Raw genomic sequence first — 72,089 nt, 5'->3', positions numbered from 1 at the left:
GGAACGATGGAACGATGCCACATTGATGCAACCTGCAAGGCCTTCTATCATCAAATTTACTGGTTCAATTATACATGGTTTGGACCAGCCAATGGCTACGCAACTTTTAATGCCAGGACCCTCTCACGCCAGTGTTAGCTCTACGCAACCTGGGAGGAAATTGAAAAGAGAGTGGGCTGCTTCTCATAATGCCTTAGCCCAGTCTACTCAAGATCGTGAGGTTGACCCCCTTCATGCTTTGCTAGGGACTTCAGGTGTAGAAGCCCGGTCAGAATTTGTAAGTATATATATATTTTTTTTTCTTTGTGTATTTTCAAAAATAGGGTAAATTTTTTCAAGCGCACAATTTTGATGAGTAAAACTTAAATTTGTTTCTAAACTGTTCTATAATAATCCTATTTCATTTTCTTTCATTAACCAAATTATTAGTATATAAAACAATTTTTATAGCGGTCAAATAGCAAATAGCTTATAATACATTTCTAAAAAATCTTACATGTAACTTCTCTTTTAGGCAAGGTATTTTCTAATTATAAATTACAATTAATCCCTTAAAAACAATAACTATATAAAAAAACAATTGGTTATTTCACAGTTGGCATTTGAACAACCATTCTTAAAATGGTATATGTTTTTGCACTAAGCTTTTGCACGTATCCGGCTTTTATCAAAATGTTCCATCAGTACACCTGAATTTTTAATCCGCCGACAGGTATAATTCGAATTTTAAGTAGTCCTTGCAAAGAGGGCTTTAATTAACAGTTTGTCTATTTTTGATAAGCTCTTAATACAGAAGAAAAGGTTTTTTTAATAATTTCCAAATATCTCTTCACAGTGATGTGAAAAAACAGTATGTGGGCGAACCCGTTTTTGGTTATTTCAAGCAATTATTTCGAAGAAACAGTTAATGGCATTTTAAAAGGTGCTGTCAAGACAGAATTTGAGGGTATTCTCAATTTAATGGTGTTTTGGACTTAAATATACCACATTGAAAGGGGCTTTAATCCTATTACCTCAAATTAAACTTCCGGGTCTCAAAGGTCTTTCCCGGGGGGCTCTAAAAGGGGCACTTAGCATATAATTGTAATTTAAGTATTTTCGTGGAAGGAGAAAAAAAAAGTGGTTCTCTTTTATAATGACTTATTTTGTCTAAGCTAACAACATCTAGCACTTCAAACAAATCCGTTGCCAAAGGACATAGGAAAATTCAGATTGTCGAGAAAGTTACACCAACACCAGCAACCGATGTATGGGCTTCGTGTCCATTAACCTAAGCTGAAGAGCAAGTGTTCATACATCATACTGCATCTGTTGAGCGATGCTTGGATGTCATCGAAAGTTATATTGTCGAGGGTCAAGCACTAGAGTTGGACACCTATATTGCGTTTTTGTTCTACAAAATTTATGACTAGAAACATTAGTTTTATACATCCTTATCTTGCTCTAACTTACATTGTAGGAATAAGACTTCATTTTCCTGACTAAAACAATATATATTTTTAACATGTTCGGTTTACATTATGAAAGACACATGGCAATATAACTTTTTTTTCTTCTTCTTTTAATTTGTCAGAGGTTTGGACGATGACTATGAAAAATCGACATAGTTTATTAATTTTATAAAAATAATGGTTATGTTACGTGCGAAACAAAACTTTTTTTTTCTGCATAATAAGGATATAGCAAAATCGCCACCATTGAGTGTTGAAACAGGTGAATTTACAGGACCAATTCTTTCACCACCAACGGAGCTCTGTGATGAAGCTACACTAGTTCTAGAGAATATGGAGTGGCATAGGGGTTTCCTTAATGATGTTTTTGGGGAAATGGCTAGCCTAGACGACTTAACCTGTGATATTGACATGCTTGAGGATCCGGGGTGGGCAGATAGTTTTATGCGTTAGCATTTAGGGGATGTTACTAGTGCATCTGAACCGGGTCCTCATAACGAAATTCCAGCACAGGACAAAACAGGCTGGCTTGACCAATTGTCCCCAAACACCTTGGAATATGTACTAGGGGACTCCCTCATGCCATATCCAACCAATGCTATTGAACAGACTGGGAGCGGTGGCGCTATTGACAGTTCGCTGTAACCCTCCAGTATTCAACTTAATGATATAGCTATTACTAGTAGTAATACAACAACGACATCAGTATCCCCTCTTCCAGATTTTTTCTGTCCAACTCTTGCTTGCACAATACATTGGTCTATAGCGCCGATTTTACTGGGCCTTTCAACTCTCTATGGTCGGAGGATATAATACCAGATCTCTCGGCCATTACACAATACTAGACTGATAAAATTCGAGCCATTCTTGAACATAAAAAGGGGGTGTGGGGAGTGGGGTTCTTTTTAAAAGAATAAATAGCACTAAAAATATTGTTTTTAAATGAGAACATGGCTAATATTTAATTAGAAAACTTGCATTCAGAGATGTTTGCAATTCAACCACATTTATCAAGTTATGAGGATGTGTTTCTAAATTGGTCTAATAGTATTCAATGTAAGTGATAAAATTATAACGATGGGGGTAGTGGATCTGTGGTTTTATTTATTGAAAGTTTATATGTTAGCATATGTAGTTTTAAAAAGTATTTTACTGTACGAGGTGGACAATGGGGGAGAGTTGGCAATTAAATTAAAATATCTTTCTGATTTAGAGAGGTGTAGGGGGGTACAACGAATCGGTTTCGATAAGAGACTGCAGTTCTTCAAGTAGGCATTTTTAATTGCAGCATACAGACCACTTCGAATGGATACTACTAAGAAAAAGTTGTACAAAAGGGTAATTAATAGTTGGATGGGTTCACAAGTCCCCAAAGTAGATTTTAATCATTTAAATGGTCAAAATCCCATGACGCTCAAAAAAATAGATATGTTTGAGCAGGCCAATGCCCATTTGAAGATTAGTGTCACGATGTTACATCAGAAAGCAGAATTTGAAGAGGGTCAGCGTTCCGATCAGAAGGGTGTATTTTTTCCAGTGCGGGCTCCTTCAATTGAATCAGTGGAACTTTGGGTATGGCTTCTATACACTCCACCCATATCCCCCAATTCAATTGGACATTTTAGTCAAATTACGGATATTATTAGTGTTCTATGCGAGTGTAAAAAGTGGGAAGGTGTGTTTTATTACTCTCTGACAGTTCTCTAAATATTTTGGACTGATTTAAAGTTAAAAGTCCACTTGAAACCCTGTAAACGTCATGGATACCAAGCTGTGAAAACAGTAAGCAGAGATAGAGCGATCTTACGTTTTAAAAATTTTCAAAACACGCTCCTGCAGAGCAATAAGATCCTTTTGGACTGCGAAGCTAAACTGACAGACGTGTGTGATCCGTCAAATTCAAATCGTGTTAAAATACATGAAGCCATAGGGGTCTCTTACGCTCACGCGCAACGAGATTCCAATAATACCATGCAAGTGTTGGATGTAGTTGAGATGTTGAGTGGCGGTGAAGACTTCATGCGCTCGGCATTGGTCAGTCTAATCAAAACAGCGAACGGTGCAATTTCGCGCCTTCGTTATACAAACTATCCTATGCTCCTATCAACAGATGACATAGTGGATATTAAAATTATTAAAATGTGTTGGGTTTTCAAGTGAGAATTTGATGATGGTGTTGGGACTGGGGGGAGTAGAAATGTGATCTAACATGATCATTTGTGGCATGAAATTACATAGGGGGGGAGTAACTTTAGAGGGGTAGCACACCAGTCATGCAATTTAAACTTTAGACAAAAATATTTCGTACCTGTTTTTATACACAATTCCAATTACGACTTAAAGTTTGTTCTTCCGGTGTTGGCCCGCATTGCCAAGGGAGGAGCTGTAAATGACACATGGATAGATGGTTCTTTTTTATATAATATCATACCCAAATCATCGGAGAAGCTACTGCTGCTAGAATTCATGTGGAAAATAGTTGACAAGGGTAACACATGCCTGAATTAAATCCGTTTTTTAGACTCTTTCAGCTTCTTCCCCAAATCCTTAAGTCAATTGATTCAGGTACAGAAAAGTGATAATTTTGATAGCTTCCCCCTCCTTAAACAGCGCTTCCCCGATGATGAAATGCATGATTTATTAACGTGTAAGGGTATATATCCATACGATTATTACAACTCTGGCTCGCTGATAGATGAGATGTCACTACAGCCAATGGAAGCCTTTTAAATTTCTCTTGCTGAGAGTGAGTGCACCACTCGTGACTACTATTTCTCTAAGTCGGTCTGGGTCAAGAACGAATGTAAAAAAGCGTGGGATTATTGTAAACTTTACTTGGCTAGAGACGTAGTCACTCTTCTGGATATTGTTTACAAAAATACGTATAAAGTATATGGGGAATTTGGGTTAGATTTAGGTTATTATTTTTCAACTCCTAATCTGTTGATGGACTTGATACTTAAAATCAGAAAAGAAGAAATAGGTCTGATCGCCGATGTGGATCAGCATCTGTTTGTAGAGAGATCAATGAGGGGTGAGGATGTTTTTCACGGGGATCGTACCATGAAAACTGATCCGAGTGGACAGCATACTGATGAAAAGTCGGACGCAGTTTTTTTGGATATGAATTCTCTTTACCCATCGGCAATGTCTCACTACTGTTTGCCAAGTGGCAATTATAAATGGCTTGAATATATATATATATATATATATATATATATATATATATATATATATATATATATATATATATATATATATATATATATATATATATATATAATATATATATTTTCCGTGCATAAATAGACCGGTGGGTAGGGACTCTCTGAGCCCCTACAATTTATCTTTAGTAGAGGATGGGGGTATGCACTGGGTACCTTCAAAACAAAAACTAACTGCCGACCTCAACCCGAAACAGAATATCGTTGTTCATCACGTGCTATTGAAGTGGATGGTGTCTAATGGTTTCAAAGTCACAAAGATTCATAGAGCCCTCCAATTTGATCAAAAGCCTTACATGAAAACGTTTATTGACACCTTTGTCAGTAAGCGTTCACAAGCTAAAATGAAAGTTGAGAAGGAAATCTATAGACTCATTTTGAACTTAGCTTTCGGTAAAATGTGCGAGAGCGTACGACACAGAAGTCGATGTGACATTAGAACCAACCCCAAAGATTGTGCTCAAATCATGTGCTTGAACCAAACTTCACATCGTTCACAATCAGAGACTCTAATATGGTGCTCCTACATCGCAAGAAAAGAAATACTGTATTAAATAAAAATATTGCAGGCGGAAGTGCAATAACTGAAATATCCAAGGAACTCATGTTTTCATTTTATTATAATGTATGCAAGGTACAGTGGCCGATCGAGGGACTAGTTCAAGTGCATTACGGGAACACCGATTCGCTCCTGTTAAAAGTCAAAACTGAAAATCTATTGAATGATTTGGAAAATGGCGAGTACATTAGATCACGAATGGACTACACTAATCGGGATGAATCCCTCTACCCAGAGCTAGTGAAATGCCAGGCCCCAAATCAATTGTTAATGCTAAAATCTGAAACGGGTAGCGATCTGATATCCAGTGGTGTGTTTCCTGGTCCGAAGGTATACTGTGTGGAAACGCACGGCAAGGATATCAAACAAGTTTGCAAGGGGGTACCTACACACTTTGTAAAAAATAATTTCGACATGAGTGTGTATAGAAACTGTGTGGAACGTAGTTTAGTGCCAAGGGCAAAAGTCATGGGAATTTGCTCTTTACAATTGAAAAAGTACCGAGTTAGAGATGATAAAAACACCATGTCTGCCGTATCGGACAATTTCTATGCGCTTGAGGTTTGTCTTACGGTAATACCATACGTTAATTATTTAATTTCAGACCAATTTTAATTTATTTATTAAATAAAACAACTTGGTCTAGAAAAATTAACTTAAATTCATTAAAAAAAAAGTATAAATTGGGTGGGAGGGATTTTTGGGTAATTAGGTGTTTTTTTAATTCTTTTTTTCTTTATCACAAACAATTTTCAATATATGTGTGTGTGTGTGTGTGTGCAAGGCAGATCAATTTCCGGTATTTTAGGCCAGCCCCGGCCCGGGCCCACCACAGCAGGCCCCCGCTTCCCAGTGCCCGGCATTTCCCGGACCGCCCCCAGCCACCACCGCGGCCATTCCCGGGGGAGGGGGGATACCCACTTTTAAAATGCTGGAAATAGAAGTGTATGATATTATTTCAAGTGCTCTATTCCAATAACTATGGTATTTATTTTATAAATAAACAAAAAAAAGTATATTTATTTAAGTGTTTTTTCTAGTGTGTACGCAATTGTTGTATTTTTTATTATAAATAAATTAAAAAAGTGTTTTTTTTTTCATGTTTAATGTGCCTTTTTCAATGTAGTATTTTTTAAAAGTATTGTTACCTTTTTAATTTTAATAAAAGAAAATACTATTCTTTATTCGTCTTCTTCTTCTCATTATTATTATTATTATTATTCTTGAATGGAGTAGTAGTAATAGGGAAATTATTTAGTCATTAGACAGCCATAGTCTACAGTTAGTTGTCTAGGTGAACTGTTGAAGGGAATATGTATCAACTTAAAACACCATTCAGATCTTTTCTTTGTCGACAGTCAATGTCGGGAAAAAAACCAATATGGACTAAAGATACAAAATATTATAATAAATCAATTTTAGTAAATCCGAAAAAATATACCATTGTTGCTGTATTTTGTAATAGTAATACATGAAAATCAACTTGATTGCCACGTTAGGATTGAGAAATCTGCAAATAATACAGGGAATTGATGTTTTTGACATTATTGAACCAAAATCGTGGCTGATCATTGATGGTCTGGCTGAATCTATTGAACAATTGTCCCAGGAACTGCTACAACTGTTCACTGTTCGCTCTCATCATGAACAGATTTCCGTTACTCTGTTTCGACACAATCTCTTTCATCAGAGCAAATGTATGCGAACACTTGCATTGAACTACACCTACTATATCATCTATAGAGTTTTTCGTGATTCTAGCTCGCTAATAACTCTCAATAAACAAATCAATCCAGGAGCCCCCAAATTTCTGCTCTCAGCATACAATCAGGCAACTAATAAACCCTACAGCTACATCCTATTGGATCTTAATCAAAATACACCCGAGGATCTGCGTGTAGTCACAGATATTTTTGACAATGAAATTACAGTATATCTCCCCGTGAACACTAAAAAGACCTATTAGTTGCTATCATGACACTGAAGAAACTACATGAAAATAGACATTTGTTTTCAGTTCTAAGCACTTCAAAACCTCCGCTTAGGAAAGCAATACTAAAACACGGTATTGACAATGATTTCATTAATATAATATCCGAACATTGTTTAAATTTGACCGAGGGCAATGTTCAAGTACCAGAGGTAGTTAAGCAACATGCAAAGCAACATCGGTCCATTGTACGTGCATTTGCCTCTCAAGACAAAGTAAGGAATTTTAAAAGGAAACGTCTTCTTCAGGTGGGCAGTACTTTTTTCATACTTTTACTGCCCATAATTGCTGGACTTGTAAATAGTTTTCTCTTGTGAGAATGGCAAAACCCTATAAATTGACTCCAATAGAACTCGCTCTCTCACCCGTCGAACACTTCGAGAACAATCTGAGTAAATTCCTTGACAATGAAAATATTGAGGATGATAAAAAACTGCTTTTACTTCAAGATGCACTTCGCCGACTGGACAAACAGAAGTCCTATCGGTCGAAGCCCACTGCTGATGGTGCTGATCCCAAAAAAGAATAATCTCAGGATTCTGCTTCTGGAAAACAATTAAAGAAGAAGTATTTGGATTCATTTTTATTTAAATTTGTAAATATATGGCCCCCCTAATATTGTGAAAAATTAACACGACTACGAACCTATCTCATGGAAAAGTGGTCAAGATCGCATTCAAGTTGAGAGCAAAGGGGAAGGGATTATAATTTTGGGCAAGAGCTATAATCTACTTGATTTAATCTTCGACATGGTTACAAATCGTAAAGGACTATTATCATTTGAAGTTCATCCATACAACTTTCTAAACACTTTAAACTTATCCAAAAGTCTTATGAGCAATAGACAAATTCTAAAAAATTAAATGAACATGCATCATCATCATCATCATCATCAACAACATTGACATCATTAAAAAATGAACTTGGAGAAGATTTGAAATCAATTTTGGAAAATACTAGCACACCACTGATAGCTAGACAAAAGCAAAGACGTATCAAGTCAACGTCACCACCACCACCACCACCACCGACAGCCAGTATACAAAAGGGTAGCGGACGTTACACAACGTGCTTACGTTCAAAATGGTTGAAATTCTGAAAGGTGTTTATGAAAATATTGGTGAGGCAGGGAGTTTAAGTTCCCCCACCACTCTTTCCAATGTCACTGGTGTTCACACTAAAAGTGTACAAGACTATCTACAAAATGAATCAAGTTACACTCTGCATAAAAATTATATACTTCGTACCAATCAATATAGAAAAAATGAAGCCTATTTCACATCGCATATAATTCAAGCAGATATTCTGACTCGATATTATCTTCAACAGTTCTACCATATACCGTGAACCTACATAATTTTTGCACTCAGTGTTTTTAGTTACTATGCTCATGCAATTTCATGGTGATTAAAGAGAGGCGTTGAAGTTAATTGGGCCCTTGAAAGTATTCTCGAACAGGATCGCGGTAGTGAATTTGTTAATCCCCATGTTGCAAAAGTACTAGAGAAATATAGTACACTGCTCTATCATAGTCGCTGCATTGGCCGAACGATTTATAAGAACTATTCGACTATTAATTTCAAGATATTGTACATTGAAAAATACGCCGGCTTCTATTCATGATCTAGATAAAATCATGTTGATTTATAATCAACGACCTCATCGATCATTGTCCAACTCTACGCCAACGGAAGTTCATCATTCTACTCATGATACAATCGACACCTTTCTTAAGCAGTATTCCAATGAGTCGGTTGTCAAGAAGAAGAAAAATAAATTCAATGTTGGTGATACCGTTGGAGTTAATAGAACAACTAATGTTTTTGAAAAGGGGAATTACTTGTGGTCCACCGAACTTTTTAAAGTGGCAAAAATCCTAGACACTAAACCCATAACTGATCGCCTGCGTGATACCAAGGATGAAGAGAATCTCGGCGGCTTTTATGACTATGAATTGCAAAAAGTTAAAAATGCTAGTGAAATCTATCAAATTGTAAAAAATATTAAATGCACGTACTCACAGGGGTAAGAAACAGTTACTTGCTTTATGGCTAGGATACAACTCTGATTTTGATTCTTGGATCGGTGTTGAAGATATTGACAATGCCCCATGATTTCTATGTAACTTTAAAGTCCAACGTTTCCGATCCTCTCTACAATGACTTGAATAAGAAAAGTTATTTTTGGACAAAAATCTCCCCCTCCATCAAATTTGACGGTGCATATGAAGTGGCTCTTGTCAACTGTATTCTCAAAAATACCTATGACATCCTGAGAAAGGAGCGTGTCTATGATATAAAAGTTATACCATTCGACTGAACTGGTTATTGGCTGGGCTATGTCGACTATGAATGGGTTGAATTCCTTAAATCCTGTGTATAACCTCTTTCAAGATTGAAATATATCGAAAAAGATAATATGGGGGATTTGTTTAATACACTCAATAGATAAATCTCGTATGTCAAGAATGGCAAATTCTATTTTAATTATATCTTTAAACATGACAGACTTTACATTACCTCATCTGTTGACACTGAAACAATTATTCTCAATGATAATCTGAGAGATGTTCTTGGCTTTCAACAGAATATGATCAAAGGGAAAAATGCTGGCACTGTTTACGGTATGAATCAAGTTATTTTTTATTATTATCCACCTGGTTTTGCCTCGGACTTTTGCTTATTTCTCTATGCATCCTTTGTGTAAACGTCTAAAGTTGGTAATTCAAATGTCCCCCTCGTTAGTGTTCTTGAACGAAAAACAACTCATGGACTTGTTCATCACTATAAAATAAAGCATCTTCAGTATGTTCCTTGAAAAACTTCGTATTTGGAACTCTGTCAGTTAACACTAAGAAGTGAATTGGCTAATCCTCTAACAATAACAAAATGCTTATCAGTAATTACATGTCATTTTCGACCCGTTTTCAGCGACAGCACAAACACCTAAAATGAACAATGGGAGATTTCCATTTGTCTGTTCCAATATCGATTGTTATGTTGGTGCTTTGAGTCCACGTCAAATAGGCAATGGACTGGACTACTACAAGGGTCGTACTACAATGTCTGGCTATGGTCTTGGTAGCTGGTTTGCTAGCTATTTTGTTCTGCACTACCCCTTGCCAGAAAATATCTTGTACCTGCTGCACCAAATTTTGCTGCCTCCACACTATAGGACTGGGGGTCGGGTAAGAATTTCAAGGAGAGTGTTAAGGAAAATATTAGATCTTCAGCAAGAGCCGTTGGTGAACAACTAAAATCTCGACAAATTGGGGAGGGATTGAAAAGGATGCGTTCGCATCATTCACTCATCAGTATCCACCCAGGCAGGAAGCAAAGGACATCAACAAGGACTTTGAGGAACAAAACAAAAAAGACCAATAAGCAGAAGAAGAAGAAAAAGAAGCATACTGTGAGAACAAAGAAGGATTTCTTCTCTTAAGATGACTTATCTCCCCCACAAGGAATCATATCCATCAATTAGGTCCTCATTGAATCTATTCAATGCTGAAAATGTTGATGTCAGTGTCAAGTATGGCTACTATGAACAATTTCACCCCCAACAACCCCTCTCGGAAAATATACACTTTCAAATATTTTCCAATGAAGACTATTTCATTGTTTTGTCGTCAACATTTATTGATTTAAATGTTGTGGTGAAGAAAAAGTAAGATAATACAACTCCAAATGCCGGCGATGGTCTCTCCTATGAAAACTGTATTATACACAACCTATTCAAACAAATTAATGTATTTATTAATGTGACATTGGTTAGCAATAGAAATAATTTATACAACTATGCAAGCTACATACAATTTATGATGATGACGCAAAAGTCATACAAGGATTTGAGAGGACAATAATTGGGATATGAATATCGATCAGGTTTTGATACTGACGATTATTTGAATTCTGCAGTGGCCCTGGAGTATCATCTGGTGTGAAAATTAAATCATGAGATATTCAATATATCCCAATGGTTACCCCCCAATGTCAAGATTGACATAAGGCTACAGATGTCCCCATCAAATGTTATGTTGAGAAAAACACTTCCTGCAGCACCCGATGCAAATGTCATTATCACATCGGCAATTCTCCACGTCCGAAAACAACAGGTTATGAGCTCTGTTGCATTGGCAGTGGAAAAGCTAAGAGCCAATGGTCACAACATTAAACTTCTTGTCCTCCATAGTATCACCAATCAACGTCACAGTGCCACCGGCTCTCTTAGCTATAGCGATTCATCATTTATCAATGGAGAAATCCCATCAAAATTGGCTTTGGCCTTTGTGAAGAGTGGTAGTGCCGTTGGATCGTGGACTGAATCCCCCCATGATTTTAATTTTTTCGGCCTATCTAGCCTCGTGTGCTAAGTGAATGGTATTCCACTGTACACTCTATCATTTGACAAAAAATCCTATAGAACTCTGTACGAGTTGACCATGCAATCCCTAGATCATGACTCTCAACTATTTGAAAATGGAATAACCGATTCAATGTTTTCAAAAAATCATGGGGTTATTGTTTTGGACTTGTCAGGGACTCAGGATATGAGCATAGTACGAACAGGGAATGTATGTTTAGAATGTACATTTGCCAATGCTCTGACTGAGTGTACCACGCTAATATCTCTAAGTGAGCTTGAAACTTATTGGAAATTCCCACTCAGAGGAAGTACTATGCACGACCTAGCATCGAGAACACAAACCAAATGATCGACATTTTTAGTATGGATTCAGACAGGACCTAACACAACTCCTATTTTAAACCTTTAAGCCTTGTTGAAACAATGCCAATTGTTAACAATACCATAATAATTGTTAATATCAGTCCATCGAGTTTGAAGACTGGTCATTGTCTATTCATCTTTCAAACAGAGAAAAATATTGAATATTTCGATCCTCTTGGGCTATCGTATAAATTATACGCACCATACATCAGCAACTTTATTGAAAGCAGGCGGAAGCCCATTATTCAAAATCAACGAAGATTAAAGGATTTAACGACTAAGATTTGTGGCTGTCCTGCACTACTCTTTTTCATGTTCAGATGTCGTGGCTACACCTACAAGCAGTTTCTCAACATCTACGTTGACTTACCTCGATTGAACGACTTTCTAGTGGAGAATATACTTACAAGTGCATTTAATATTGATTTTAGTGCCCTAAGAATAAAATGTTATAAAGATGTATGTGAAATTGTTTATTAATAAAAAAAAATTATATACATGATAAAACGACTTTTCTACTCTTTAGATTTCGTCCACTACTAGGTATTTGTCGACAGCAACTAGTGCAGGTAGATTATCTGAATTCACAGTGTACTCATCCCGATGTACTGCAATGTCAGGGTCATATTTTCTACAGTAGAGTGTGACTTCACTCTGGTCATATCTCTTTGTATAGTCAAAGATACTATTCTCATTCATTCTATAGAATTCACATGTTTCAATTTACTTATTTAAAGTAATTTCACAAACAGTGGCCTCAAGTGTCGAACCACATTCTGTTACGACAAAATAAAAATCATTTTGTTTATAATCATAACACCCAGGGTCCTTATAATGATAACGTAGAAACCATGTAGAAACCATATTCTTTAGTTGTTCCAACAGTTGAATCGTTGACCTGGTTCCTCCTCCCAGAAAAATCTAAACCCACGACGATACCAATCTCGTAGCAATAAACTAAAATCACGTTTAGGATTCTTTCCAATCATACCGGGATATGTATTCTCCCACTGATTACATTTATCATAATGACAATTGGAGCATAGGTGACCTTCAGGATGAGAGTCACACACCTTTTCATGACAGGAATTACAACCTTTAATTTGTACAGCATACCCTCTATGCAATTTACATGGGTTGCATAATCTACACTTTTCATCATACTCGTCAGTCATTGTACAATTCTCACATGATAATTACCAGCTGCCCAGTGAGTACATACATAACGGACATGTATGGAACATTTTGTCATGTGTTGACACTCTCACTACCACAATGAAACTGAGCTAGCAACAACAAAAATTGTCTGAGATAAAGAAAAAGAGAGGAGTAAATCATCCTTGAACACCATCTTTCTCATGAAAAAAATCCTAAATTTCAAAGCTAATGTTTAAAAGCATATCCACAATATAATTTTACCGTGTCTTGATCAATCTGTCAATAAATTGTGTAAATGTACTTAGACCACGACGTAGAAGTTTCATACAATTTTCTAATGATGGAGAATCAGTTTTCATTATATCAACAATCATTCCCCGAGGACATATCTTCCTTTGAATAGAAAACTCTATAAAATCATCATCTAGAATCAAACATTTTTCCATAAGAACTAAATTCATCGTAATTCGCTCTTTCTCGAACCTATCCATTTTTTTGAGTCCCAACACTGTCACAGCTATTTCCAGACTGTCTCGAATTTATTTGTGTACTCTATAAAAAATATGCAAGTCTACTACAGAAAGAAAAAGAAGTATTGATTTAAAAACATTTTAATTAAATATAATCACAATAATAATAATCACTGATGGATTTTATTCTCATCAATATATTTCGATAGGACATCTAATGCTGACCGAAGTTTATTTATATGGAGAATATTCACTTTTCCAGCAAAACATAGTTGCTCCTCCTGCTTAAACTTGCTTAATGATATCACGTATCTAGCATACATACTATCCCATTCAAGGCATAGTCTACAGCCAGCGGTTATTTCCACAGCTACATTGGGTACTCGTATATCATTGCTGCTGCTGCTGTCGGTTCCATCATTAATCTCCAATAATGTAAATGCACCACTCATTTTTTCCCCACTAATATCCTCTCAAATAAACTGTTCTCTCTCTGAATTCAATTCTCTTACTAATATGAACTACAATGAAAATTACTCCTTATATTTGAATCCAACTACTAATCAAGTTAGTGTGACCGCCGCTCTCTCTCACCGATTGACCCCAAAAAAATGGGTGTTACCTCATAAAAACCCGTCTGCTAAGGCAAGTACCGTTCATAGTAATAGGTGACTGACCCTGGTAAGCCAATGTACCGGTTAAACTGCACACATATCCATGTGTAATTTAATGTGGGTTCAGTGGTACTAGATGCCTTACTACTAAGGGATGGGGGAAAGATTTCCTGGTGGTACGAGAAGAAATTAAAATCGGAATGTTATTTATAGAGAGGAGGGCAAGGCAAGATGATGCTAGGAAAGAGAAGTAGGGTGGAGGTGTCTAAAAGGGGAGGGGTCAGGTTTATTTAGGCAATTGACAGATGGAGGCCAGAACCAGTTATCAAATTCTTTGACGTACGGAGAGGATTTAAGTCCATGGGATGTGGATTTTTGGGAGTGATGTGAGTGTGGGGAGGTTTGGGGATAGTCCGAATTGGGTAACGTGATCTGATGGGTGGGGTCGACCGGACACGCGTAAGTATCTGGGACGGAGGAGACTTTCGAGGGATGGATTCCTGGGGTATGCTGCTCTCCATCCGGTAAGCAGGAGGATAAGACTGTAAGTCGACTGGAACACGACCCAGGGGAGGAGGGGGTCGCGAATGCTCTCGGCTTCGCCCCAAAAAAGGTTGGATTTTAAACCTGCTCTCTGCCACTGGTGATACACGAGTAAAACAACGTGATTTGTCAATACAAGCTAAAACAGGACAAAGGCCAACATGATCAAAACTGCACTTATCGGGCATACAAATACCTAAGATAAAATTACAACGATTAGTTTAGGTATTTAATATAATGCGTTATGCGTGGCCTGCTTTCCATAATTCTTTTTCATAGTTTCCATAATCTTGTTTCTGAAGTACTATAATATCATCATGCTTTGGTATATTTCATTAGGATTAACCTAACCTCACTTCTTCAGGATGTTGTTTTTAACAGACATTTACCGTTTATTATATTAAAGCTATTTATCAATTTAGTTTTATTAATTAATGTAACTATTAATTCATTTATTTTTCAATACCATACAATCAATAAAATCAATACACAGAGTCTTAAAAAAACACGTCGTAAAAAAATAATAATAATAAGAACCTTTGCCCAGGGCCGTATCCAAGGGGGGTTACCTGGTTTGAACCCCTCCCCCCCCCCCCGAAATTTTTGTCTGACTCGTAAAAACGTAACAAAATGAATATAAACAAATTTTGTATGTGTTTTTTGAAGTTTTTTTTATGTACCCCCCCCCCCCTGAATTTTTTTTGATTAAAAATCCCTCAGAAAAAAGTTCTTGGTATGGCCTTCCCTTTACCCTACCTTTAAATTTCTGGGTGAAACTCTGGGATTCACATCTTCTCCCCCTCTCCCTAACAGAAAAGGTGTAGGTACCTGCACAAGGCATTGAGGATAAATGCGTGGTACACTTTGCAGTAAATATTAGCAAAATAAATATTTGCTCTTTCATTTATTTTCATCTTGTTTTTATACGGATAAATATATTTTTTTTTTTTTGTGACTTATATTAAGTTTTAAGAGCAACCTTCTGGCATACTTTTTTCTTCTAACCTTGTCTCTTAATAAATTGAGTTCAATTCTAAATGCGATAATCCTTTTTTAATTCAGCGTAGAACACCTAGATTAGTAAAAAAAAAAAAAAAGAGTTAAGAAGAGTCATTCATGTCAAAAACTAAAGGGAAGGGTGATCGATGAGGTCCTCCACAAGCTATGCTTCTTGGGATTTCTAGCGATTAAGTCTATTTATGTAATTATTGTAATATTGAATAAATTGAAAATGAAATTGAAATAAATTGAATAAATTGTATTGATCCACCTTGGAATATCGTTTACACCCTATGGTGCACTCCGCGTGGTAGAAGTGTATCACGGGTGGCACAATGCTTGTCTTGGGGGCGGGGGGGAGGCAAAGATGTATGACATGATAGATGTATGCCAGAGGCGTAATGTAACAATGAGAACTCCAAGGAGCAAAACGGGTAGTAGAGAATGGGCAATCCTTCAAACTAAACTTCGTTAGTTAACTGATTTATAACACAGGTCAATTTTCATTCAACGTTTCTAAGTAGAAAATAGAGAGGGATAGAATAAATGTAAAATGGATGTAACTTGAAGCTTATTTAGGAGCTGGCAGTATTGTAAATGTTAATAAACTGAATTTTTATTGAATAAGAAATAAAAAATAGTAAGACTATTATCAACGTGTGTTCTCACCTGGGGGGAGGGGGTATTAATTTATGCAGGACAAGGATTTTTGTTGTTGTTTTTTTTTATCAAGATATAAAAATATATATATTTTTTTAATCAAGGGTAAAGGGGGAATTTTATCATTTTTCAGATTTTCAAATGAAGATAATGAAAAAAAAATCTGGGATACAAAGAGAAGGTGAAATATCTTGGGGGCAACCTCACCCTACCCCTAATTGGCATCCTTGATTTTCATTTAACTTGTTTCAGTTCTTCTGTGAGCACACCTGCCGATACTACTACTATTGACCTCAGGCTTTAGAAAATGAGCTACTAGATCTTACCCCTACTAGACCCCCTAGATAAAACACTAGCGGTAGAGTGCAGTAGCAGTTTTAGGGATCATAATATGGTGGGGGACAAGGTGTACCACAGGAGTTTAAAAATATTGAAGAAAAGGAATTTAATTTCGAATCTCAGAAAAACGGGGGGGGGACTCCACCCCCCCCCCCCCCTGGCCAGGCCAAATTCACCGCAGGTAGAATGGCAGTTTTTTGGGTTGATTTTGACAATTTTGTAAGGCTGTATCCAGGGAGTGGGGAGGTACTGGGTTTGAATCCCTCACCCCCGGATTTTTTTACTCGAAAAACGTAACACAAATGCATACAATCATATTTTTCATCCATTTTTTCGTTTTTTAACCCAACCCTCGGAGAAAAATCGGGATACACCCTTGTAAGTTTGTCATGCAAAAAGACTTGTTTATGAGTTTTATCAAGAGAGAATGATCAAGTCTATTAATTGATAAAATAGCTTTGATTAAACGGACGGCAAGCCGGAACGTCAAGGAACGGAAAACATCGAATTGTCGAGACTGCTCCTGGTTGAACAAGCTATTACCGACCTTCCCGAAGTAATGCAACGTTAGTAAAACTCAAATTTGAATTCAATGCTCTACATGTGTTCTCACCAGGGGCGCCAATGGGTGCAAGGACTACTTTCCCTATTTTGTTTGAATCAAGGGGCGCATTTGGGATTTTTGAGTCATCATAGTTGCGTACCTAATTGCCGACATTGTACCCGTTCAAGTACCAGGGACAGTGAAAATTAAATCAAATTGTTTAGGCTAAGTAAGTAAAAACTTACACAGTTATCATGTTTTAGAAAAAAATGAAAAATTGGGAACTCAAAGAAGCACGGGTAAAAAAATTAGGTAAAAAAGAAAGGTAAAAAGTTAAAAAAGAAAAAAAAACACTTCACTTAACTATGTAGCTTTCTTTCCATGAACGTGAAAACGGATTGAAAACAGATTGATAATCATCGAATTTTACAGACAAAATGAATTGGCAAAATATCAAAATTATTCTTGCTTTTTTTTCACGGTCTAACGAGGCAAGGCTGACGATAATGCGGCAACGTCCTAACAACTTCATACTTAAGATCAACCCAAAGACGATTCATAGGAACTCTCTGCCTTCACGTATGAATTGACCTAAGATTGATCCAAGGGGTATTTTTTACTTCGATGCCCTTAATATTTTCAGACCTGTAAAAATTCAAAGAATGTTTGCTGGCGTTTCCATGAAGTCTAAGAAAAACTTTTGTTTGCGACAAGTGCCATCTCTAAGTTTTGTCTAACCGTCATTTAGAAAAGAGATCAGAATCACCAAAAAACATGATACCCCTAACAACCCTTCTCAGTAGCGGACCCAGGATTTTTTAGGGGAGGGGGGGGGGGAATAGTTCCGATAGACTTGCATTAGGAGCAAGTTTAATTAACGCAAACTTGCGTTAATTACGTAAATTACAACACTTTAGGCAATGTAAGGGGGGGTGCAAACCCCCCTTACATGTGTGGGGTATATCTTGTGGCATGTCTTCTTGTGGGTATGTCTTGTTTGTTGCATTTTTAGAAGTTACTTTGCTTTTTTTTTTTATTCTACTATTTCTTTTTGCAGTTTTTAGGCGGGTTTCCAACAAATTGGATCAACTAAATGCTAAATAAACCTAGAAAGAACAAATTTATCTTTTTAAATCTAGATTTGTTTGTATATATTTCCTCGGTCGGAATTTGTTTTCGATGCATTGATTCCTAATGTGGAAATCCTAGCCCTCGGTCAGACACTGTTATGCAGTCTAAGTGCGAAAAAAACCAACAATCTTCCTGAATGTAAAGCTGCAAAGCCTCTGCTCCTCCTCCCTCCCCCCCCCAAAAAAAAGAAACGACACCAATAAATACATTTAATCTAGGATTTTAGGATTTATTTTCATTTATTCTTGGATAGCGTTACAGCCCATTCTATCAAGGATACCAATTCATGAAAATATAGGGGGCAAGGATTTTTTTTTAGATTTTAGATAAAAGTGCAAAAAAAGATATTCTTTAAAATCTAGAGGGGGGAGATAATTCGACTTTTTTATGCTCTTCAATGAAAATTCCCCAAAAATTAGCTCAAAATCTTGCCTTCCTGTTAGTGCTCTTGCATTCTCTGTATGGTCTATATGCCCATCCCATCTGAGGGATACACTGTTTAATTAGTGTTGCCAGATGTCTGGTTTAAAGTTGCGCGGCCATAAAATGCGCCAAAAGCTCCATTTTTCTAGTAAAAATACGCCGAATGAACGATTTTCTCGCACCAAAAACATGCACCGATTTGAAAAATCCAATGCACAACCACCTCAAAAAGCGCCGAAATGGCGTAAATGGGTTTAATTTGTAAACTTTTCCTTACTGTGACAACTTTAATTCTTTTGAAGACGAGTTGATAAGACCCGGTGAGGAGCAAATCAAAAATTGAGACAAAATAAAGAAATACTTTGGCAATTGGACCACAGTTGTTATCACAACGTCATAAACAGGTTATTTCAGACAGGTTCTACAAACTTAAATATTCTAGCGGCAATTTTCGTTAGTAAAGAAACAGTTGATTAATAGTAAAAAAAATTTCTCTCTGTGTACTGGCTATATATACATATCTCTATACACGTAGCCTATTCATAAATGGAGAACTCAAAGTAAGTTACTTTACTTACTGTGGTTTATTCTATACAATGAATATTGTCTCCCCCGCAAAAAATTGCAATTGTCCTGACAATTTCTTGCAATGGCACATGTATGATATAACCCCGACCACTCAAGTTGTTCATCTGTTGACGCATTGTAGAACCGTTTTTTTCGTTACTTTCATTCAGCTTAGCGTGCGACAAGACAAAGAAAAGTGACAGAATAGATGGGAAATATATAATTTGGGCTATATATTTTCACATTAGGGGAGGGGATTGGGTAAAGTATAAGGACAGTGAGAAGTTAGAAAACGATTCTTACTTCATAATATGTAGAATAATTGTACCTAACAAATATGGCATGCATTCCCGCTATACTTTACCCCCCCCCCCCCCCCTAGTGTGGAAATATATAGCCCGAATCTGTTTCTAAAGTATTGTATTTTTATCATACTTAGGTATATCTCATTAGGAATGAGCGCCAGAGAAACAGGTTCTACTTAGATGAAGGATATTAGGTCGGGGCTATATCATACAAGTACCCTTGAATTTTTCACACGCATTTTTAGGCCTTTTTTTAGTTTCTTGTTCCAGTTCTCAGATTTACCTATGTAAATATTTAGCCCTTTTAATTCTTGGAATGTTTTGAAGTTTCCCCTTGAATTACGCTTTGGCAGCTATGGGAACTTTCCAAACATAGTACGCATGCGCTGAAGCAATTAGATAAAGGGAAAAGCTGGACTTTCTAGTCGAATGAATGCCTTGTGTTAGAATTAATGGATGAAAACTTATTCAAACTAATCAAAGTAGAACCGTGAAAATTTAAATTGGGTGATTTTTTCACACAGCTATAAAAACCTATCAATTTTAAACTAAAAAAAATTCAAAAATTGCGACATCATTCTAACTAGGTTGCAATGGCACAAGTGTTAGGACCAAAGGTCCGAGCCCAGTCGGGAGGGCCAAGCATTTAAGTAAAAGACAGGGGTATAATTTGCTAAGAGAAAGAGGAGAGGCAACTACCCCCTCAAGAACTCAGCTAGCCCCCCCCCCCCCAGCCAAAATTTAGTTTCTGCATAAAATCTTGTCAGAACTAAGATAAGCCTGCATAATTCAAGCATCCAGAGAAACAGATCATTCTTTAGTATATATTTGCCCGCATGGCACTATATGGTTCATTTTTCACTGTCGTTTTCACTTTATTTGGGAAAATAAACTCCAACCATTCCCCCCTCCCAGTATTCTAGTGCAATTACGCCACTGGTTACAGACCAAGCAAGTGAAGAGAGGTGACGTCAAGCAATATATGAAAGGTCCGATCTACCGGTCATAGCTTGCAAGGGCCGAAGGCAAAAAAAAGTTTAGATAGACAAAAATCTTGTCTGCTTATGGTGGACCTTTTCCGTTTAAATAAAGTGAACATTTTTTAGGAATAATACAAGTAAGAATCTTAGAATTTTTAGGATTACTTATATAGTTCCTAAAAGGGGGCTTCACTTTACAAACATTCCCACCTTCCATAATGTGCAAATATATAGCCTAAATTATATATTTTGCATGCATTGTACCATATCTATCTCTTTTGTTTCAACTTAATACCCGTAAACCGAAGCAACTTAATGCACAAATAAATAGTGGTATAGGTTTAATTTGAATTTTGGAATATTCTAACTGCGTTCCAAAATATAGGTATAATGCAGGGGTATTATTTGCTATGACCAGAGGGCAATTGCCCCTCCTAGGCCTTGGTTTGGGAGGGGACAAATACCTATCCCCCCCAAAAAAACGACGCCCCTGTGTCTTACTATCCCTTTGGCTGTTCAATTTTACATGGGGGGAGAATTTTCCAGGGGGTAATTGTCTGTGGGGAGGAGTTTTCCAGGGAAAATTCTCCACGGTGAAGAATTGTCTGAGGAATCGTCTATAATGGGAAGGAGTGCTAATTTTCGGAGGGGGTGAATTTCGTTATTTAGCAAGAATTCAGGTGAAATGTTTTCAAGTTAAGCTCAAACAGTTTGAACAAAGAGCTGAACGACAAATTAAGATTCATCAAAACCTTTTATTGTGGGGGACATCATAAATTAAAACTTAAAACGAACAGAAATTATTCCGTATATGAAAGGGGCCGTCCCTTCCTCAACGCCTCGCTCTTTACGCTAAAGTTTGACTCTGTCTCACAACTTTATTTTTTAAAACGATAAAAAAAACTTTAGCGTAAAAAGCGAGGCGTTGAGAAGGGAGCAGCCCCTTTCATATTTGGAATAATTTCTGTTCGTTTTTGAGTTTTAATGTCGCTTCTTACTTTCAGTTAAAAAAAAACTTGTTTTTTTTATTTAATTAGAGGAAAACTTTAAGACAAAAGGCCTCTTCTATTAAGAAACCGTCATCCCAATCCATTTCTCATTTTTTACATTATATTCAAAAATTATGTTAACTTTAGTTGAGGTATAAGGCAAATTTGTTTTACTAAGGAATAATTCCTATCCCGTCTAATCAAGTTAATGCATTATAAGTATAAGAACTTGCTATGGTATTAATTTTCTTATCATTCCTTTACTAGATTAGACAGGGAAGGAATCATTCCTTACCATTCCCTAATAAAGGGCCTAGCTTTGCAGGCAGCTTATTGCTGCGGTGAGTTGTTAGTAGTAGTAGTATTCCCTAATAAAACAAGAAAAGTTTGCCTATTGATCTTTAACTAACTGAAGTTAATATCATTCCTTAGTAAAGTGTAGAAAGTGAGGAATGAATTAGAATGACTCTTTCTCAATGAAACAGGCCTTAATGTTTGCAAGAAGACAATAATTGACTAGACCCGGAAAGGGAATCCTGGTCGCTCGCGGGGAATGTTTTTGATTGGATATTTTCAAAGTGAGAAGGCGAGTGAGAGTGGCTTGTCTAAAAATATCATGTGTTAAGGTTTGCATCTGTGCCACTTCACTGAATGACTTCTTGAGGCAAAAATCAAACATTCATTAGAATGACATTGGAAGACGGATTACTTGGGTAAGATTTTTGTCGCTTTTTGTTTAGAATAATGAAACAGTTTGTGGTAACAAACTGTAAGTAAGGAGCGACCCGGCTCAATAGTAACCGAAACTCTAAAAAACGTAAGTTTGATACCAATAGATACACAAAAGTATTAAATTTTACTGCTGATTTCAAATATATAAGTTTTATCAAGTTTAATTTTACCCATCAAAAGTTACGCATCTGAGAAAATTTGCCTGATTTTCGAAAAAAGGGGGAAACACCCCCTAAAAATTATAGAACCTTAATGGAAATCACACCATCAGATTCAGCGTATCAGAGAACCCTACTGTAGAGGTTTCAAGCTCCTACTTGCAAAAAAGTGGAATTTTTTTTTTTTTTTTTTTTGCCAGAATAAAGACCACGGATGCGTATTTATTTGTTGTTGTTTTTTTCCCAGGGGTGATCGTATGGACCCGGTGGTCCTATAATATCGTGGGAGGGCTCATTCGAACGTAAGTAACCGTTTAGTGCCCTTTTAAGTGAGTAGAAGGGGAGGTTCTACTCCCACCCCTCACCCCTGCTGCCACCTATAACTTTTTTTACATAGTTTAATGAGGACAGGGTCAATGACCTCTTTCTCAATGACCTCTTTCTCCAGGTGTGTTTTTGGCACGCTCTCAGCGAATGCTATGATCCAGAAATAGTATTTGTTGTTGTTTCCGAGGCAAATGTCAAGGTCAATGTTGTTGTTGTTAGTGCACACTCTCAGCGAATGTTATGATCCAGAAATAATATTTGTTGTTGTTTCCGAGGCAAATGTCAAGGTCAATGTTGTTGTTGTTGTTGTAAGTGCACGCTCTCAGCGAATGTTATGATCCAGAAATAGTATTTGTTGTTGTTGCTCGAGCCAAATGCTATGAGTTTCCAAGGAAACAGTTAGATCACGTGTTTCCTTCTCAGCCAATCAGCGAGTCGGTTACATCCCCTCTCTCAGCCAATCAGAGAGCTGGTTACATAACAATTTGACCTTGAGATTTCGCATATAACGGGCATGCAATGTGATTCACTAAGTTTTTAGTTAGCAGTGTAATAACATGAGTGAACAAGTTGAGTTAGAAATATCCTTTTATTGCAACTGTTCTATTTGTAAGGGGCATTTTCATGATTTTGAGTATTCCTATGAATCTACTGAATGTTTAGAGTGTATAGAGGCAGAGACAGATGAGAAGAATCTGGAGGAAGCGGGAAGAAAATTTATATGCGACATGGAACGAAATTTATACTGATTGTAAATAAGCTCAGATAAAAGAAGGATTAGTATGTTAGAAAAGGAAGATCAAAAAAAGGGACTGGTAAAAGAGGGATTTCTCTGTAGTGTAAAAGACAGCAAAACCCAAAGAAAAAGGTGAAAACCCAAAGAAAAATATATATAGTGCAAGATATAACTCGGATTATTATGATGATTATGCTCTAAGGGAAGAGAAAAAGTGGCCCTTTAAGAGACAACATAAGAGGTCATTCTACGAAAAGGATTTTAAACAATGGAAACCATGGTGGAAGAGTTCCCATATATGATTTACCGTTAAATCTAATTATTAATATGTATAATGAGTTTTATACCATAATCATACAATAAATTTGTTTGTGCTATTTTAATTTTGATATACTCGATACGTATAGAATAAGGATACCAATAGAGACTTCTGTACATGAATGGTTCAGATTGATTAGATCACCATATAGAGTGTTCTCAGTCCACAACCAAGTTTTCTATCAAAGATAACAAAAAATAAATGATTCTTCTAATCTTTATTCCTTTGATATATCGATATTTATAACAGTTTTTAAATAAAGTACATCTGGTTCAATTACGTCAACCTCATTTTCTTCATTTACAATTATATCTAGGAGAAGAGGCATCTCCTCAAATAAATCGCCGCGTACTCTTATGGGTAAACTAGGAGCCAACCGCTCATCGTCCTCTATACAGACTCGGCCCGAAGGCCCCCTCCGTACTAAATCATCAGATGTGTATGAAAGTCCATCATCTGTATAATGAACTTCTAGCACGTCGTCATCAACATCTATACTTTCAATCTCGGGTTTACACAAAAGAAGCTCCTCACTTTCCGTGAGCTCCCACTTGGTCCATACATCCTAAAAGATTGAGAACGCTATGATCAAAAACTAGAGTTTACGGTCAAAAACCTATATTAGTTCAGATTTTACGGGAATAGTTTATTTTCGAACCAATATATCTACCAAAGGTTCAATACCTGAGTTAAACTAAGAGGTTTCAATTTCAGGAAAAAATTACATTTTGACAACATTTGACAATTTACCAAATTTAAAGTTTTGTTTAGTTTCAAAATGTTTTCTGTCACTCATCATCTTTTAATCATTCACTAACAATACTAAAGAAAACCACTTTCCATGGTTTATCGATTTTAAATTATTAAGAAGGCTATTATTTCTTTGAAATATACATTTTTCATTTTTAATTTTCATGCTTTTGATAAGTATCTTGTCCTTTTGGTGTAAATTGCAGCTGAAGGCTTATCGCAAAATCACTGTTTCAAGTTTTTTCATAATTAAAGGATACGAATTAGAACCATGGGAATGCATTTTCATCATATTTTGCTTATTTTCGTTGGAAAAAACACTGAAAAACCATATTAATAGATATATTTTTAAGTTTTTCACTAAAAATTCCTTTTTTTTTTGCCAAGCCTTTACCTCCCTAATTAAAGGATATTAATTAGAACCATGGGAACGTAATTTAATCGTATTTTACATTTTTTCTAAATTTCGTGTGTTTTCGCAATAGAATGGCTCAATTGTGAGTTTTTCACTGACAATTCCTTTTTAGCCACGCCTTTATAATCAATGGATCATAGTTCTTTGTAAAGTTATGTTTAGCGATAAACTTATTAGAGTGACAAAAAACTTTTTCCCACAAGAGGACACTTTTCAACTAAAAGTAAAGAGCTACCAGACTAAATCAAAGATATGATGAAATAATAACGAATAATTGTTCAAACGTAAACTTATGTCCAGTGACATACTAGTTAAAGTGACAAAAACTTTTTCCCACAAGAGGACACTTTTCAACTAAAAGTAAAGAGCTACCAGACTAAATCAAAGATATGATGAAATAATAACGAATAATTGTTCAAACTTAAATTTTCTGTAAAGTTATGTTTAGCGATAAACTTATTAGAGTGTCAAAAACTCTTTCCCACAAGAGGACACTTTTCGACTAAAAGTAAAGAGCTACCAGACTAAATCAAAGATATGATGAAATAATAACGAATAATTGTTCAAACGTAAACTTATGTCCAATGTCATACTAGTTAAAGTGACAAAAACTTTTTCCCACAAGAGGACACTTTTCAACTAAAAGTAAAGAGCTACCAGACTAAATCAAAGATATGATGAAATAATAACGAATAATTGTTCAAACTTAAATTTTCTGTAAAGTTATGTTTAGCGATAAACTTATTAGAGTGACAAAAAACTTTTTCCCACAAGAGAACACTTTTCGAGTAAAAGTAAAGAGCTACCAGACTAAATCAAAGATGAACAGAAATAATAACGAATAATTGTTCAAACGTAAACTTATGTCCAATGACATACTAGTTAAAGTGACAAAAAACTTTTTCCCACAATAGGACACTTTTCAACTAAAAGTAAAGAGCTACCAGACTAAATCAAAGATATTATGAAATAATAACGAATAATTGTTCAAACTTAAATTTTCCGTAAAGTTATGTTTAGCGATAAACTTATTAGAGTGACAAAAACTCTTTCCCACAAGAGGACACTATTCAACTAAAAGTAAAGAGCTACTAAATCAAAGATATGATGAAATAATAACGAATAATTGTTCAAACTTAAATTTTCTGTAAAGTTATGTTTAGCGATAAACTTGTTAGAGTGACAAAAACTCTTTCCCACAAGAGGACACTTTTCAGCTAAAAGTAAAGAGCTACCAGACTAAATCATAGATATGAGGCATTATTAATATTATAGACATTTCAAAAAATAAAGGGTAGTATTTGGATGTAACACATTATTCAGATGGCAAATAAGAATGGCCCCAACCATGCCATACATCCTAAAAGATTGAGAACACGATGATCAAAAACTAGAGTTTCCTGTGGAAAACCTATATTAGTTCAGATTTTACGGGAATAGTTTATTTTCGAACCAATATATCTACCAAAGGTTCAATACCTGAGTTAAACTAAGAGGTTTCAACTTCAGGAAAAAATTACATTTTGACAACATTTGACAATTTACCAAATTTAAGTTTTGTTTAGTTTCAAAATGTTTTCTGTCACTCATCATCTTTTAAACATTCACAAACAATACTAAAGAAAACCACTTTCCATGGTTTATCGATTTTAAATTATTAAGAAGGCTATTATTTCTTTGAAATATACAATTTAACATTTTTAATTTTCATGCTTTTGATAAGTATCATGGCCTTTTGGTGTAAATTGCAGCTGAAGGCTTATCGGAGAATCACTGTTTCAAGTTTTTTCATAATTAAAGGATACGAATTAGAACCATGGGAATGTATTTTCATCATATTTTGCTTATTTTCGTTGGAAAACACACTGTAAAGCCATATTAATAGCTATATTTTTGAGTTTTTCACTGAAAATTCCATATTTTTTTGCCAAGCCCTCACCTCCCTAATTGAAGGATACGAATTAGAACCATGGGAACTCATTTTCATCGTATTTTGCGTATTTTCTTTGGAAAAAACACTGAAAAGCCATATTAAGAGCTATATTTGTGAGTTTTTCACTGAAAATTCCTTTTTCGTACCAAGCCTTGACCTCCCTAATTAAAGGATATGAATTAGAACCATGGGAACGTAATTTCGTCGTATTTTGCTTATTTTCGTTAGAAAAAAAAACTGAAAAACCATATTAAGAGCTATATTTTTGAGTTTTTCACTGAAAATTCCTTTGGGGGGTGAAGGGGTTAATATCCCGCAGAGATAAGTTTATATTGGGATTGAAAAAGAAAAAAACATTGGAAGAAATAGATAGGTAGGAAAAAATGCTTACATTTGCATAATCCGTCTGGGCTTGGATGTCGGAAGGATCTGACATAGCATGCTGGAGGGTAACCTCCTGACCTATCGTTGATGGGGCAGCTATTAGAGGTCCATGGAGAGCGGATGTGCTAGCGATGTCACATTCCAATACGGCTTGGGTAGGCATCACTTGTTTAGGAGGCTTCGGCCAGCGACCATATTGCATAACAGTAGCCTTTCCCGGGCTCGCATTATTAGCCCTTGCTCTCTTACTGGATGGTGGCGACGGTCATTCTTCACAATTTGCCTTAAAAACAAGAGAAAAAATTAGTTTCAAAATAATTTAATCCTTTTTTTAAAAGAAGTAAAATTAGTATCATCATTCAAACGAACCATAATTTTGTCTAGAAAAGAATTTATCACTAAGAAAGCCCCCATGCGCCAGCATTTTCAGTAAAGCAAAAAATAAGAATATACTAAACTCAGAAATCAAATGCTATTTCAATTAATTAAAAGAAAAAAAAGGCTTATTCATCGACATCCCAACCTAACCTTCCTTTTCATTCAAACACTTTGTTTTCATTTTACAATAATGGTGATAGAATTGAGGCATGTAAAACCCCCCCCCCCCCTTTCACCAATGTCCTAAATATATTGTTGGTAATTATTTTTGGAAATAATCCCGTTTAACCTGTTCTCCGGCAAATACAGGTTACGAATCCACAAGCTTAATAAACAGTAATCTCTTTTTGCTTAAAACCATTTTAATTTGAGAAAGAGAAAAACAGACACTTTTCAGCTAAAAGTAAAGAGCTACCAGACTAAATCAAAGATATGATGAAATAATAACGAATAATTGCTCAAACTTAAATTTTCTGTAAAGTTATGTTTAGCGATAAACTTATTAGAGTGACAAAAACTCTTTCCCACAAGAGGACACTTTTCAACTAAAAGTAAAGAGCTACTAAAACAAAGAAATGATCAAATCATAACGAATAATTGTTCAAACGTAAACTTATGTTTAGCGATAAACTTATTAGAGTGACAAAAACTCTTTCCCACAAGAGGACACTTTTCATCTAAAAGTAAAGAGCTACCAGACTAAATCAAAGATATGATGAAATAATAACGAATAATTGTTCAAACTTAAATTTTCTGTAAAGTTATGTTAAGCGATAAACTTTTAGAGTGACAAGTTCATCATATTTTACATATTTTTGGATTGAAAACACACTGAAAAGACATATTATTTGAACTCACATCAAACTTTGCCGGGCTTGCATTTGAAGAACCTTCCATTATTTTCTATCTTGTCCTTTATTTCAACCTATACTGACTTAAACCTTTTCAAAGCCCTAAAATATACTAACCTAACGGTTATTTATTTATGAAATCGTGCAAACTGTTGATTTTAGAACAATAATTACCTTTCTATATATCATTTAACACTCACTAGAATTGCCACTTATCACTCACGGAGAATGGTTTCAAAACAATACTTCTTACAATACATAGACTAATTGTGTCAAACGAGACATCTTCAATGCAGATTAATTAATTGTTACGTTCGATTTTGTTTTGGACATAGGAAAGCATCGATGGGAGTGAGAATTTCTGTAAAACTATCAAAGATTGATCAACTCTGTGATTTCACACTTCTTATGTAATCTGAAAGAAAAAAGAAGAAAAATTGATAAAAGATATTTTGAAATATGCCCCAAAATCAGAGCTATTACAACTTAAATGACGCGAGGGGAGGGGGAATCAGGTTTAAGAATATCCTGGATATATCATTTTATATTATCTAACTACTCACAGAAGGAGTCGTCACAGAAACTTTGACAAGGACTCATTTGATTGGGAATTAAAGTGGCTAGCACCCAATTCACAGGAGGGGGCGTGAAAACTATGGTTTTTAACTTTGATATGCAAGACTAGAAAGAAAAGTTCTTAGGTGTGGAGCTCCCCCACAGCCTCAACCCTCGCTCTTGAAATCCCTTGAATTAGGTTAGAGACAGACAAAAAGTTAGGTGTATGGTTAGGTTAGCTTAGATTATGTTAGGTTAGGTTAATTTAGGTTAGACTAGCTTAGCCTACGTACGCGCGCGCGTACGTAGGCTAAGCTAGTCTAACCTGTATTTGCCGTAAGTAGTCTAACTACGTAACCTGTATTTGCCGGAGAACCGGTGAAACGGGATTATTTCCAAAAATAATTACCAACAATATATTTAGGACATTGGTGAAACGGGTGGGGGGGGGGGTTTTACATTCCGCAATTCTATAACCATTAATTTAAAATTATAAAAAATTGTTTGCATGAAAAGTAAGGTTAGGTTGGGAGGTCTATGAAAAAGCCTTTTTTTCTTTTAATTAATTGAAATAGCATTTGATTTCTGAGTTTAGTATATTTTTATTTTTAGATTTACTGAAAATGCTGGCGAAGGGGGACTTTCTTAGTGATAAATGCTTTTCTAGACAAAATTATGGTTCGTGTGGATGGTGATACTAATTTTCCTTCTTTTTAAAAAAGGGGTAAATTATTTTGAAACTAATTTTTTCTCTTCTTTTTAAGGCAAATTGTGAAGAATGCCCGTCACCACCATCCGGTTAGAAAGCGAGGGCTAATAATGCGGGCCCTGCGAAGGCTACTCTCATGCAATATGGTCGCTGGCCGAAGCCTCCTAAACAAGTGATGCCTACCCAAGCCGTATTGGAATGTGACATCGCTAGCACATCCACTCTCCTTGGACCTCTAATAGCTGCCCCATCAACGATAGGTCAGGAGGTTACCCTCCAGCATGCTATGTCAGATCCTTCCGACATCCAAGCCCAGACGGATTATGCAAATGTAAGCATTTTTTCCTACCTATCTATTTCTTCCAATGTTTTTTTCTTTTTCAATCCCAATATAAACTTATCTCAGCGGGATATTAACCCCTTCACCCCCCAAAGGAATTTTCAGTGAAAAACTAAAAAATATAGCTCTTAATATGGTTTTTCAGTGTTTTTTCTAACGAAAATGAGCAAAATACGACAAAATTACGTTCCCATGGTTCTAATTCATATCCTTCAATTAGGGAGGTCAAGGCTTGGTACGAAATAGGAATTTTCAGTGAAAGACTCACAAATATAGCTCTTAATATGGCTGTCGGGTGTATTTTCCAACGAAAATACTCAAAATACAAAGAAAATACATTAACATGGTTCTAATTCGTATCTTTCAATTAGGGAGGTCAAGGCTTGGCTAAAAAAAAGGGAATTTACAGTGAAAAAGTCAAAAATATAGCTCTTAATATGGCTTTTCAGTGTTTTTTCCAACGAGAATAAGCAAAATATGATGAAAATGCATTCCCATGGTTCTAATTCGTATCCTTTAATTATGAAAAAACTTGAAACAGTGATTTTGCGATAAGCCTTCAGCTGCAATTTACACCAAAAGGACATGATACTTATCAAAAGCATGAAAATTAAAAATGTTAAAATGTATATTTCAAAGAAATAATAGCCTTCTTAATAATTTAAAATCGATAAACCATGGAAAGTGGTTTTCTTTAGTATTGTTTGTGAATGTTTAAAAGATGATGAGTGACAGAAAACATTTTGAAACTAAACAAAACTTAAATTTGGTAAATTGTCAAATGTTGTCAAAATGTAATTTTTTCCTGAAGTTGAAACCTCTTAGTTTAACTCAGGTATTGAACCTTTGGTAGATGTATTGGTTCGAAAATAAACTATCCCCGTAAAATCTGAACTATTATAGGTTTTCCGCAGGAAACTCTAGTTTTTGATCATCGTGTTCTCAATCTTTTAGGATGTATGGCATGGTTGGGGCCATTCTTATTTGCCATCTGAATAATGTGTTACATCCAAATACTACCCTTTATTTTTTGAAATGTCTATAATATGAATAATGCCTCATATCTTTGATTTAGTCTGGTAGCTCTTTACTTTTAGTTGAAAAGTGTCCTCTTGTGGGAAAGAGCTTTTGTCACTCTAATAAGTTTATCGCTAAACATAACTTTACAGAAAATTTAAGTTTGAACAATTATTCGTTATTATTTCATCATATCTTTGATTTAGTAGCTCTTTACTTTTAGATGAAAAGTGTCCTCTTGTGGGAAAGAGTTTTTGTCACTCTAATAAGTTTATCGCTAAACATAACTTTACAGGAAATTTAAGTTTGAACAATTATTCGTTATTATTTCATCATATCTTTGATTTAGTCTGGTAGCTCTTTACTTTTAGTTGAATAGTGTCCTCTTGTGGGAAAAAGTTTTTTGTCACTTTAACTAGTATGTCATTGGACATCAGTTTACGTTTGAACAATTATTCGTTATTATTTCTGTTCATCTTTGATTTAGTCTGGTAGCTCTTTACTTTTACTCGAAAAGTGTTCTCTTGTGGGAAAAAGTTTTTGTCACTCTAATAAGTTTATCGCTAAACATAACTTTACAGAAAATTTAAGTTTGAACAATTATTCGTTATTATTTCATCATATATTTGATTTAGTCTGGTAGCTCTTTACTTTTAGTTGAAAAGTGTCCTCTTGTGGGAAAAAGTTTTTTTCACTTTAACTAGTATTTCATTGGACATAAGTTTACGATTGAACAATTATTCGTTATTATTTCATCATATCTTTGATTTAGTCTAGTAGCTCTTTACTTTTAGTTGAAAAGTGTCCTCTTGTGGGAAAGAGTTTTTGTCACTCTAATAAGTTTATCGCTAAACATAACTTTACTGAAAATTTAAGTTTGAACAATTATTCGTTATTATTTCATCACATCTTTGATTTAGTCTAGTAGCTCTTTACTTTTAATTGAAAAGAGTCCTCTTGTGGGAAAAAGTTTTTTGTCACTTTAACTAGTATGTCATTGGACATAAGTTTACGTTTGAACAATTATTCGTTATTATTTCTGTTCATCTTTGATTTAGTCTGGTAGCTCTTTACTTTTAGTTGAAAAGTGTCCTCTTGTGGGAAAAAGTTTTTTGTCACTCTAATAAGTTTATCGATAAACATAACTTTACAGAAAATTTAAGTTTGAACAATTATTCGTTATTATTTCATCATATCTTTGATTTAGTCTGGTAGCTCTTTACTTTTAGTTAAAAAGTGTCCTCTTGTGTGAAAAAGTTTTTGTCACTTTAACTAGTATGTCATTGTACATAAGTTTACATTTGAACAATTATTCGTTATTATTTCAACATATCTTTGATTTAGTCTGGTAGCTCTTTACTTTTAGTCGAAAAGTTTCCTCTTGTGGGAAAGAGTTTTTTGTCACTCTAATAAGTTTATCGCTAAACATAACTTTACAGAAAATTTAATTTTGAAAAATTATTCGTTATTATTTCATTATATCTTTGATTTAGTCTGGTAGCTCTTTACTTTTAGTTGAAAAGTGTCCTCTTGTGGGAAAAAGTTTTTCTAACTTTAAATAGTATGTCACTGGGCATAAGTTTACGTTTGAACAATAATTCGTTATTATTTCAACATATCTTTGATTTAGTCTGGTAGCTCTTTACTTTTAGTTGAAAAGTGTCCTCTTGTGGGAAAGAGTTTTTGACACTCTAATAAGTTTATCGCTAAACATAACTTTACAAAGAACTATGATTCATTGATTATAAAGGCGTGGCTAAAAAGGAATTGTCAGTGAAAAACTCACAATTGAGCCATTCTATTGCGAAAACACACAAAAGTTAGAAAAAATGTAAAATACGATGAAATTACGTTCCCATGGTTCTAATTCATATACATTAATTAGGGAGGTCAAGACTTGGCAAAAAAAAAAGGAATTTTCAGTGAAAAACTCAAAAATATAGCTCTTAATATGGCTTTTCAGTGTTTTTTCCAACGAAAATAAGCAAAATATGATGAAAATGCATTCCCATGGTTCTAATTCGTATCCTTAAATTATGAAAAAACTTGAAACAGTGATTTTGCGATAAGCCTTCAGCTGCAATTTACACCAAAAGGACAAGATACTTATCAAAAGCATGAAAATTAAAAATGTTAAATGTATATTTCAAAGAAATAATAGCCTTCTTAATAATTTAAAATCGATAAACCATGGAAAGTGGTTTTCTTTAGTATTGTTAGTGAATGATTAAAAGATGATGAGTGACAAAAAACATTTTGAAACTAAACAAAACTTTAAATTTGGTAAATTGTCAAACGTTGTCAAAATGTAATTTTTTACTGAAATTGAAACCTCTTAGTTTAACTCAGGTATTGAACCTTTGGTAGATATATTGGTTCGAAAATAAACTATTCCCGTAAAATCTGAACTAATATAGGTTTTTGACCGTAAACTCTAGTTTTTGATCATAGCGTTATCAATCTTTTAGGATGTATGGACCGAGTGGGAGCTCACGGAAAGTGAGGAGCTTCTTTTGTGTAAACCCGAGATTGAAAGTACAGATGATGATGACGACGTGCTAGAAGTTCATTATACAGATGATGGACTATCATATACATCTGAGGACTTGGTACGGCGGGGACCTTCGGGCCAAGTCTGTATAGAGGACGATGAGCGGTTGGCCCCTAGGTTGCCCATTAGAATACGCGGCGATTTATTTCAGGAGATGCCCCCTTTGCTAGATATAATGGTAAATGAAGAAAATGAGGTTGACGTAATTGAACCAGATGTACTTTATTTAAAAACTGTTATAAATATCGATATATCAAAGGAATAAAGATTAGAAGAATCATTTATTTTTTGTTATCTTTGATAGAAGACTTGGTTATGGACTGATAATACTCTATATGGTGATCTATTCAAACTGAACTATTCATTTACAGAAGTCTCTATTGGTATCCTTATTCTATACGTATCGAGTATATGAAAATTAAAATAGCACAAACAAATTTATTGTATGATTATGGTATAAAACTCATTATACATATTAATAATTAGATTTAACGGTAAATCATATATGGGAACTCTTCCACCATGGTTTCCATTGTTTAAAATCCTTTTCGTAGAATGATCTCTTATGTTATCTCTTAATGGCAGACTTTTTCTCTTCTCTTAGAGCATAATAATCAAAATAATCTGACTTATATCTTGCACTACATTCTTTTTTCTTTGGGTTTTCACTGCTGTCTTTTATACTACATAGAAAGACATCTTTTATCAGTCCTTTCTTTTGGTCTTCCTTTTCGAACATACTAATCCTTCTTTTATCTTAGCTTATTTGCAATCGGTATAAATTTCTTTCCATGTCACAAATAATATTTCTTCCCGTTTCCTCCAGATTCTTCTCATCTGTCTCTGCCTCTATGTAGTCTAAACATTCAGTAGGTTCATATGAATACTCAAATCATGAAAATACCCCTTACAATAGAACAGTTGCAATAGAAGGATATTTCTAACTCAACTTGTTCACTCATGTTATTACACTGCTAACTAAAAACTTAGTGAATCACATTGCATGCCCGTTATATGCGAAATCTCAAGGTCAAATTGTTATGTAACCAGCTCTCTGATTGGCTGAGAAGGGGGATGTAACCGACTCGCTGATTGGCTGAGAAGGAAACACGTGATCTAACTGTTTCCTTGGAAACTCATAACATTTGCCTCGAGCAACAACAACAAATACTATTTCTGGATCATAACATTCGCTGAGAGCGTGCACTTACAACAACAACAACAACAACATTGACCTTGACATTTGCCTCGGAAACAACAAAAATACTGTTTCTTGATCATAACATTCGCTGACAGTTTGCACTAACAACAACAACAACAACATTGACCTTGACATTTGCCTCGGAAACAACAACAAATACTATTTCTGGATCATAACATTCGCTGAGAGCGTGCCAAAAACACACCTGGAGAAAGAGGTCATTGAGAAAGAGGTCATTGACCCTGTCCTCATTAAACTATGTAAAAAAAGTTATAGGTGGCAGCAGGGGTGAGGGGTGGGAGTAGAACCTCCCCTTCTACTTAAGTGACCAAAAAATGGAGGGCAACTAGGCCCCCTCCCACGCTCATTTTTTCCCAATGTCACCTGATCAAAATTTTGAGATATAAATTTTGTTCAGCATGGTCGAAAATATAACAAATATGTCTTTTAGGATGAATTAATCCCCCAAAGTCCCCGGGGGAGGGGGTGAAAGTTATGAACTTTACCCAATGTTTACGTATAGTATTGGTTATTGGGAAGTATACAGACGTTTTCAGGGAGGATTTTTTCCGGTAGCGGGGGTGGTTTGGGGGTTATGTGGGAGGATCTTTTCATGGAGGAAGTTTTCATGGGGGAAGGGACATTGCTATGAAGGGGGGGCCAAATTTCCCAGCAGTATTTAAAAAAAGATCAGAAATTAAATAAAAAAACAAGTTTTTCAACTGAAAGTAAGCACAGCAACATCAAAACTTAAAACGACCAGAAATTATTACGTATATGATTGGGTTCACCCCCTAGTCAATACCTCACTCTTTAAGCCAAAGAATTTTTAGCACTTTCATAAGAGCTATTTATTCTAATTAACGGCCTTTGTGATTAAGGGTCATTTTTAAAGAATTGGAACAAAATTTTGACTTTAGCATAAAGAGCGAGGTATTGACTAGGGAGCGAACCCCCTAATATACGTATTAAAAATATACGAATATAGAATTTCGTTACGTAAGTTAATTCGTAAGTTACGTATATTTATTACTAATAAAAACGTTCGTAAATAAACTAAACAGCTTTTGAGAAAGCCATTTAACCAAATAGCCAATAAAAGTAAAATTTGTATGCAAATTTTGTTTAAATTTTCATGTACGGTGAGCCAAAATCAAAACCTGTGTTAATTCAAAAACGCTCAAGAATTAAATAAGAAAACAAGTTTTTTTAACTGAAAGTAAGGAGCAACATTTAAACTTAAAACGAACAGAAATGATTCTGTACATGAAAGGTGCTCTCCTCTCCGCAACGCCTTGCTCTTTACGCTAAAGTTTGACTCCTTTCTCACAACTTTATTTTTTAAAACAATAAAAAACTTTAGCGTAAAGAGCAAGGCGTTGTGGAGAGGACAGCCCCTTTTACATACGGAATAATTTCTGTTAGTTTTAAGTTTTAATGTTGCTCCTCACTTTCAGCTAAAAATTATTTTTTTGTTTAATCTGATTCAAGACAACACCATCACATCGATAAAGCAAACATCAAAACCACATGGTGAATAACCCTATTAAAGTTAATCACATTAAATCCATTCATAGGTGCTGTTTGATGAGATTAGGATTATTTTGTGTTTTTTGCAATTTTACAGGGAATTTGTGGATGTTCAGTTTATTTACTTTTTCTTTTATTATGGTCTTAAACCACCTTATATATCATGTCAATGCTTCGCCCAAACACGATGAATTTGTTTTTCTTGCTCATTAGTTCTGGTAAACCTTACAGCCTGGTAAAACGTACAATCACAATAATGTTTTGACCTTTTCAGTGAGGTATGGGGCTCAGTACTTGGAACTCGACTAGATAGTAAAAAAATAAATTTGAACAATCTTTATAGCTTTTACAACATATTTATTTTCAAAATAAACTTCTATGAATTATTACGCAAATTTTTAGAGTATCCCTACCCCTTTGGCTCGAGCTAATTTGTTTAATCCTCAATGATGTTCACTTGACAAATAAGTATAATAATTTATATATCAAAACGTATACCCAAATATTAATTTGAAAACGCGATCATACCTCCTAGACATTGTCAATTTGATAAAAAGGTCAATTTCAAAACAATCCTGCAACAGGGTGTCCATGGCTATTGTAGAACAATCCTGCAACAGGGTGTCCATGGCTATTGTAAAACAATCCTGCAACGGGATGTCCATGGCTATTATAAAACAATCCTGCAACAGGGTGTCCATGGCTATTGTAAAACAATCCTGCAACAGGGTGCCCATGGCTATTGTAAAACAATCCTTCAACAGGGTGCCCATGGCTTTTGTAAAACAATCCTCCAACAGGGTGTCCATGGCTATTTTAAAACAATCCTGCAACAGGGTGCCCATGGCTTTTGTAAAACAATCCTGCATCAGGGTGGCCATGGCTTTTGTAAAACAATCCTGCAACAGGGTGTCCATGGCTATTTTGAAACAATCCTGCAACAGGGTGACCATGGCTATTGTAAAACAATCCTGCAACAGGGTGCCCATGGTCTTTGTAAAACAATCCTGCAACAGGTTGTCCATGGCTGTTTTAAAACAATCCTGCATCAGGATGCCCATGGCTTTTGTAAAACAATCCTGCAACAGGGTGTCCATGGCTTTTTTAAAACAATCCTGCAACAGGGTGCCCATGGCTTTTGTAAAACAATCCTGCAACAGGGTGTCCATGGCTATTTTGAAACAATCCTGCAACAGGGTGTCCATGGATTTTTTAAAACAATCCTGCAACAGGGTGCTCATTGCTTTTGTAAAACAATCCTCCTGCAACAGGGTGCCCATGGCTGTTGTAAAACAGTCCTGCAACAGGGTGTCCATGGCTATTTCAAATTTGGAGATGTAGGACACGTGGAAGAACGGCCATTGGTGCGAGGCTCCGTCCGTGTGACTATACCTGAAAGCCTCTGAAGGTAGAATCTGTGCTGGAGTTCACAACGGTAATGTGCGTTCGAACTCACTGGTGGCTAAACGTTACCTGGTCGTCCTTTAGCTTTTAGCAATGGGATATCTGGGTCTTAGTCCCTGGATTATATTTTGGTCCATTTAACTAGACAGTTATTGTTCAACTATATCGTAACAGACAAGATTGTTTCACCATGTTTCACCATGTCATAACCATGGTGAAGCATTATGTGGGATAGAAACGATAATAGACCATGGTTTCAGGACCTTCTCAGTGGCACAGCACTAGCGCATAGATGGGAGGGTGAGGAGCAGGTTTCATTCATTCATGCGCAATGTATCTCTTCGTTGTAGGTTTGACTTATTATATGACTTTTAATCTGCTCGTTTTAGGATTTAGGAGTATTCATCTATTTTTCTTGATTTTTTTAGAGATTTTAAAAAAAGAGAGTTCATAAGAAAAACAATTATCAAGCTAGAGTTCACGAGGGATTTATTACAATTTAAATTTAAACGTCAATCCCGATTCAGTTTAAGATAGGGTATTCAATGGGTCCGGAATATCTCTAATATCAATTTTATTAAGGTTTCTGGTATTTTTATTATGCGCATAAAATGCGCAAGCTTATGCGGGTAACACCTCCCTTGCAAATTCTAACAATTTCAACTCTTTGGTAAAGGTGTTCCACAGGGAAGCTCTCTTTACTAAGGAAAAAATCTCTTAAGATCTGTCATAAACACGAAATACATAGTTTTTGAACAGATCGGGTCTTTCTGATAATTGAATATAGCAAAACGAGATAGACTATTTATGAGACAATTAACATATAAAAAAGGTAAAGGATACGGCACTAGACCCTTAAATTCCAAACCAGCGGTGCTGATCTCCGTCTCAAGGCCCTTCAGCCAGGAATTGCAATGGAGGGATGGGGCCAGCCATTCTGTGCTTTCACACACCCTTCCTGTTTACCTTCCCCACATTTCTCCAGGTACTCATTTAAAGTAGTCCTAGACCCCCACCTCAAACGAAATATTTGGACACATTAGGATTTGAACCCTTGCTCTCTCGGACAAAGCAGCCTAAATCCAGCGCACAAACCACTCGGCTAGGACTACTCACAATTTACATATGCTCTAGGCAAAAAAAATATAATTAAATACCAGTCAAGAAAACTTTAAGATTTTGTTTGATAAACTGACTGGATCCTTTTGTTTGCCAATCTATCTCAAGTTCTTTGACTATTTCTTCAAATGATGCCCTTAAATCCAAAGTTGGTCTTCCTTGCCTTCTTGCTTGATTTGTGTTAAATGAAAGTCAAATGCTGGCCTATGTTAAGGCTTGGATATTGTTTTTCTTTTATCTTGTTCTCATTTTATATATTATAAAGTTTGTATTTGCCCCCTTTTTATACAGTTTGTTTATTTTAGGTTATTATGTTGTTGTTGTTTCCCCTCTGTCTGTTGATAGGAAATAAAAAGATTTATTATTGTTAGTGTAAAAAGTACCTTTTATGTTTATCCATTGCTTCGTTGAAAAGTTACATTTATTTATTTATATGTACAGTTCGTTTTAATCATAAATTGAAAGACAGTGTTGTTAAAAATTTATTTAACCTGAAAAGTAATTAATGGTTTATAAATAGCAATGCTAATAATCAAAATTGATAATTATTGTGTTGTTGTTTGATCATTGAAAATATAGTATTAACATTTATCAATTATATTATTGTTTAATTAATTATATTGCTATAATTATTTTTAATTGTATATTATTAACACACATCAATTAACGGCATTAAAATAACGGTATAATAATAGTTTGCAGGTTTCTTCTATTGTGAGACGCCAATAACTAAAAAAAAAAAACTCTAAAGAAACATAATGCAAAATTGCTAACGCTAGAAGAATTCTGATTAAATTTTGAATGTAGTGTTAAAAAGCGTGTAAGGCGACTTTTCTAAATAATGAAGTTTATTAAAAGCGAGGAAGAGAGAGAGAGGGGGAGCGGAGAGTTGGTGATAATGAAAAAGAGAGAGATCATGGTAGAAACACAAAGAGGGACCAGAATCAGTTTGTCACCTGAACATGAACCTCCTTACCATTAAAGTGGAATTTTACTGGCTGGTTAGCAAGGTTGGCTTTGCTCTCCATCCATATATTCACTCACTGAACAGCTGCTAAATGAATTCTCTGGCAAGACAACGCTCCAAAAGGATTACATTTTTTTAAATATATGTATAGTTACAAAAGAGGGAGTGAGAGAGAGAGAAAGAGAGAGACGCTAGGGAGAGATGGGAGTAGAAAGAGAGAGAGCGAACGGTTGAATTCAGTTTGTCACCTAAAAATCAACCTACTTAGTATTAAAGGGTAATTCTGACCAAAAATGATAAAAAGGGTAATTTGGCCTAAAAATCAACCTACTTAGTGTTAAAGGGTAATTTTGGCCAAAAATGGTAAAAGGGTAATTTCGCCTAAAAATCAACCTACTTAGTATTAAAGGTTAATTTTGGCCAAAAATAGTAAAAAGGCTAACTTGGCCTAAACATTAACCTACTTAGTATTAAAGGGTAATTTTGGCCAAAAATGGTTAAAAGGGTAATTTGGCCTAAAAATTAACCTATTTGGTATTAAAGGGTAGTTTTGGCCAAAAATGGCAAAAGGGGTAATTTGGCCTAAAAATCAACCTATTTAGTATTAAACGGTAATTTTGGCCGAAAATAGTGAAAAGGGTAATTTGGCCTAACAATCAACCTACTTAGTATTAAAGGCTAATTTTGGCCAAAAATGGTAAAAAGGGTACTTTGACCTAAAAATCAACCTATTTCGTATTAAAGAATAATTTTGGCCAAAAATAGTAAAAAGGATAATTTGGCCTAAAAATCAACCTACTTAGTATTAAAGGGTAATTTTGACCAAAAATGGTTAAAAGGGTAATTTGGCCTGAAAATCAACCTACTTAGTATTAAAGGGTAATTTTGGCCAAAAATAGTAAAAAGGGTAATTTGGCCTAAAAATCAACTTACTTAGTATTAAAGAGTAATTTTGGCCAAAAATGGTAAAAAGGGTAATTTGGCCTAAAAATCAACCTACTTAGTATTATAAGGTAATTTTCGCCAGCTGGTAACTAAGCTGCATTTATCTTTAGCGAAATTATTTTTTGAATTCGATCTTAGAAATTTTTCCATCTCACATCACACAATTTTAGAGAATTTTATTTAGACAATTTTAGATAAGTATTGTGTTAATTCACTCGCAAAAAAGATTTTGACCAATTTATAGTTTCCATGAGCTGGTCCAAAAACTCAAATTATCATTGCAAAAATCCAAATCTAGGCATAATAACAGTTGTCCGTTTATTAAACTAATTTTGGTAATGTTCACTATTTTGACTTTTAAATGATCATTGTGTTGTTAAATTGGTTGCTTTGGACATGTTGCTTTGTTTCCTATTTCAAGATAGGTTCAGATAGGCCTTTGAAAACCCAACAGGCTCTATTATTTCTCTATATAGTATCCTATAATTATCACCGCTTATTGTAGGTCCCCATCCTACCCAAAAAAAGGCATATAAGAGTGCCAGTTGTATTCACGATGCTCACATTCTTGTTTTATATTTGTAGAAAGACGTTCCGGACAATCCTCATCACAGGTGGTGCTGGATACATTGGATCACATTGTGCAGTAGACCTCCTTGAAGCTGGCTATGATGTAGGTAGCCCTAATTACATGGAAAAGAGTTAGGGGCTTATAAAGGTTATTTGGTCTAAATATACAGCTCACGAGTAGCTATTATGTAAACCGCTATCTATTTATCTATCATTCAAGCTAGTTAAAGAGGGCCTCATGTTGGCTTTTAAGCTTTACCTAAAATTTTCAGTATTAATCTGGTGTATCTAAGGAAAGCTTATTGTGGGATAATTTTTTCAACGTAGTTTTTGTGATGGAAGTAAAGAGCTAAGTTGAAAATTAAAACGAAATGAAGTTATTGCGTCGCAGTTTATGCAACATATTTTTTGAAAAACTGTTTCAAATGAACTGATTCATGTTATTTTCCTATTTTTGTAGAATTCTGAAAAACTAGGCTCTATACACCAAAACATGTTACGGAGCAGAAAGATCTTAGTAAACTGGAAGAAAATAAAAAATCACTTATAAGATTCATACCAGCCAAGGAATAAATCGATAACTCTTACTAAACAATTTTAATTCTAAAAAAATGAAGCAAGCTTAGTTTTCAGTGAATAGCTAGTTTTCCCAAGTTCTAAAAACACAGAAAAATATCAAGAATTAGTTTATTTGAAACAATTTTTCAAAAATATATTGCATGAACTACGAAGCAGTAATTTTGTTCGTTTTAAGTTTTAACTTTAATCAGAAAAAAATCTTCTTTTTAAAACTCAAAAGTTTTTTTAGGTTTTAAAATATAGACAATAAACCTCACGAAAAGATCAACTATACAACTTAAGTTTAAAGAGCTCAGCATGATTTGTGTTGAAATAGGACATTAAATATAGGTTTTACTTCACCATTTTTTTTTTCAAACTTTCCCTTTTAAAAGAATCTGCAATTTTGTCAAACAGTTCGTGGTACCGACCTGTAAGCTAGGAGTGACCGGGCTCAATAGCAACCGAAACTCTAAAAAATAGAATTTCGTTACCAATAGATATATCAAAATAATTGGATTTTTATGCTGATTCTAAATATATAAGGTTTATTAACTTTAGTTTTACCCATTAAAAGTTACGAGCCTTAGAAAATTTACCTTATTTTCGAAAAAAAGGGGAAATACCCCCTAAAAGTCATAGATCATTAACGAAAATCAAACCATCAGATTCAGTGTATCAGAAAACCCTACTGTAGAGGTTTCGAGCTCCAATATACAAAAATGTGGAATTTTGTTTTTTGTTGTTGTTTTTTACAGAAGATAGATCACGGATGCGTGTTTATTTCTTTTTTTTTTCATGGGTGATTGTATCGACCTAGTGAGCTTAGGACATCGGGAGAGGAGATATTCTAACAGAAATTAAAATTTCTAGTGGACTTTATAAGTGATCAAAAAATTGGAGGGCAACTAGGCCCCCCTCCCACGTCACTTTTTTTCCCAAAATCGTCTGGAAATTCAGAGATTGCATATTTTGTTCAGCATAGTTGAGAGGTCTAACAACTTTTTCTTTGGATATAACATGACCCCTTCCCACAGCCCCTAAGGAGAGTTCTTTAAGTTAAACAATCTGCCCATTGTTTATGTAGCCTATCGTATTTGTTATTGTGAAGCATACATACATTTTTCAGGTGGGGTGGGGGGGGGGACGAATACTTGCTGGAGGTACACAGGGATAATTTTTTACGGAGAGGGTATTTTCCATGGATTGAACTTTTCAGTGGAAATTGTATACGGGAGGAAATTGCTAGAATTCCTATACGAAATTTCCTTATATTTTTTTCTTTCTGACTCAATTTTACCCTTGGAAATGTTAAGTGTAATTGTTCGGGGTAAAATTTCACCATGATTGAATTTTCCAGAGGATATTTCCGCAGGGAGGGGGATATTTCTGTGGAGACGGAGCCAGATTTCCTGGCGTTATTTCACAAGCTATCAGAAATTGAATTAGAAAAAAAAGTTTTTTCAACTGAAAATAAGGAGCAATGTTAAACCTTAAAACGAACAGAAATTATCACGTAAATGAGGGGGGTTACCCCTTCTCAACACCTCACCCTTTACGCTTAAATTTAGATGTTGTCCCAATTCTTTAAAAACGACTTCTGCAACACAAGGGTCGTTTAATTAGAACAATAAGTAACTTTCTTAATAATACCGAAAAACTTAAGTATGAAGAGCCAGGTGTTGAGGAGGGGATAACCCTCCTCGTATACGTAATAATTTCTGTTCTTTTTAAGATTTAATGTTGCTCCTTACTTTCAGTTGAAATAATTTTTTTTATATACTTAATCAAACAGTTTGTGGTAACGAACTGTAAGTAAGGAGCAACCCGGCTCAATAGTAACCGAGGAATTTTAATACCAATAGTTACTTCAAAACCTTAATGAAAATCACACTATCAGATTCAGCGTACCAGAGAACCCTACTGTAGAGGTTTCAAGCTCCTTTCTGCAAAAATGTGGAATTTTGTACTTTTTGTCAAAAGGCAGATCACGGATATGCGTGTTTTTTTTTTGTTTTTTTTTTCAGGGGTGATTGTATTGACCCAGTGGTCGTAGAATATCGTGGGAGGGCTCATTCGAAGGGAAATTCAAAGTTCTAATGCCCTTTTTAAGTGACCAAAAAATGGAGGGCAACTAGGTCCCCTCCCATGCTCCTTTTTATCCAAAAGTCACCCGATCAAAATTTTGAGATAGCCATTTTGTTCAGCATGGTAAAAAAATATAAAAACTATGTCTTTGGGGATGACTGAATCCCCCACAGTCCCTGGGGGAAGGGCTGCAAGTTATGAACTTTGCCCATTGTTGGCTATTGGGAAGTCTGCAGACGTTTTCAGGGAGATTTTTTTCTGGTAGTGGGGGGGGGGGTTACGTGTGAGGATCCTTCCATGGAGGAAGTTTTCATGGGGGAAGAGACATTACTATGAAGGTGGCGCCGGATTTCCCAGCATTATTTAAAAAAACTATGAGAAATTAAATAAAAAAAGACATTTTTCTGCTGAAAGAAAGGAGCAACATTAAAAGTTAAAACGAACAGAAATTATTACGTATATGAGTGGGATTGCCCCCTAGTCAATACCTCACTCTTTACGCTTAAGTTTTTTTAGTACTTTCATAAGAGCTATTTATTCTATTTAACGCTCTGTGATTAAGAGGTCATTTTCTAAGAATTGGAACAAAATTTGAACTTTAGCGTAAAGACCGAGGTATTGACTAGAGGGCGAACCTCCTAATATACGTAATAAAAATATATGAAAATAGAAGTTCGCTATGTAAGTTAATTCGTAAGTTACGTATATTTATTACTAACCAAAACGTTCGTAAATAAAATTAAACAACTTTCAAGAAAGCCATTTAGCCCAAAAAAAGTAAAATTAATATGCAAATTTCTTTTCAATTATTCATATACGGTGAGCCAAAATCAAACCCTGCATTAATTCAAAAACGTTCAGAAATTAAATTTTAAAAAAACAAGTTTTTTTAACTGAAAGTAAGGAGCGAAAATTAAAATTTATAACGAACAGAAATTATTCCTTATATGAAAGGGGCTGTCCCCTCCTCAACGCCTCGCTCTTTACGCTAAAGTTTTACTTTTTCTCACAACTCTATTTTTTAAAACAATAAAAAAAAATAAATAATAAAAATGATAGTAAAAAAGTGTACTATTGGCCATTAGTGATCGAGTTAACTTAAAATGATAGTACTCTTTGGATTCAGGATCAGCAACCAGTGTCTTTGAATCTTGATTCCTTCACCAAGGAGGGAGACGCTTTGTCAGGCTGCTAAAGAAACACTGTGGATTTTCAGATATTTAAGAACTACCAGGGCTGAACTCTAACTTTCTTAGGAATTCATTTCTAACTTTGTCTGGGATGTCATTCCGCCCTTTGGCTCATTGTGTTCTTTACCTTTACCTTGTATTTTTTCTTTTTTTTTCTTCTTTTATTTTTATTTTTCTTTGCATTCTTTAATTTTATTCTTTGTATTTTTTCTCATTGTATTCTTTACCTATGTCTCGAGCGTATCTGATTATTACTGTTTGGTGAAAATCAGTCTTCAACATAAAACGCCTTGCGTCCTAATTTTAGCGTTATTTACATCAATAGAAATTATAAAAAGGTGGTTTATTAACAATTCATTAATTATTTTTTCTTGTAATATTAAACATGCTTTTGTATTCATCAAGATGAATTTCTAATGATTAGGTCAAATACACTGGAATTATTTATTTATTTACCAGATTTGTTGCTTGATTTTTACTCGCAAAATTGAAAAAGGTTAAATTATAGACAAATATGGCTTGTAAAATTGTTTTTTTTTTCAGTAATTGATTCTGGTCTCCTTAAACTTTAGGTAGTAGCGATCGACAACTTCGTTAACTCCGTTGGCTCCACTCAAGATGATCTTCCACCACCTCTCAAGGGAGTTGAAAAAATCACTGGAAAAAAAGTTCATTTTTACTATGGAGATCTTCTTGAAAAATCAGTGATACAGAAAATATTTCAGAAGGTATTGAATTGAATTGAATTTGTTTATAACCCGTTTAAAATACAATAACAAACGGAGTATAAAAAAAGAAGAATAAAGAAAAAACAAAAGCAAAAGAAAAAGACGGATAATGACAAATAAAACGAAAGTAAAACTCACAGAATAATTGCACAAGCATAGTAATAAACCAAAAAATCACACAGTATACAGCACAAACCAATGTTACAAGCACGAATAAAACAAAGATAAAACTTATGGAACAAGCACACAAGCATAATAATAAACCAAACAATCATACAGTATATATAACAAACACAAAAACAGTGAACGTGAAAGACATATTGTTTTAAAAGGGAACACCATGGGTGTCCATTTATTCCCCTATTATAAGCTGCAATGCATCTGCCGATGGCAGCATTGGGGTCAATTAAACCGTATTACGGTACTTGTTTACGTAATGGTACACACTCGAGAAGTGAAGTTAGGTCAATCCTAATGAAATATACCAAAATATGATGAAAATATAATGCTTTGGAAACAAATTTGTTCTATATATTTGCACATTAGGGGGGGGGGGGTAAAACTATGCGAGTCTGCATTTAAATTGTGTTAGCTACAATCATTCTGCATATAATGAAGTAAGAATCGTTTTCTAAATTCGCGCTGTCCAAACACTACCCGCACCCTCCCTGCTAATGTGCAAATATATAGCCCAAATCATATAATTCAAATTTATTCTGTCACCTATCACCTGTTTTCCACTGAGCGTAAGCTAATTGTCTGTTAATACAGACAGGTAAAACAGGTTTGTTCTCGAGTGTTACCATTATGTACACAATTACCGGTATTGCTTCCACATTACTTGTAGTTTTTAGTTTTTACATATGTTAAATTATATATATATATATATATATATATATATATATATATATATATATATATATATATATATATATATATCATATATGTATATATATATATATATATATATATATATATATATATATATATATATATATATATATATATATATATATATATATATATATATATATATATATATATATATATATATATATATATATATATATATATATATATATATATATATATATATATATATATATATATATAGTGTGTGTGTGTGTGTGTGTGTGTGTGTGTGTGTGTGTGTGTGTGTGTGTGTGTGTGTGTGTGTGTGTGTGTGTGTGTGTGTGTGTGTGTGTGTGTGTGTGTGTGTGTGTGTGTGTGTGTGTGTGTGTGTGTGTGTGTGTGTGTGTGTGTGTGTGTGTGTGTGTGTGTGTGTAGTGTGTGTGTGTGTGTGTGTGTGTGTGTGTGTGTGTGTGTGTGTGTGTGTGTGTGTGATATATATATATATATATATATATATATATATATATATATATATATATATATATATATATATATATATATATATATATATATATATATATATATATACATAACTGGATCTGGATCCAGCTTGCTTTTGATTTTTGACTTATTCACCAAGTTATTCTTGATGTCTCACCATGAGATAAGGCTCACTCTCGTTAAAAAAGTGTGGTTCACGCAGAGTCAATCAGGCTTCTAAGCAAGAGACAGCTGCCCTCAGTATCTTGCCCACCTCCTTAATTTCTCAAGATCTATTAACATTTCTGGTATAAATTGCAGGTTTTACTTTCATTGCTTATATCTAGCCCTACACCTGAAATTTTGTGCCCTCTTAGTAATTGATAATTTCTTAATACATAGGCTAGATAAAACAGCATGTTTAGAATTTATACTAAGAATCAATTATACTCAAATACATGTGAACTTCTTTCGTTTTCTCCTTTTTTCCTTCTGTTTTATTGTGTTTAATTCCGTCTTTATTATAATTTTTGTTCATGTGTTATCATTTTTAACCTACTTTTTTCGTTAATAAAGGCTTCAGAACCTGAATCAGAAATACTCAATCTTTTATAAGCACACATTCTTTCAATTATTTTTCCTCTCTAGATTAAAATTTTAACCCGTTATCTATTTTCCCCTCTAAAATATATCTTCCTTACCTTAATATTGTTCAAAGAACAATTTGATTGAATTTAATAGCTTCCCTTTGTTTAAAGAAACAGTCTCACTTTGTTTAAACAAATACAATGTTCTATGAATTTTCGGGTGTTTTTTTTTCTTTTTTGCTCTAAATATTGATGGAATAGATGTATATAATATTATATATCTAAATATAATATTATTCACTATATGACAATCAGCACAACATTAAGAATTTAACAGAATATAATAATTTTGTTAAAAAAATTGTGTTGTTCTTTTAAATTACAGGATCAGTATTAAACTTTGTTTATTCTGACGCTCCTAATTTTGTTTTTCTTTCAGCACAAGATTGACTGTGTAATCCATTTTGCAGCTTACAAGTCCGTTGGTGAATCGTTCCACATTCCACTGAAATATTACAAAAACAATCTCATCAGCACAATTAACCTTTTGGAGGTAAGAATGCTTCAACAACGTTTTTGAATCTAGTTATGTTCTGAAAGTATTTTAGAGAATCACGGGATGAAATGAATTAGGTGGGATAAGGTTATTCAACATTAATGAAAGAATTTCTTGGAAGGTAGCCAAAGCCAAACATTTAAAGAAGTTTCAGGGGTAAAGGTGTACTAATTAATTTGTCGGCTCCACATGAGTTGCCACGATCCAACTAAGTTCATCTCGTATACCGCAAATTTTTCGCAAATTTGCTTTGTCGTAGATTTTTCGCAACTTTGCGAAAATACCGTATACCGTAGTTTTTTCGCAAATTTCTATTCCGTAGATTTTTTGCAAATTTGCTTTGTCGTAGATTTTTTGCAAATTTGCGAAAAATACCGTATACCGTACATTTTTCGCATATTTCTATTCCGTATACCGTTGATTTTTGGCAAATTTCTATACCGTAGATTTTTCGAAAATTTGCTTTATCGGTAAGACAAAACACCCTTTTAGATTCGTCTTTTACTGAAAAAAAGTTAAGTATCGCATTATTCTAAATTCGATTCGGGAAATCTACCCGACTCCTCCCTATGCACGTCTCTGTCACATATCGAAATAAAGATCCTTAAAATTTTAAAATAATTATGGGTAGAAAGTTGCTTCGATCTGCCTTTGGTCCCAATGTCAGAGGGAGGTCGTGCTCCCAAGCTAAAATTTTTCTTCTAAATCATCAACTTGGCCCAGGGCTAAGTTGACCAAAAAAAGCAGTCATGGTGTTTTACCTGTGCTCTTTGCACAGGTAAGCATGGATGGATGGTACTGCAGAGGTAAGCAGTCATGGTGCTTTACCTTTGCTCCTTGCACAGGTAAGCATGGATGGATGGTACTGCAGAGGTAAGCAGTCATGGAGTTTTACCTTTGCTCCTTGCACAGGTAAGCATGGATGGATGGTACTGCAGAGGTAAGGAGTCATGGTGCTTTACCTTTGCTCCTTGCACAGGTAAGCATGGATGGATGGTACTGCAGAGGTAAGCAGTCATGGAGTTTTACCTTTGCTCCTTGCACAGGTAAGCACAGATGGATGGTACTGCAGAGGTAAGCAGTCATGGTGCTTTACCTTTGCTCCTTGGATAACAGGGCATGGTAGTAAGACATGTCAGATCCTTTCAAGAGTGAATTTTTAGCAGTAGAAGTTTTTTAGAAAGGTGGAGTATGAGCATAGATGTCCTCATGTTCTTCATTCTTCATCAGCTTAATTTTTTCTTTTCACATGTCTTTCCTTGAAAATAAACTTATTTGAGTTGAGCAAACTCCCTAATTCCGCAAAGAAAGATCCTTCTGTTGTGACATGACTTTTTATCTCTGAAATTCCTAAGTATAAGGGCACTCACCTAGGGATCGTCTTATGTCACAGAACTATAGACTGATTTCTATTTCAGAAATGGTTCAAACTTTGTGTTTTGTCACCGAAATCTTTGTAAGACTGTAGACTATAATTAATCCTCAGGTCATCGCGATTTAGAAAACAGAAATAGTACTTTCTTGTATACAACTAAGTAAAATAAACAAGCTTTTTCAAACGAAAACAAGAGAGAGATTAAAACTTGAAACGAACAGAATTTATTCAGGACATGAATACGGCTTCTACCTCTTCAATTCCTTGCTTCTTACACTAAAGTTTTATAGGGCTTTAAACATATTTGTTATTACAATTCTACGGCGGTCGTGTTTCAGCCGTTGTTTTTAAAGAATTTGGACTAAAGTAAGCTTTTAGTGTAAAGACCACGAGGGGGTTGAGAATGAAGGTAGCCCCCCTTGTTTACACAATTATTTCTGTTCGATTTAAGTTTCAATGTATCTCCTTACATTCATTAATACCAGCCCCAAGGTCGGCCTAAATGCAAGGGGGATACCCCTTCCTCAAACATGGTTCTCTAAACTCGAAAGTAACTTTTTGCACTTCAGTGCTTATAGAAAAGGTGCTCATTGATGGTTCACAAGATATAGTGCGTAATTGTAACTACTCAGAAAGCTATCAGTACGCATCCGATTACCGTAGATACCACTTTTGACTGCGCGTCCTAAGAAACAGATGTGACCTGTGTCAGGCTTTTGGTTATAATGGCATCCTTACGTAAGAGGTTCCTTGTTGTAGAAAAGTTACCGTAGTAACCGTAATACATTCAAAAAATGAAAACAAAGTGCTGATAAGGTTCAGAAATCTAAGAAAAAAGTAGCATAAAGCCATGATTACGGGAGTGACATATCTGGTATTCAACAAGCTATCTAGACACACGTATCAGCCAACGTGGAAGAAGTTTGCCATTTTCGATTGATAGCTTCAGTAGTGCACTCAGAAAATAGTTACGGGGGGGGGGGGGGGCGGTGACCTGGGGTTTCTGGGCCAACCAACGGAAAACTTTAAATACTTCACAGAAAAAACGGTATTTTAAAATTACTTTAAGTTTATTTTAGCTCTTTGAATGCAGTTTTGAGTAGGGACTAAGGAATGAATGATAAAACTGAGCAGATTAAAGAAGATTTAAAAGCAGAATGTAATTTTATCCTTAAGAGAGGATCTACAGCCCCTTTAGCCCCCCCCCCCCCCGTGGTTGCGCGCCTGCATGGCTTATAAATAAAATCTTTCTTTGTTACTCAGTTGCAGCAACAGTGCCGTAGTTCAAAATATGCTGGAAATATTACTTAAACTAGATGAATGAACACTGAAGCTAAGAAATCTATCAAACACAAGATGAACGTCTAAGTTCAAGTGCTGGACAGCATTGCGGACCAGCATTGATTCCATTGTTGAAGTTACTGTGCATTTAATAAAATACAACAAGGAAAAAATAATACATGAAAATAATGAAGCTCTGCATGGCTACATACTTGCCTTGATTTTGTTATGATACTTCTCTTCATCCACCAAGTCATGTTCAAAGTGAATGAGATAGACATAGATATATGAGTTAAGAATAGATGAGATTTATTAATGAAAAACAGGTATCACGAGTCCAAATAAGCCCAATTTCCACTTTAGCCTCAATAAACAACAAAGAACCAAAAACAAACAATAACAAAATTATAAAAGGGTATATGTCAAATATGTAAAAATGTCAAAAACAATTAAAACTAAAGTTAAAAAGGGAATAAAATGGTTGAAACATAAGCACAATTCCATTTTGAGATCAAGAAATAGAAAGCTCAAAATTTGCCAAATGAATATTCAAATTATAAGGTAAAAAGAAAGTGAGTGAGGGGGAGATGAGGAGATTCACTGGTTGAATATGTCAGCTATGTAAGGGATGAAAGTTCTTCTATATCTTTCAGTAGAAACTTATACTGGGGCAAGAAGGGGTATTTTCTTTGAAGCAAAACGCGGGAGGTGAGGTCGAAAGTATGAATATTGACTATGAGAAAGGATAATTGTTCGAGGGTTATGAAGGGCATTGTTAGCGAAACACAATGAAATATTTGCTCTCATTTTCTTAAGGGAGGTTAGATTGGCTCTCCAAAGAGGGGAAATATAAGGCACTTCACCCTCGTCGAAGATAACTCTTAAGTTCTTAGGCGCCTTATTGGGACTCTCTCTATTCTGTCTGACAATTCAATGGAGATTCTAGGATGCCAAAGAGGACAGGCGTACTCGTGGGTTGGGCATACAAATTAGAGGAAAATCGTCAAACAATGCAATTTAGGACATTTGAATTTTTAAAGTAGTTTAAGTAGTGAAATGCGGCATTTGCACATTTTAAGATATTATTAGTATGGCAATCCCATTTTAAGTCGCTAGAGATGGTAAAACCCAGTAATTTCAAAGTATTAACAGACATTTCAGGGGAGATTGGGCAGGACAAAGTTTGGGATTTTGAATGAAATTAATTGTTAAAACCCTTGATTGAGGGTTCTATTGGACTACTTTTTAAATTTTTGAAACATGTCTTTATTACAATTAAATCCTCAACGAATTTCCATCTATCCGGGAAATCGATACCAAGGTTGTATATCATTGCAAGAAATAAAATTGGGCCTAAGGTGGTTCGATGGGGTACACCATTGTAAATTGGGAGGGGATCAGAATATACATTCAGATATTTTACGACTTGCGCTCTATTAGAGTGGAAAGACGCAATTACTCTAATTAAATATGGGCCAACCTGAAAGTCATTGGACAGTTTTTTGTCCAATGTATTGTGGTTAATTAAATCAAAAGCTTTCTGGAAGTCAACTGCGATAACATTGAGCCAGGTATATTTTTTTTTCAAGTATGCTACATACTGTGTCCATATGGTGAACAAGATAGTGGGTTGTAGATGTAGAGCGTAAGTAAGATGTAGAGCATGTAGATGTTTTTCGTTTAGTCACGACACGCAGTAACCTTTAGAAGAATCTTTTTATTCTCTAAGCAATTCTTATCAAAAGTGGATTACACAATTTTATTTAGAATTTCCAAGAAAAGAAACACAACTGCAGTACCTAACAAAGGGTTGAAATCCATTTTTAATTGGTTGCAATGAGAAAAATGCCTTCACCTAACATCACACAGACAGGTGAGTTTCAAAAAAAAAAATTGGAGGGGTTTTCTGTCGCCAAATTGCTGCATCGCTAGCATTGCAGACCTGTAGCATCAATGAATACGAAAATATACAAAAAGAAACAAAATTTAGACTTTCGAAAGACACAAATTTGACATTTTGGGTATTTAGATTGAGAATTTTGGCATCTCGAAAAAAATTCACGATGTATTTCCACATATCTTATGTATTGAATATACTGTGCCTGTATTTTTATTGCTGCTAATATTTTTTTTCTATTTATGCCATTTTAAATAATAAGTCTCCCTCCTCAAAAAAAAAAAGATACAGGTGTATAACGAATATCTGCACATTCTTGTGGTAAGGGGCACGTGTTGACCCTCCCCATCCCCTCTTCATCTCTCCGTCAGTATAACTTCAATTCAAGCAAGTATTTGATGGATGTTTGAACATCAGTGGACTGGGATTTTGGTAACTAAATTCAAATTTTAGGTGATGGAAGAGTACGGCTGTTATCAAATGGTATTTAGCAGCTCTTGTTCTGTTTATGGAAATCCTGCGACGTTGCCAATAACAACAAAGTCACCTACTGGTAATGCAACAAGTACCTATGGAAGAACAAAATATACAAGTGAATGTATTCTTAGAGACTTGAGTCATGCTAAATCGGTAAGAAAATATAATACCAATTGAGTGTATTTTTATCAGGGCCTTATCGAGGATTTTTTTTCGCGGGGTGATTTACACAAGAATTGCTTCTCGGGGGGGGGGGGGGAGGCTACACCAAAAAAACTTAAAAAAAACTCGTAAAAATTTGTTTACGTCAATTGTTTTTCGTTTTTACAAGCCAGACAAACATTTCGAGGGGGGATTAAAACCCCTACCCCCCCCCCTGGGTACGGCCTTGATTTTATAAATGTTTTCAAATCGGATTTTGAAATTTGACAAAGCTTTGTTGTAGTTTATTCTGTGGTTTTAATCTTCAAAATCTGATTGAGATGCCTATAAAAGAAAAAAAAAAAAAAAAAAAAACACTGGTATCATTTTCTGAAAGTTAAGTTCAAACCACAGCATCTCATTGGCACACTCTCCCTGTTCTCTCTTTCTCTCTCTGTCTCTTTCTCTCCCTCTCTCTCTCTCTCCCTCTCTCTCTCCCTCTCTCTCTCTTTTTCGCTCTCTGTTTTTTCTAGCTCTCTAATTTTTTTTTAGTTTGAGATACTGAAAAGTAGGAAGCTTTTAAAAAACAATTTTGCAAAATAACTGATAGGGGTCGGAAATAATGAGTTTTTTTTCATTTACAAATTATTGTAACATGAAACAAGAAAACTAATCATCTTTATTTATGAAAATGATCAAATAAATTATGTTATGACTCTCTGTGATGACATCACTTTGAAATTTTGCCATTGGGAGAAATTCAAGAGGAGGAGCAATTTTCTATGGTTTCAGTGTAATAATAATAAATTAAATTAGTTTAAATATTAATTAACAGGTAGTAATATTTCAATGAAAATTACTTGGTCTTTTTTAGATCCAAGATAAAAAGGAAAGCGGCAAATAAACAAGGACTTAGGTGTGAGATTGCACTGGCGGATCCAGAGGGGGCTGTGGGACCCTCCCCCCCCCCCCAAGATTTTATCTGGTGCTTTCTTATCCTGTTTTCTTTTTTACTCAGTGTTTTAGAATACATTTGTCAATTTGGTAAATTATTGGCACCTTTGTTACATTGCCCGCCCCCCCAAGATTTTGCTCATTGGCGTCCATTTTGATCCTTGTCATATTGGACCTCCTCAAAGGTTTTGTTCTAGGTCCGCCCCTGTCAGGATAAAGCAAATTCGTTGTTTTTCTTCTTCCTAAAGAGCCATTGCCCTCTCAGTCCCTCCTCGGTAACCCCCATGACTCATGACCCCCTCCCCCCCATGACTCTGATTGTACTATTACTTACATGCTTTGACACTTTTTAAGACACTTTTAAGTTCTGAGAAAAGAATCCACATTGTCTCTTGAGCTAGATTACTTTTGTCTCACTGTTTGTAGATCACTCAGCTCTTTCTGGTCTCAAGTTTTTAGGGATATTAAAAAGAAACTGAGCCCTTTATCGAAAATAAGCTTTATCTAGACTATACTCTAGCTTTTGTGACTATTCCTCTATACTTTTTATGCTGATGTTAGCAGTATTCTTAATAAAAATGTCTAATAAAGACTACAACCGGTATCTCAAATTTCTGCTTTACCTTTCGCGATCTTTCCGTAATAGTAATTTAATTTCGTTACATTCTGCCACAGTCAACATGCAAACATATAAAATATTAAGTTCGGATGCTCCATCATTGTCCTTTCCATTGTCTTATCCACTGTTTTTCGTAAATAGTTTCATTTTCGTGAGTTTTTGTGTCTTGAATGTTTTTTTTTCTTTTTTTTATTCTGTTCTTGTTAAGTTTTCATGTATTTCATGTATGTAGTGTACTATCTTCTTTTTTTTCGTTATACTCCCCATGCGTCATTTTTTTATATGATGTCATTTCATTATTCATTGTCACGTCATTTCATTATTATCAGTATCATAATTATTACTAATATTAATTTTTTATGAGTGGTGCTAGCCGAGTGGTTGGCGTGATGGACTTAGAATTCTTTGTCCAATGGGCGGGGGTTCAGTTCCTTGTGTGATCGATTATTTGGTTTGGAACGGGGAGCAGGGGCGTGGACTTTGTAAGCTCAGCCGGAGTTGACCCAGCTCTAAATGGGTATCTGGAGAAATCTGGGGAAGGTAAGCAGGAAGGGTGTGCGAAGGCATGGAATGCCTCCAGACCCTCATTGCAATTACTGTCTGAAGGGACGTGAAATGGAGATCATCGTCGGTTTGGACTGTAATCATAGTGATTATCTTATTAGTGCTTTATCTTATCTTCACCTAATTCTTTTACTTGAGAATGACAGAATTTTTTTTATTTGTAAAGAGAGGAAGAAGAAAAATGCATAATTTTTTGTTTAGCAAAAGTGACATAATTGAGAATGACAACATTTGTAAAGAGAGGAAGAAGAAAAATGCATGATTTTTTTGTTTAGTAAAAGTGACATAATTGAGAATGACATCATTTGTAAAGAGAGGAAGAAGAAAAATGCATGATTTTTTTTGTTTAGTAAAAGTGACATAATTGAGAATGACATCATTTGTAAAGAGAAGAAGAAGAAAAATGCATGATTTTTTTTTTAGGAATGGAACATAATTGCTCTTCGTTATTTTAACCCAGCTGGGGCTCATAGCAGTGGTATAATTGGAGAGCATCCAACAAAAGTGGCATATGCCAACCTCATGCCATTTTTAGGGCAAGTGGCCATAGGAGAGAGGCAGCATCTCACTGTTTATGGCAATGATTATAATACCATAGATGGAACAGGTTTGTCTTCATTGTGACTTAGATGTGTTCTTTTAAGGATGTTCCCATCATTTCCATAAGACCATTCCTCCCAGCAAGCAAGATTCTTAAACAAGATTAAGCATTATCAGTGGAAAAAAAAGGTTTATTAAAGCCGAATGGTCGCTTTGCAAACTAAAAGCCTAATCTAAAACTTAAATCTCGTTTTTAGCAAGATTATCCAACTCAAGTTTTAAATGATCAGTGGATCACCTTTTTCAATATCCAGAACGTCAATGGAATGATATATTTTACAATATAAGCTAGAAATTGGCAAACTAACTTATCAGTGGAGTCCTATGTGTTGGGGGGGGGGACCATAGTCTAATAAACTTTTTTCCTATTGGAGTTTTATCTGTCCTTTAACCGTACAGTTTAAAAAAAATAAACCAGAGAAACAAATTGATTGACCTGCCTTTACATGTCACAACAATAATACATCTTCATGTCTTAAAACAAGCGAAGCTTCTCGCTCCGTCGGGGAACTCCTCAGGTAGTCCGCCATTTTGAAATATTTGTCCAGTGGTTTGAAATTCACCCTGGCTCACGCTACCTCTAACCATCTCCCAAATTTATTATAAACTTAGAGCCCAGTGACTAGTTTGGTTTATAGCCCAGAAAGCTAATTCAATCCTGATTCATGTTAAGCTCGTTACGCTTTTTAGCCCTCTTTAGCCCTTTCTACATAAGGAAAAGTAAACAAAAAAATGAGGGATAGAAAAAAATAATCACTTTTTAAGAGAGACAAGAAGTAAAAGAAAGAGTAAATAAAGTCGATTGTGCACATGTAAAAACTACTGTAGCTAAATAAATCAAGCACACATTGCCAAATAAGCCTAAAAAGTATGTGAATAATATTAAAGAAAAGTTAAAACAAAATTAACCCATACAAACTAACAAAGAAAGAAACACTATTTGTTTCGCCACATCTTAATTTTGGAAAATATGCACCGTAAGCAATCATAAATTGAAGGAAAAATATATTCTTAGAGACCTTCTTCGCCACATCTTAATTTTGGAAAATATGCACCGTAAGCAATCTTAAATTGAAGGAAAAATCTTCTTAGAGACCTTCTTCGCCACATCTTAATTTTGGAAAATATGCACCGTAAGCAATCTTAAATTGAAGGAAAAATCTTCTTAGAGACCTTCTTCGCCACATCTTAATTTTGGAAAATATGCACCGTAAGCAATCTTAAATTGAAGGAAAAATCTTCTTAGAGACCTTCTTCGCCACATCTTAATTTTGGAAAATATGCACCGTAAGCAATCTTAAATTGAAGGAAAAATCTTCTTAGAGACCTTCTTCGCCACATCTTAATTTTGGAAAATATGCACCGTAAGCAATCTTAAATTGAAGGAAAAATCTTCTTAGAGACCCATTCTCATACTACTACCAAATGTACAAACTCCTTTAACCGGCAATATAAAACTCAGCTCTTTTTTTTTTTCGGTCTGCAGTTGGTTTCGGTCAGAGCTAACATCGTTTTTATACAATCCAAAAAAAGGCCTATCCCGGATTTACCTCTCAATTACGCGGTCTTGGCTTTTTCTACAATTTGCCATGTCTTGATGCCTACTGCAAAATACTTGATTTTCAGTCTCCAAAGTTCAATCCGCAGTATTAAAACCGTTAAATCTAATATGATAAAGGGAAATCTTCACATTTTGAAGATAGTGGCTTTAGATCTATCACAATTGCTGACTTTCATTGCGTAGTTTCCATCAAGATGGCACCCCTTTTCAGGGGAATTTAGTTCCTGTAACCAAAATTATACAAATTTTAGTGGGCTTATTGCTTTTCATGAGCAACTTTGAAACTACAACGTTTTGCATATTCCCAGTCAGAGTGAACGATGGATTTGTTGTCACATATGTTGCAGTCGAAATTCTTAGAGTTTCAGTTTTTATTGACAAGGGTTGCTCTTTGCTTACAGTTTGTTACTGTGAGCCGTTTGACCCAAAGCTCCCTTAAATGCGAAGGAGGGCTACTGTACCCTCCCTCAGATCCTGTTATTTTTACGTTTAACTTTAATTCTGGGATATCAATCTTTCAAGAATACTTTCGTCCCTGAAAAAAATGCACTCCTCAAATATTTATAAGGAGAATGGGAAAATCAAAAATTATTTTTAGGATTATCATTTCCATAGTTTAAAGCCATAGTTTTAAGACATCATGAGTTTCACCTGGAAATTTGTTGGAGGAGGGGGGGGGGGGGGTACGTGTTACCAGAAGCATTGTTTCAACCAAGTTTAACTGGTACTATTCTAATAATCTTCCCGAAGCGTCGCCCCCTGCAGGCATACATGGAGGACATCCCTATTTATCAAGTCGGTTAATTGTTATAAAAAATATTTTCAAAGTTCCTTTTTTTAGAGTTTCGGTTGCTATTGGGTCAAGTCGCTCCTTACTTACATTTCGTTGAAATGAGAGGCTTGAACAAAAATAAAAATTCACATTTTTGTAGATGGGAGCTCTACAATAGGGTTCTCTGGTATGTCAAATTATATGGTATAATTTTCACCAATACCAATTGGCTTTTTCAGGGTGTTTTCCTTCTCTTTCTTTTTTTTGAAAATCAGGTATGTTTTTTTCATGCTTGTAGCTTTTGATGAGTAACTTTAAAAATGTGAATTTTTTACATTTAGAATCAGCATGGCTTTTTTAGAGTTTTGGTTCAGTCTTGTTTGGGAGTTCATACTGTAAACACCTCTGTTGGATATAGTTTGGATATAATCTCATTATACAGTAAGACTCAATTTTGATTCCCTACGGACTTATCATAATCAAGTCTGGATATAACCTCATTATATAGTAAGACTCAATTGTGATACCCTACGAACTTATCATAATCAACATTTTTGAACCTGGATAACTTATTATTTAGTTATTTTATTACCCTACGGATTTTTCATTGAAAATAGTTTCAGAATCGGAACTTGAATTATTTGACAGCCAATTATTTTGGAAGGAAATTGACTTTGGAAATTAACTAGTTGTCATTAACATTGTTGACGTTGACATACTTAACATGTCAACATTGTAACATTGTTGACATAGTTGACATTAACTAGTTGTATTACCAGTAAAATTCAATACGAATATGAAACGAACCAGAGCTACTTATATTTGCCCTGGATGTGAGAGGCCATGTGGGAAAGGTGTGACGATTCAGTGTGCCTTCTATGGTTCCATCCCTCCTGTGCTGGAACCACACCAGTATGGCGGCAAGAAAACCCAACTGGAAATAGAGCTCATGTGTTATGGCTGTTGTAATTGAGCACCCTGAGGCTGATACTCCTGCATACGCTGTCGTTAACCCCAAGAATATGTTTTCCCCGCCTTTGGAGAACCCATCCCCTCAAAATTGTCCCAAAAGTTGTGAGAGTTGCCTTTCAAAAGACAATTTAATTCCTGCAACTTGAAAAAAAGACTCACAGTATGGAAGAAAAAAATGATTCTAAAGCCTGAAATCGACGCTCTGAATTTACAACTATTTGAAAAAAGTTGTGACGTTGTGGTTAAAATTGCTGAAGGACTAGGAATCACTGAAAGACAAGAAACTAAGAAAAAGTGTTTCTTTTTTATATCTACTGGTACATGCAAAATTGGTGAACAGTGTCCGTTTATTCATGAAAGCAAAAACGTTTATGATAAGAAGAAACAACCAAATCAACCAGAGAATTCCCGTGTAAATAAGGTGTGCAAATATTTCGAAGGAGGTTCCTGCAACAAAAAAAAGAATTGTAAATTTCTACATATATGCCGAAAATATAGACTGAAAAATTGCAAAGCAACAAATTGGAATTTCGATCATGTCAATCTTTGCCCTATGATGGCTTGTGGCAACAAGTTGTGCAGTTTTGCTCATAGTGTTAGTAATTTAAAATGTCGCATTAATCGTTCGGTGCCTTTTAAGTATTTTGACCGTTTGCCGCATTTTAATCATTTTAACCGTGATCCATTATTCGATTATAGTATGCCAAACCATAGCCAGAATGTTTATGGAAGCAATGCTTCAAGCAATAATCCTAGACCCGAGCCGGTGTCAAAAACTTGTCGAGACGAGGGGGCCAACAGCAGAGCCTCTTAGACCTCCTCCCGCCGCCCCCCCTACCAATCCATTTTCATCAACAACCAGCCCCGTCCCTATTCTATTCTCCCTCCTCTTTACCCCTTTCCCCTGCAGAAGGAAAAAATTGTTGGTGACTTCAGTTTAAATAATCCTGTTGCTGCTCCAGTCGCGATAGGGGGAAGAAATTCCAAAATAAATGTTTTTCCCGGGAGTTTCACGAAAAACGTTACTTATTTCCTTCTTTCCTTTACAGCAACGCCGAAATTTAAATCTAGAAAACTTCAGACCACGTCTCAGATGCTTGGCTCTTCCGTTATGTGTGTTTCCGAGGTCCACCGGCAAGATCTTAATTTATTGAGGGTTTCTAACTTTTCTTCTTTTATTAGACTTCGGCCTGATGACCATCCTCTTGGGAAAAAAAGAGGATGAGTTATGACACTCTTGCACCAAGATTTTAAACCTCAGCTTTTCAATATACCTTTTCTTGAAGATAATTATTAAATTATTTGGGTGAAAGCCCAACGTAAGCGACTCCCTAGGCCGCTCTCTGCTGTAGTAGTGTGCGTTTTCTATTATTAACCTGGTCAGCCAGCTGCAGCCAGAAAAGCTTTTTGGGATAAGCTGCAGGAGTCGACAGATTACGTCCAGAGAACTCACCCATATTTTGGAGTAGTAATGCTAGGAGATGCTAACGAATGCGATAGCAAATCGCTGGCCAGGTCACTTAACCTTAAAACTCTAGTCAATTTCCCAACAACTAAAGAGAATACTTCTCTGGATGTAATCCTGACAAATTTTTCGGAATATTACCAGAATCCAAGTAAACTAGCACCACTTGGTGGAAGTTATCATTATATGTTACAGTGGAACCCCTTGGAAAAAGTAAAAATTATATATTCAGTAGCCGAAGTTACTTCAAGGCCGATCACTGACCATGGTCCGCTGCAATTCGGTGACTGGATAACAGGAGAAAACTGGGTTGCGGTCTCCTCAACTAAAGACTTGGATTCCCAAGTAAAAGAATTCCATAATAAGGTAAATTCAAAATTTTTCGAGTGCTTTCCCGAACATAAGACTAAATTATGTTCTAGTGATACACCATACGTAAATTCAAAAATAAAGCAACTGATAAAACATAAATTGCACCCAATACGAAAATGTCAAGAGAACCAAGCAAAACAGTTGGCAAACCAAATAAAATGGAAAATAAAAAAGGCACAAGCAAATTACTATGAAAATGAAGTTGACCATCTTTTGGAGTCCAAGCCTTCTCAGTTTTTCAGTAAAATAAAGAGTCTGACTGGTAAAAGTTCTCAACCAGTTGACTTCATTAAGGAGGAGCCTCTAGAGAAAACTGCGAATGATTTAAATGCCCATTTTGCTTCAATTGTGCAGTTATGCCCCCCTCTTCCACCCGAGGATCCTCCAGTAAATTTAACTACTCCTTCAGATGATAATTTAATAGCTCATATTTCATCGGCAAGTATAATCCGTAAGCTCTCTTCGTTAAAAAGAACTTCCGTTGCCCCTTTTGACATTCCTGTTGCTCTCATCATAGCATTTGCTAAAGAATTATCATTTCCCCTTCAGATAATTTTCAATAATATAACAAAAACAGGATATTTTCCAAATAAATGGAAGAAAGGGTTTATTACCCCCATTCCAAAGAAAGGAGCAGCTAATGATTTCTCGGGTGTCCGGCCGATCACAGTTACGTCAGTGTTTAGCGGAATATACGAAAGCTTTGTTGCCGCATGGCTGAAAAAATATCTTTTGAAAGTAACTGATCGAAAGCAATTTGGTAACATCCCTAAGTGTTCGACAATTCATTACCTATTTAATTTAATTGATTTTATTTTAAAACACCTGGATGAACCTGGAAAATGGATAAATTTAATTGCAATTGATTTCAGAAAAGCATTTGACCTTGTTGATCACAAAATCCTTTTAGAAAAAAATGGCGGAAAAAAATATACCCAGCTTTATTATTTAAATCATCAAGAGCTTCTTAACAAATAGAGAGCAAACTGTGAAGTATAAAGACCAATTTTCCACTTCTCTGCCAGTTTTTTGTGCAATTCCACAAGGACCTGTGATCGGGCCGCTGGGCTTCCTCCTCATGATAAATGAAATTGCTGCAGAGCTGGAGGACAGATGGAAATACGTTGACGACTTGTCATTAACGGAAATCGTATCGAAGGATTCGAAGAGCAATGCTGCTGGTTTCATCGACCAAGTTACCTCAGAGGCGGCTGAATTAAACCTGGTCGTGAATAAAGACAAATTCTCGGTCGCGTCTTTTCTTCAGAATACTCAACCGTCTTTCGAACCTCCTATCGCTTCCGAACTAATAAGCCATAAAATAACTTTACTTGGTGTGGTGATTTCTTCTGACCTCTCATGGCGGGAGAATACAAAGACAATTGTAAAAAAAGCTAACGGCGCAATCTAAATGCTAAAAACATTCAAAAAATTTCGAGTTCTTAAGGACAAGCTGAAACGAATATTTTACACTTTCATCTGCCCTTTAGTTGAATATGCTTGTCCGGTTTGGCACTTTGCCCTTACCCAGGATGAAACTGATAAATTAGAACGAGTCCAGAAAAGATCACTGCAAATCATTTATGGCGGTTCCCCTCTGCTTTACTCCTTTTACCTCAAAGAATTCAAACTTGAATCCCTTTCTTCCCACCGAGAAAAATTATGCCAAAGATTTGGCTCCCCCCTCCTTCAACATCCCATCTACCGATCATTCCTTCCCCGCCTTTTGTCCCTATAAGATATTGCCCCCCCCCCCAAGGGAAGTGGCTGAGATAGTTCCGAAACTAACCTTAGTCCACTGTAACACCATTCGCTACAGTAAAAGCTTTGTGCCAAGCTTTGTGAAATATTACAATGATCTCTAGTGTTTTTATTGTTTAGTTTATTTTATCCTGACGAAGTTTTATCAGATAATTTTATTCTCAATCTCAAGTGTTTTTATCCTTTAGTTTATTTATCCTGACGAAGTTTTATGAGACAACTTTATTTTGCTATATCATATTTGGGCTTTGCCCACGAGAGCTATGTCTTGTTTTTAAATTAAATGAATTTGAATTTATTATTAGCCCGAGTTGCTCCTTACTTGTAGTTCGTCACGACGAACTGTTTGACTAGAATTTCAGACAAAAATTGATTCTAAAGCATCGTAAATGGTGGCAATTGTTGAAACTTTATTCACGTTCAGACAAATATAGGTTTGGGTCTATATTGAGTTTTTCTTGAGCTACAGCTAGTAAGTCTCATCTTGGCATTAGTATATTGTTTTATTGTTTCTTCGTTTAATTTTACACGCCTTTTTTTAATTTTATCGAACTTTTTACTTTTTACTATTTTTTTTCGTTAAGTTTTTTTTGTGCTTATTTTCCTCTCTCCTAAAGAAAAAAAAATCCTTTATTCTTTATCTTATTTGGTGTCCAAGGAATTTATAGGTTCACTTTTTTTTACAAAATCCGTTTCCCCCTTTTTTTTAGACCAAACATACTTGGAAAATTGACAAACAGTCCATCCCATTCCCCTTCATTGCGCTTTGATAGTTGGTCAAATCCCTTTTTGTATGTCTTATTTGGTTCAATGGCTTTTTAATACTTCTTGTTTATTCCAAACTGGGACATAAACCAAAAACCGAATGAAAAAAATCATAAATAGTTGCATAAGCTGGTTTATGCTTTAATCGCTCCCAGATATTGGGGGAAGTGTAACCCCCCATTGCCCTTCCTGGCTGAAGGGCATTGAAACGGAGATCAGCACCGCTGGTTAGTACTTAAAGGATCTAGTGCCGTACCCTTTACCTTCCTTTTACCTTTAGACAGGGAGGGGGGCATGGATTTTGCTGATCGATAATCTTTCTTTTTCTTTCTTTTTTTGGTCTTTCATTATTTTATAATTTATTGCTTTATAGTATTGAAATAATAGTTTTACCCTTTCACTGTTTTCACAATAGTTTTACCCTTTCACAATATTTTCAGAATGAATTGGTTTGTAAATCTATTTTTTCTCTCTTTTCAATGGGATGGTTTGAGGCTAGCAGCAAGGAGGTATAAATTATTTACTAATAATTTGAAAAGAGGGAGGCAAGGTTGATTCTAAGAGAAGGAGCAGGGTCCACTCTGCATATTCTGTTTCAAAGGAAATATTGTGGTTCTCGGTGTCCGTATTTTTATTATGTTAGATTTGAGTTACTATTTGTTAATAAACCATTGAACTTGAACTCATTATTCAAGGTGTTCGCGACTATATTCATATAATGGACTTGTGTTCTGGACATTTAGCGGCACTGAAAAAAATTGAAAGTGAATACTTGAAATTCAAGGTAAGTCCAACTTTTGCTATTATTATCTATATTATGCCTGCGTAACTTAAAATGACATGGGAGTCAGATTATGCTAAAAAAGCTAAAACTACAGATTTTGTTCAGGAATATTTGCAGTGCTTTATCGTATACTTTTAGTATTATCTCTTTAATTTCTAGTACTTTTTGTATCTCTCCGGTGGCATCAGTCCACGAAAATATACGGGGGGAGGGGGGGGCCTGAATATGTTTCTTAAAATCTAAGGGGCGGGTTTTGTTGTTGTTATTGCAATAATATACCAAAAGAAGTTTATTTTTCAATGAAAATACCAAACAGGTAGTTTGAAAATCTAGGGAGAGGAGCGGAAAATCCAGATGGGTAATCAACTGTCTTCTGCCCCTGACCCAATTAACTCACCTGTATAGCCATATTAACTACTCTCCCAATGTAAACAAGTTTCCCCGTGTTTTTCCTTGAGCCGCTTTCGGATTATCACTGTTTCTTGTTACAAAAGCAGAATTATATAAAACCTGAAATTGGTTCATTGCAGGATAGAACCAGAAACCTACTGCGTTTAAACTTAACTTAAAACCATCGAGCCTCGTAAATAATTCTTAAGTGAATTACTTGCTTAGGCAAAAATACTCCTACTTATCCTCCTCCCCCCAAAGAGACCCCACCCTGTCCTGACCTTCTCCAGCATACAAAAAAAGACAGACTTAAAGATAATACTATCGAGTTTAAAGGCGGCATGTAACATAGATAACTGAAAACGGAGCTCAGACCATCCCCCTACTATTTAACAACTCCCCCAGACACAATTACTCTTTCTCTTTATTTTCTTCTGCGTCAGGGAGTTCTAAGGTCTATTTTTTAGTAATTTATACTTAGTAATTTAGTAATTTATAAGGTTTATAGTAATAAACCTTAATCCTATGTGTAAACAATGGGCAAGTTGCATAATTCATGACCCTTGCTCCATTGCCACAGGGGGGAGCGGTTCTGTCATCCCTGGAGGTAGAGCTATTGGACCTGAAAATGTTTTTTCGTGTTGAGGGGGAATCTCAAACGGGTGAGGAATGGCTGGTTGCTCTCCGGTTATATTTCATCATTCTACTTAAAACGCCCGAAAGTTATAATTCAATACCCTTAGCCGCTCCTAAGATATTGCTGATACGCCCTTTTGACAATTAGCCTGCACATAGTGTTTTTCAATTTTGCTCAACATCTCCTGAAAGTTTCACCTTACTACCTTAAATCTTTTTGTAGACCTAGGATTAAATATGCTTCCTTTCCCATAAAGTCAAACCTACATTGAAACAATAGGCAACTTGCATAATTTACAGACCTTGCCTCAGGTGTTGTAGAGAGGTCAAGGCATCCCCAGGAGCCCAGTTATATGAACTTTAGACTATTTTGAAAAAATGGCTATATCACAATTTTGACCAGATGTCTTCGGAGGAAGGAAAGCTGAAAAAGAAATGAGAGGGGTCTTGTTGCCCTCTAATTTCTGTTAACTTTCGTAAAGAGCACTAGAACTTTCAATTTGCAATCGATTGAGCCCCCTTTGAAGTTTCTACGATCATCCCTTCCATATGAAGTGGCTCTAGAGAAAAAAAAACGGGATTCCTTTCGATCTGTCTCAAGTTGTAGCTACTATCCCTCTGCCCACGACTCTCACCCCTCTGGTACTTATGAAACAAATTCGTTAATAAATCATTTTCTGTTTTCTTCTCTTATTTTGAGGGGGGGGGGTCACTTCGATGGCTCATGAACCGGCACTGCAAGTTCTCGGGTAACTCTTGGGTGGCTGCCATTCTTTGGGACCTTTCCAAAGAGCTTGATATATTAAGTATGCATATCATTATGCTTTACATTCTTAACATTTCTTTCAAGACTTGGGATTACCCTGGGAGTCTTGAGATGTTTGTAAATGCTCCTTCACAGCTATGATTGTCGGCGGTGGTAATACCCTGATTGGCTTTTTTATGGCGGAAATGTTTTGCCCTTCACTACTATTTTTAAAAAGCATAATAAAGCTCAGCACAAGAGAAAATTTTTTTAGATATGTTTATTTTCCAGCCATACAACCTCGGTATTGGTAAAGGCCTCAGTGTTTTAGAGCTGAAAAATGCATTCGAGGAAGTCAACAATGTGAAAATTCCTCACGTCATACTGCCAAGAAGGGAAGGAGACGTGGATGCTCTCTACTGTGATGCCAGCGATTCTGAAACTGAACTTGGCTGGAAGCCAAGATTTGACGCTAAGGACATGTGTAAGTTTTCCTCGCCTTCAAATCACATGATGACATCATTGTGAATAATCACTTCTTGGACTATAATTTCTTTAATATTTACCAAAATTATGCAGACAGCCAAATGGGGAAAGGAGATTAACGGAACGAAAGGGGGGTGTTATTTCTTCTCTAACAGATATAATGTATAGCAGGATTGTTTCTTTATTACAGTGGTTGCTTTAGAGGCTCTGCTGCCAGCGTCCAATAAAGAAATATGCGCTTCCTATCCCCAATAAGAAAAAGACCAATTGCTTCGAAGAAATGGTGGAATAGGATGACAATTTGCCCTTCTTCTGCTCCTCTTCTGGACCTTATGCTTACCCTTAATAATCCTGGCGGAATTAAAGTTTACCTATCTTAAAGATACAGTTAAAGAGTGTCGAAATTGTAGAAGAGAATCGGTGAAGTTTGTCGGTGACTACTTTTCAAACAGTTTCATTTTATGTTGAAACCAGTAGAGGAGCAAGGTCTCAGTGGTAGTAAAAAAGTAGGAAATTAGAGCAATAGTGATGTCAGGGCTGTATCCAGGATTTTGTTTTGGTGGGGGGTTATTTGTTTCGGGGTGAGCAGGGTTTACACAAAAAACTTAAAAAAAAAGTATCAAGATTTGTTTATGTGCATTTTGTTACGTTTTTGCAAGTCGGACAATCATTTTGGTAGGGGGGGTTCAACAACACAGCCCCCCTGGAGGTGGCCTTGAGTGCTATGTATTCCTAAGAACCCGATTTTAGTCGGTGTTTTAAAGACAAAAGCATTAAACAAAATATGTCAAATTCACTGATCATTATCTGTGTCTAAAAGCCTTGGACAGAGTTCATTCGTAATCGAGTTTTTAAACATATTTTGTTTTTTTCTTATTATATCTAGTCACCTTTGTGTATGTGAATTGACTCTTTGAATTTTTGTTTTTATTTTTTTTTGTATTTGGTAAGTCCCAAGCAGGTAGGCACGCAGACAGGGGCGGATCCAGGAGTTTTTTTTTAGGGGAAGGGGGGCAAAAATAGGTTGATCCGACAAACTTGCGTTAGGAGCAAGTTTAATTAACGCAACCATGCGTTAAATAAGCAAATTACACTACTTAAGAAGACGTTAGAGGGGCGCCCCCCCCTCGTCCCCCTTTCCCTGGATCCGCCACTGCACGCAGAAGAGAACCGAAATGCTAGAAAATATCTTTTATAATTTGAATAGAAAGTGTCCAGAAATTCGGAGAAAATTAACATTTCGGGGGAGGGGTATCAAGTCCTTCTTCTTATGCTTAGGCGCTAGTTTCATATTTTGGTTTTCATTCATTGACACATAAATCCGTAACTGATGGATATTAGAGATGGAGGTAGGGTAGTGTGGGTATTAGTTTCTCTAAGCAAGATATTGTTAACACGAAGTATGAATCGCAATGCTAGAATAAACGAAAGCTTTTCTGTCCTTTGTGATTTGTCGCATATTAAAATTAAGAGAGAGTAAACTAAGAAAAGAAACTAAAGAAAAGTAAGAAAAGAGAGAAAACAGAGAATAAACTAGGAAAATGTAGGAGCAACATTAAAACAAGACTTTAGGAAGGATGTTCATTTGAAGCCTTTAAAATTTGCAATTTATTCCAGTAGTATGAAAAAAAAGAAAGCGAAGACGTAATTTTGAAATATATTTTTTTTCCTTTTGGTATTTATTAAAGGGCGTTGTAGATTGCCAAGTTAATTTTTTTTTTTTTAAATTGGTCTCGATTGATAATAATCGCTCTTTGCTTGCCATGAGCGTTAGACAGACGTCAGACCGATTTTATTACTATATTCTGATAAAAGTGATTAATGAGTTAATCATTTACGCCCTTTTCAGGTCGTGACTACTGGAGATGGCAAACCATGAACCCAAAAGGATATTTACATGAATAATTGACGTGTTAGTTGGAAGATATTGATTTAATTTATTTCTTTGTTAAAAATTGTACACTCGGTTTTGGTTAATGTCAGTCACCATTTTCTCAGTTTTGTTTCTTTATTAAACTTTTTATATAAATTCCAAATTAAGTTTTAATCAGCAGATTAATCTAATAACTATGTATTATTATTAATGATTATATTCAGTGGCGTAATTTCGTAAAAATCCTGGGGGGAGGCAAAGTTGGAGTCATTTTTCCCAAATCAAGTGAAAATGACGACGAAAACAGAAAAATGGTCTAATTATTACCATACAGGCAAAGATATACTAAAGAAAGCTGACCTGTTTCTCTGGAGATTTCAATTGTGCAGGCTTATCTTAGTTATGACCATATTTTTTGCAGAAACTGAATTTCAGCTGGGGCGGCAAACTTGGGTATGGAGGGGGCAGTTGCTCCCTGCCGCATAACAAATTACTTCCCGATTATATTATTACAATTTATGATAATGATTAATTCTACCATTAACTCACTGCAGCGACAAGCCCCCTCAGGCCAACACAGCTGTTACCCTAGACACCCTTTTAAGTATAGTATCATCTTGTGCAAATGCAGTTTTACGAAAATGCAGTTTTATGTCAAAAATGGATCTTTTGGCCGTAACACCTTTGGATAATGGGCAAGTTACTGTGTTGACAATATTCCTTTCATCCCTTCAACAGGGCTTTAATTTTAACATTATTTACTTCTTAAAGGGAAAGTTTAACTTCATTGGTCTTTGGAGTCACCCAAAGCTTAAGAGCCCCGGATTTTACCTTAAACCTAAAACCTGCTACAAGGAGCCATCCTGGCTAAGTGGACGTGCGCTGGGTTGAGAATTCTTTATCCAAGGGGCACTGGTTCGATTCATGGTGTGGTCAGTTATTTGGTTTGGGACGCGGGTCAGTGGTGTGACTCTTTAAGCTTAGCCAGAGTCGACCCAGCTCTAAATGGGCACCTGAATAAATCTGGGGAAGGTAAGCAGGAGGGTTGTGAGAAGGCACAGGATGGCTGGCCCCCAGCCCTCCATTCCACTTCCTGGCAGAAGGGCCATGAAACGGAGATCAGTACCCTCGGTTTGGACCTTAAGGGTCTAGTGCCGTCATACTTACTTTACTTACTGTTACAAGGACGTCAATACTTGATCAAATTGGCAAAAAAATTTTTAAATACAAACAAAAACAAATGAGGGTTCCAAAAAAACCTTGGGGGTGGCCTGCCGTCAATGTGATAACGTTTTTGAGAATATCGAAGTATTGATCTATATTTTGATGTGCATTATTACCAATCTTGCTTAGAAGCAATAATTCAAAATTCATCTTACGCAAAAATATTTTGTAAATACACAAGATGGACTTGGTGTCAAAAGGTATATATATATATATATATATATATATATATATATATATATATATATATATATATATATATATATATATATATATATATATATATATATATATATATATATATATATATATATATATATATATATATATATATATATATATATATATATATATATATATATATATATATATATATATACGACAAACGTTTGATTCAGCCAATGAAGATGCTTTAGCGAAGAACTTATTCCTGTATAGTGTAACAATTAAACACATTACAGTGATTAGGGCTATGTACGACAAAAGCATTGCTGCAGTTATGGCAGGAAATGGGGTTACTTATTATTTCCTTATTAAATCAGGAGTTAAACAGGTTTCTGTTCTATCTCTATTTATATGGATACTTTTGATGAGCTTCGTTCTATGAGCACGGCAAATCAACGGGAGAGCGTGGAACCAATAGGGGAAGTAAAACCCTCTTAGACTTAAATTGTGCTGATTGTTTGAGCATTCTAGATAAAATTTTTAGCAAAATGAATGATTTTTTTAATGTTTCGGGAGTTGGAAGCGCAAGAATAGATATGGAAATTTATAGTAGCAAAATTAAATTGCTAGGACTAGGGATATGTGAAGTCGATGCCGGGTAGTGAGAACGTCAATCAGACTTCACTTACCTAGGTAGTATCATAGGCAGCGCAATCGCACTGCCTAAGTAAAGAACGATGTCGGCACCATGTATTTTTTTTGGTTGTTTGTTATCTTTCATACCAGGGCACTTCCTATCAAAGGAGTTGTCTTAGAAACTTCGAAAATGGCTAATTCGATTGAAAATTAGACTGGTTTGTGTCCTCTTTAATAGTCAAGAGGGATTTGAGTGCAACAGACACCCCATCTATACCCACCCTTCCCCCAAACACACCCAATCAAAATCTTGAGATAGCCATTTTGTTCAGCGTAGTTGATTTCCAGATAGAAAATATGTTTTTGAGGAGGGTACTCCACCACAACCCTAGGGCAAGGGCTTTAAGTTATGCCCTAGGGGCATATATGAACGATGTTGGCACAAAGTATTATTTATGATTTTTTCTTTTAGACCAGGGCACTTTGTATCGAAGAAGTTGTCGTAGAAACTTCGAAAAGGGCCTAGGGCAAGGGTTTTAATTTATGCCCTGGGGGCTTATAAGGTTTTTATAGAAAGCGTTGTCGTAGAAACTTTAAAAAAGGTTCATTCGATTGGATATTCAAAGGGCTAGTGCCCTTTTTAATAGTCGAAAGCGATTGGAGGGCAGATAACCCCCCTCTCACACCCACCTTTTCCCCAAACACATCCAATCAAAATTTTATGATAGGTATTTTGTTCAACGTAGTTGAAAATTCTGTATATTAGGTCTTTGAGGATGACAACCCCCCACCAGCCCTCAGGGCAAGGGTTGTAAGTTATGTCCTGGGGCATACAAGGTTCTTATAGAATGTATTGTCGTAGGAACTTCGAAAAGGGCTCATTCGATTGGAAATGGAAATGGCTAATGCCCTTTTTAATAGTCGAAAATGATTAGAACGCAACTAACACCCCTTCCACGCCCACCATTTC

The 72,089-nt window shown here is 35.4% G+C and overlaps 1 protein-coding gene across 2 annotated transcripts; it reads left to right on the top strand.

The window, feature by feature from the left end:
- Positions 1 to 19,273: 19,273 nt before the first annotated feature.
- On the top strand, positions 19,274 to 69,268 carry LOC148941742 (UDP-glucose 4-epimerase-like). 2 transcript variants are annotated; one of them, XM_089104645.1, is made up of 9 exons: positions 19,274 to 19,393; positions 41,581 to 41,672; positions 45,978 to 46,129; positions 48,488 to 48,601; positions 53,611 to 53,787; positions 56,336 to 56,519; positions 64,876 to 64,964; positions 67,027 to 67,219; positions 69,071 to 69,268. In XM_089104645.1, exons 1-9 carry the CDS (start codon positions 19,380 to 19,382, stop codon positions 69,124 to 69,126), a joined length of 1,071 nt encoding a protein of 356 aa, XP_088960771.1. In that variant the 5' UTR covers positions 19,274 to 19,379; the 3' UTR covers positions 69,127 to 69,268. The 2 variants fall into 2 exon arrangements, with proteins under 2 accessions (XP_088960771.1, XP_088960770.1); XM_089104644.1 differs by lacking the exon at positions 19,274 to 19,393 and adding an exon at positions 22,150 to 22,387.
- Positions 69,269 to 72,089: the final 2,821 nt, after the last annotated feature.

The sequence above is a fragment of the Artemia sp. Qi Xiang Cuo genome, chromosome 18, assembly GCF_049724085.1.
Source record: "Artemia sp. Qi Xiang Cuo chromosome 18, ASM4972408v1, whole genome shotgun sequence".
Taxonomy (NCBI): Eukaryota; Metazoa; Arthropoda; class Branchiopoda; order Anostraca; family Artemiidae; genus Artemia; species Artemia sp. Qi Xiang Cuo.
This window is presented reverse-complemented; position numbering and strand designations above follow the sequence as displayed.

What these genes read in the sequence shown, in the direction of transcription:
- LOC148941742 (XM_089104644.1), top strand. Translation starts at nt 22,362, where the DNA reads ATGACATTGGAAGACGGATTACTTGG. An exon ending in TGAAGCTGGCTATGATGTAG is followed by an intron (nt 41,673 to 45,977) that starts GTAGCCCTAATT and finishes AACTTTAGGTAG; the next exon opens with TAGCGATCGACAACTTCGTT. An exon ending in GTGAATACTTGAAATTCAAG is followed by an intron (nt 64,965 to 67,026) that starts GTAAGTCCAACT and finishes TTTATTTTCCAG; the next exon opens with CCATACAACCTCGGTATTGG.